General features: G+C 35.9%; 2 protein-coding genes across 2 annotated transcripts in view; one reads left to right on the top strand and one right to left on the bottom strand.

Annotated features, from left to right (window-relative positions):
* Nucleotides 1-19,158: 19,158 nt before the first annotated feature.
* LOC110456898 (relaxin receptor 2-like) lies at nucleotides 19,159-34,944 on the bottom strand. Its single transcript, XM_021507939.1, has 6 exons — nucleotides 34,619-34,944; nucleotides 23,689-23,799; nucleotides 21,867-22,640; nucleotides 20,884-21,804; nucleotides 20,329-20,462; nucleotides 19,159-19,538 (listed from the first exon to the last, which is right to left on the bottom strand). The coding sequence occupies exons 1-6, from the start codon at nucleotides 34,839-34,841 to the stop codon at nucleotides 19,488-19,490; spliced, it is 2,214 nt and encodes a 737-aa protein (XP_021363614.1). The 5' UTR covers nucleotides 34,842-34,944; the 3' UTR covers nucleotides 19,159-19,487.
* Nucleotides 34,945-49,722: 14,778 nt separating this feature from the next.
* LOC110456881 (midasin-like) overlaps nucleotides 49,723-67,873 on the top strand; it is a 91,461-nt gene continuing 73,310 nt past the window's right edge. The window contains exons 1-17 of the mRNA XM_021507911.1: nucleotides 49,723-49,834; nucleotides 52,988-53,225; nucleotides 53,652-53,742; nucleotides 54,418-54,548; nucleotides 55,025-55,141; nucleotides 56,031-56,223; nucleotides 56,861-57,070; nucleotides 57,637-57,872; nucleotides 58,549-58,663; nucleotides 59,185-59,345; nucleotides 60,084-60,261; nucleotides 63,346-63,458; nucleotides 63,849-64,000; nucleotides 64,480-64,540; nucleotides 65,608-65,722; nucleotides 66,684-66,768; nucleotides 67,390-67,505. Of these exons, the coding sequence (XP_021363586.1) occupies nucleotides 53,002-53,225; nucleotides 53,652-53,742; nucleotides 54,418-54,548; nucleotides 55,025-55,141; nucleotides 56,031-56,223; nucleotides 56,861-57,070; nucleotides 57,637-57,872; nucleotides 58,549-58,663; nucleotides 59,185-59,345; nucleotides 60,084-60,261; nucleotides 63,346-63,458; nucleotides 63,849-64,000; nucleotides 64,480-64,540; nucleotides 65,608-65,722; nucleotides 66,684-66,768; nucleotides 67,390-67,505 (2,298 nt within the window). The 5' untranslated portion in view covers nucleotides 49,723-49,834; nucleotides 52,988-53,001. The remainder of the gene's footprint in view (nucleotides 49,835-52,987; nucleotides 53,226-53,651; nucleotides 53,743-54,417; nucleotides 54,549-55,024; nucleotides 55,142-56,030; nucleotides 56,224-56,860; nucleotides 57,071-57,636; nucleotides 57,873-58,548; nucleotides 58,664-59,184; nucleotides 59,346-60,083; nucleotides 60,262-63,345; nucleotides 63,459-63,848; nucleotides 64,001-64,479; nucleotides 64,541-65,607; nucleotides 65,723-66,683; nucleotides 66,769-67,389; nucleotides 67,506-67,873) is intronic.

Raw genomic sequence — 67,873 nt, 5'->3', positions numbered from 1 at the left:
GGTTGAGAGGAACAAGATTGGTAACAGAAGAACAATTTGTCACATTAACCTGTCTATCATACAGTAACAGTTGTATTATATCAGCTCAATATACTTAGAATATTCCTATCTATTACTGTTACCACTTAATTGGTTTTCTACATATAAATCATGAAATTGAGGGGTTTATGGAATATCAAGAAGGTTTTGCCACTTTTCCCAGTCTTTTTGGAAGGTATGTTTATGTTTTTCATCTTTCCCATTCACAATATATTTCTGTATCTCATAAGTCTCTTAATAGAAGTTCGTAATAGAATTAATAGTCATTCACATTTGAGGCAAATAAGCATAAATTGTATATACATGGAACACTCAATTATCCAGAAATAATAAAAGGTTAAAATTCCATCAAAGTAGTAACTAAATTAAAAAAACAAACACAAGAGCAACGAAACTTTAGTTCAAATATTTACACACATATATATATATATATTCATAAGTTTTCAAAATACCGGTATAACTATGATGCTTAATTACTTTCTGCTCGCGATCTCCTATATTCCAATTCATTATTCTAGAACCAAACAGAAATAAAGTTAATGATCCTTAAAATAATATTAATTATTACGTAATGTCTTTATATATGTACGTTCTAACAATACAACATATAACAAGTACAAATGATACTATATGAGACTGAGTGAGTATAATTATGTTTTTTCCGTTATTGTCCTACTATCTACCACTAATGAAATATTCCAGCACTCTTTCCAGACATCGTTTACTTGTTAATAGGTCCAATATATTGTTGTTAATACTTTAAAAATATGGCTTGGTTAAGAAAAGCATTTCACTACAATGTACATGTGTATGCATTCGTTTACTGTTCCATTCGTGAATGAAACACAGCTTGAGTTCCTGTTCATGTGGTGCAAAATATAGAAAAGCAACAATACACTTTTTCTTCGAATGTCCTCTTTATAGGTATTTTAGGCATCACATCTTCTCTGTGTATAATCTATTATGGTTTGTAAATCTTCATGTTTTATTATATGGTGTCGTTAGTATGTCTAACGAAACTAATAGAAATATACTTAATCATATTAGTTCCTATTTAAAAAAAAACCTAAACGATCCTCAATTTATAAGTAATATCTTTATACATGCAGGTTCTAACGATATATAATATACCAATTACGAATGGTTGTATGAAAGTGAGTATGTGTTTGTCCATTATAGTTAATAAATCATAGTTTTTCGTTATTGTCCTATCTTCCACCCATAACTTCAATATATTAATGAAATGAAAATAATTGGATACCGGTATCTATAGGAAAAGGCTAACATGTATATAGGCTAAGCCTGTTGTCTGGTCCCTTTGTTAATACATGCATTGCTATATTTCTTCTATAATAATTGTGTTTATCTTTGTTTGTATTAACAATGAAGGATTTCCAAATAACGACGATCTTGCTAAAAAAAATGCATGGGTCCGCACAACAACGTTATTTGTATTGGGTACATTTAACTTTATATTAGATAGTATTGGGTAAATCGATACTTGTATTTGGTAGTGTTGGGTTTTATTGGGTAAATCGACACTTGTATTGGTAGTATTGGGTAGTGTTGGGTTGTATTGAGTAAATCGACATTTGTATTGGGTAGTGTTGGATTGTATTGGGCAAATCGACACTTGTATTGGTAGGATTGGGTAGTGTTGGGTTGTATTGGGTAAATCGGCACTTGTATTGGGTTGTATTGTGTAGTATTGGGTTGTAATAGGTTATATTGGGTAGTGTTGGGCTGTCTTGGGTTGTATTTGGTAGTGTTGGGTTGTATTGGGTAAATCGGCACTTGTATTGGGTTGTATTGTGTAGTATTGGGTTGTAATAGGTTATATTGGGTAGTGTTGGGCTGTATTGGGTTGTATTTGGTAGTGTTGGGTTTTATTGGGTAAATCGACACTTGTATTTGGTTGTATTGGGTAGTATTGGGTTGTATTGAGTAAATCGACATTTGTATTGGGTAGTGATGGATTGTATTGGGTAAATCGACACTTGTATTGGGTTGTATTGGGTAGTATTGGGTTGTATTGAGTAAATCGACACTTGTATTTGGTTGTATTGGGTAGTATTGGGTTGTATTGAGTAAATCGACACTTGTATTGGGTAGTACTGGGTTGTATTGAGTAAATCGACACTTGTATTGGGTAGTATTGGGTTGTATTGAGTTAATCGACACTTGTATTGGGTAGACTTGGGCTGTATTGGGTTGTATTGGGTAAATCGACGCGCCGACCTATTTGTCTGTTCGTTATCTCATTTTTGCCTAAGTCACTATCAATTTTGACCTGACTAGCCGTTCATAGAGGCCGCTACTCTTTTGGGTCCTCATGTGATTAGGAGTTTTGACCTGACTTGCGACCAGAACCTCGACCCTGACCCTGACCCTGATCATGACCTGACCCTGACCTGACTTTTCCGACAACCAAATATGTACCTGACTTGTCAGATAACCAAATTGTGTACCTGACTTTTCCGACAACCAAATTATGTACCTGACTTGTCAAACAACAAATTATATACCTGACTTGTCCGACAACCAAATTATGTACTTGACTTGTCAAACAACCAAATTATGTAACTGACTTGTCCAACAACCAAATTATGTAACTGACTTGTCCAACAACCAAACAGTGTACCGGACTTGTCCGACAACCAAATGGTCGAATAACCAAATTGTGTACCTCAATTGCCGACAACCAAATTGTGTACCTGAATTGTCCGACAACCAAATTATGTACCTGACTTGTCCGACAACCAAATTATGTACCTGACTTGTCAAACAACAAATTATGTACCTGATTTGTCCGACAACCAAATTATGTACCTGACTTGTCAAACAACCAAATTATGTAACTGACTTGTCCAACAACCAAATTATGTATCTGTCTTGTCCAACAACCAAATGCAAACTAATATTTACCTGACTTATCGAATAACAAAACAGTTTACCGGACTTGTCCGACAACCAAATTGTGTACCTGACTTGCCAAACAACCAAATTATGTACCTGACTTGTCAAATAACCAAATTGTGTACCTGACTTGTCAAACAATCAAATTGTGTACCTGACTTGTCCGTTTGTTTTGCACTTTTGAAAAATTCCTGTTAATCAAGCCATGTGTCGAGAAATCACCAAAAAACATATCGAGTTTCTCCAAAAGTTCCGTCGGATTGGCTTTATCTCCTAATCGAACATATCCTTGCAGTACACTTTATTTATATACAAATTACCTGGACTATTGCATATGATGAGGTCTCAGGATCAGGTGGTTCAAGTTTTCAATCTGTGCAAGTAGCATCCCACTATTTGCTCTCCTGATACAACTATGACTAAGTGTTTGCTCCAATGAGGGAAAGTTGAAAGCCCTAATTGTTACAAAACTTACTAGACTGTGAATCGAACCATGAACTGCAGGTTGTTCACAAGTATTATCTTTCTTATCAATTGAGCTAGCTGCTACAGTATTTTCTAAACAGAAGTTTAGGGGAGGTTTCTGTATATAGGACAAGCTATAGTGCAGTGAGATAGGTGTCCTTAATGAAAGCAATCTACATTTTGATCACGACATGACTGATCGTATTTGCATCAGGTAAATAAATTGAACAATAAAGATATATTGTTTTAGACACTCCTTTTAATACCAGCTGTAAATGCTGATGCAAATTCAGTTTTCAATTCCTGATTATATTGAAATGTGAAAATCAAATTTTCTGTTTATATGTTACATTTCACTATTAACTTGAGGCACTATTTGCTCTCCTGTTATTTACTCTCATGTTATGTTCACTATTTGCTCTCCTGTTATTTGCTCTCATGTTATGTTCACTATTTGCTCTCCTGTTATTTGCTCGCAGGTAATGTTCACTATTTGCTCTCCTGTTATTTGCTCTCATGTTATGTTCACTATTTGCTCTCCTGTTATTTACTCTCATGTTACGTTCACTATTTGCTCTCCTGTTATTTGCTCTCCTGTTATTTGCTCTCATGTTATGTTCACTATTTGCTCTCCTGTCATTTGCTCTCATGTTATGATCACTATTTGCTCTCCTGTTATTTGCTCTCATGTTATGTTCACTATTTGCTTTCCTGATACAACTATGACTAAGTGTTTGCTCCAATGACAGAAAGGTGAAAGCCCTAAGTGTTACAAAACTCACTAGACCGTGATTCGAACCATGGACTGCAGGTTAAACACATGTTTGAAATACATGTTTTTAACAACCATAACCCCATACTGGGATAGATTTTTATCTTTGTCATCAAACAAGTTTATTACGCTCCTGCGCAAGGCTTTTGATCAAACTAGTTTTCTTGTATCCTCGAGAAGGTGGTACGTACAAAACCGGTTTTGTCATGACATGTGTTAGGGGTGCATACAACGAAATTGAGCGCAACTCCTTGAATTTCAAATATGTGATGATAGTTAATTGGGCTCAACTTTATAAATAAAAGAACGCTGTCGGGACTGTGTTGCGTCACTTCTTTCACTATAACAGATGACATATAATGTAAAATATGTCTCGTACTGCGCGACATACTGTAAAACCATTATTTTCTGTGTGCTTTTGTATTTTGGCTATTTAAATAAATGTGAGGATGCAATAAATTCGTCTTGAAACCTGTCTGAAAACAATCAAATTCAATTTTAGATTTCATATTTTGCTCATAAATATATCGTTTTGTCTTTCTTTTATTACACCTTCTGTAAGCCATAATTGGTACTTATGAGGCGACTAATGTTTGGTCCACGCAGGTTATCTTCTGTGTCCTCTGCCTAGGGACTTAAAAGTAAATCACCAGCATCAATAGCAGCTGATGGGATACCGGTTTAATTCACTTTTTCTGCTCTTGCTCTGTATCCTTTCCACAACCGTTTCCTTCTTGTTGTTTTATTTGGACATTTGAAGGGGTTATATTTCGTGTACTTACTGCAACATTTTACCATTAAAGAATACGCTCAGGTCAAACCTCAGGAAACAAAACATAAACATTATGTATCAACCAAACTGTCAACACTCTTCATTCATCCCATCACTTCTGTAGATCAGGATAAGATCCTAAAGATATAATATGGCATGATCATAGGTACGGTGTTTACGTGTATTTAGACAGCAATTAGAGTATATCGTTGACACAGTTAAGCCAGTATAGAAAAATGTAAAAAAAATATCAGTTATGCCAAACTGAGGCCATTTATTTATTTCGTCACTTAGCTTACCCCGTCATATCTCGGAATGGTCTCCAAGCTATACTTAATTTCATGTCATACCATGAGGGCTTAAAGTAAGGTACTGTAAACCGGAAAACTGTCAAACTTGCCCTTGCCCATCAACTCAATTTTTGCCCGGTGATAATTTCGCCCTTCATATTTAAGTACTAAGTATATATATAATATTGTTTATATTTATTCGTTGTAGTGATAAATTCGCCCTCATTACGGAGGGCGAAAAAGGCGAAAATTAAACTGCAGCGAAAATATTCTCGGTAAAAGCATAATTGATCGGTGATAGCTACCAGAACGCCCAAATAATGTTTGTTTTTCTTCATATTGCGCCTCAGTTTCAGTTACAGAACACGTTTAACATTCCGAGGTGCTAAAGACTACGATTAGTTGATTTGGTCTTATTTAATTACAGGAACACACTGGTTATTCAACATGGCATGGATGATACAAACAAAGACCATCCAATATTCCGGAACACCAAACATGCTGGAATTTCAGGATATTGGAGATTTAGAGGAAATGAAATCTCCAAGGATGTTCCATACTCATGTGGAAGGACATCTGAAATTCATTTATGTTCTCAGGAATCCAAAGGACGTCGCCTGCTCCTATTTTATATTTCTGAATAGACTCAAATACGCTAGCTATTTTGGCAGATTTGATGGATTTTTGGATGCTTTCTCGTCTAAAGGATGTAAGAATTACGCTACAATTTGCATTTTCTGGCTTCTATTTTAAAAGAAGATTCCTTGGCAATTGCTAATTAGTTATTTCAAATTTACGCACAAGTAGAGAATGCCATAAATATATTATACTAGTATATGTTCTATCATCTCGTAGTCTTGAAATTGTGTCAGAAATTGGTAATACGTCATAGCTATAACTTTCTCTTCTCCATACAGTTGTAGGGTCCGGGGGATCATGGTTTACTCATACAGTTGTAGGGTCCAGGGGATCATGGTTTACTCACACAGTTGTAGGGTACGGGGGATCATGGTTTACTCATACAGTTGTAGGGTCCGGGGGGTCATGATTTACTCATACAGTTGTAGGGTCCGGGAGATCATGGTTTACTCATACGATGGAATGGAACCCCGACATGTTGATCAATCCAAATCTTAAGATATTGTTTCTCAGATATGAGGATCTCAAAAGGGTAACGTAAAAACGTTTGAGGTATCACCCGATATAGTGTTTTGTAAATATATTTTCCTTTACTTTAAATCTTCGACATAACGACTGACAGGAAGTGGAAAATAGTCAGCATGTTAACATTCCTTAGTTGTTTACTTTCATCTTATTTTCTCACCAATATTTGCATTCTTTTAATATTTATACTAAATTGCTTAACCAGCAAACATGTCACTTCTAAGTACAAATGATGTGCGTTATATTTCGAAGTAAAGTATCCAAGACTAAAAGAACCTCATGTGTACATTTGTCAATATACAATTTAACAGGTGTAGTTGTTAGTTGTCAAAGTGTTTCAAACATGTTGTAATACATTTTTTAAAGGATGTATTGAGCGTCCGTATTATTAGATAACAGAAGCCAAAGTTTTGTTTCAAAATAAAAGAATGCCTTAATCATTCTGCCCAGCGGACTATGAAGAAAATATTATATTATGTATTTTATTTAGAATCTGTTTAGGAGTATAGCTGAGTTTTTGGAAGTCGAATGTGAAAAGACATATCTAAGAAAGGTAGAAACTGCAGTGTCGTTTGAAAAACTTCAGAAACAACATTTCACTACCGAGGGAGAAAGTGAAGTATGGACGCAACATGGTGATAACGCAAGATTGCCAATATATAGGAAAGGTAAATTTCTTTTTTTACATGCAAAACAGAAAAAAAAATAGTATCAACTTTTTTTCAGGAGAAACTCATTAGGTCAAGTTGAAAGAAAACAAAATAGAATCGGAGAAGACAAAATAACATGGACGTCAAAAATTCCGAAACAAACCATAGAAGAACAAGTTGGAAGGAATACGCATTTCCTACACCACATGTAGTGACCGTACAATCTCCTGTTACGTACACCAAAAGTGTATTTCATTTAACTTTAATGATGAAGAAGCTGGCGTAGTTTGCTTGAATACCCTCCACATAATCAAGTTAACCAAATATTTGTGAGCACACTTTTTTGAAAAAGTTTTCCAAAGGACATGAGTTTGTGAGTTATTTTTTTTCTTTTTCTGTTTTTTGTTATTTCCTATAACAACCAGAGATATGCATTATGACGTCCATTGGTTGATATGGCCGTTGAATAATCCAGGTTTGGTGGTGTTTAACTTTGAACAAGCTGAAAAGTTCACAACTTAAATGGATTGTAAAGAAATGTATGTAAAGCATTACGTGACTTATTTTTCATAACAGCCATAGAAATAACCAATGACGAAACATATTTACTTACACAAGTCAAACGAATATCCTTTCAGGTGAAATAAAAAGTAACTCAATCTCAATTTATTTTCAAAGATAAACAACTGGGGTTTAATTAATGACGTCATCGACCAGTAAATGCACCCTGTTGACTACAAACTTATCTGTGCTGATAACGTTTCGAAATACAAATGTATAAGATCGATGATAAAAAAGAAAACTGTTAATCACCCAATGGCGTTATCAGAGAGTTGCACTTTTACCGTCTTAGAGAAACGTAATTTGTCGTTATCTTGATCCATGTTTTGTCATTACCGTTTACGTTGAATGCTATAGCATGCTTATTTTTAAAGACTTTTTATCATTTCAATTCAGGATTGATTGGCGATTGGAAGAACCTGTTCACAGTGGCGCAGAATGAAACGTTTGATAAAGTTTATCAAGAAAAGATGATTGACAGAGGATTTGATCTTCGATTTATCTTCGAGTGAAATTGACTTACCATTCTTGAAATTGGTATAAGGTAACACATATCAAGTTACTCTACTATGAACGACGTGTTAGCTCTAATAAGTAAAACTATTCTACTCTTCCAAACGTGTCGATCATTTCACATGTGCTACATATATGATAAGGTCTCCTAAGTATATTGCTTAGGCATTGGCTGCCAATACGTACATAAAATTTACTTTTTGTACCCACTATTTTAATATGTTTGCCATTATTCACTCGTAACTGGAACCTGTGAATTAACAATGTCAGAGTTCGTTTGATCACATGCAGTCACAATTCGATATACTTGAAAGACAAAGTACCAATATATACAACGATTTATTGTTTTGAATTTTAAAAACAACTTGTGAATAATATTCTTTCACATAAATTTCAATGATTCTTTACTCTTCCTCGACATACGTTGTTCACGTGTCTCGAATGATTCGTTATACATGAAGTTGCTTCGAATATGAGGAGTCCCATGAAAGATGTCGAATGCTGACGGACAAACTTGCAAATTCCAATGCGAGGTTTCGAGAGATGCATGCTGTAGATGAGTAATGACTAACTTAGTTTTATAGTCGCCATCATGGGCATGACAATATGACTCATAACCTTTTTCTCGTGAAAACAGCAACCTTCGTCTTTCGACTGATTATCAATATTACCAAATCAACTTTGACAAATGTGATACATATCATGATATCCTTTTCAATTTATTATCATTCTGATTATTCAATATGAAATCAGAGCTGCTTACCATTATAGTATTTGGTGAGCAGAACAATTTCAGTTTCTTGACAGATGGGTCTACTCTAGTTATGCAACACTATACATGTGAATCTGTCTGAACAGTCAAGCAAGCTACAATTCAAATATCAAACTCCAGGGGCAACCCGGCCATTCAGACGATTTAAAAAAAACAAAAAACTTTTCATTTCGAAATATTATTTTAGCAAGATCCCATCTTTGAAATCCAGGCGATACACTCTCGACATCAGGCATGGTGGGCCACAAGAAAGGTAAAATTGGAAAAGTTGATGTTGGGCTTAATTGTGTGATACAGACTCTAGTAGACAGAAAGTGGCTGGTAATGCCTGTAGTGCGATGGCCGACAGCGTACTGTCAAAACGTTAATTGACTAGCAAGTTTTGTACCTAAATATGTAACAATATATTGAGATAAAAAGCTGTTGGTAACGACATTATTTGTACATATTGCAACTAAAATGAATTGGTCCAAGAATGCCGTTGCTACCAACCTTTTTATTGTGGTGTTGTAAAACAAGCTGTGAGTGACGATATTTTTTATGCATAATTCACAAACAACAATTAGGTACACAAACAGTCTGCCCCTCTCCCGTCTCACCAATACATATGTTTCCATCGGTAACATCAAACGGCACATGGAAATAAAGACAACTTTTTCATGTTCGTTTCTACCCTGATTTGAATAATAGTTACTTGATAGACTTGTCCAAGTCTACAAAAGATTTTTTCTTAATTATTATCTTTTGAGAATGTTATCCAGAACTTGAAGGGGAGCAGGATTGGCCAAGGGCGAAAAAATAAAATAGTGTAGAAANCTTTCAAAGAGGCTATATAGTGACAATCCCATGCAAATGTAAATATTGTAGTTTGCTTGTGGCAGGGGGATTATATTGGCCATCATTCTATTTGCTTTTATCGTAATAATATATCAATCCGGCTGCACAGGGTTCAGATTCAATGACTTTTTGATATTTAAGGGAGCGATAGAAAATAGTGTTTGACATTAAAACATATGATTTTCATAAAAGCTAGCTGTAGATTAAAAGCAAAAGCACGATTGAAAATATTTCTTTTAAATATAACACTAATATTTATTGGTGTAATTTTACCAGTGCTCCTTTAAGTTTAGAAATTCGTGTAATGAAGGGGTTTTATGGAACTCTCCTGTTTTGTATTTTAACCTTTTTGGGCCCTAGCATCACTGATCGAAGTGTAATTCTTTTTTGGCCTACTGTATATATCACCGTATTTTATACTTGCAATCACATGTGTCTTTGTATTTTATGAGCATAATTAAAAATGACCTTCATATCACGCAAGTATATAACATGCTGTTTTATCAAAGATATCGTGAAAACAACTGTAAAACTAGTATTGTATAGAGTGGGAAATTAAAATATCCTGATAGAAGATAAAGTCCTCCGTTCATCCTTCCCCGAACCCTATATTTATGTTTATGAGCATTTCCCCTACATGATGTTTCTTTTTTCAGGGTATATTTACAACATACAAAATTAAAATCTATAAACGAGGATTTCTCGATGTGAAGGGAGTTAGTTAACTTGTTCTTTTTGGGATGTTGAAGGTGTACATCCCAATCCCACAGTCTGTTTATGTTTGTAATTTATTTTATATTATATCATATATTTTTAAGGGACATCACGGTGAAACATATTTGTTTATGACTTGTTTTCAAATACTACAAAAACATATCAAGTGAGTCTCCTTATGGAGAATATAACGTTCGGATTTTGCTGATATCAATTCATCAAAATGAACAATTTTAAGATAATCATCAGAATTTCTTCCTGTCTGACCAACGTTTTGTTCAAGGATTTCCCTGCTTAACGCATGCACATATCACGCCATTTCAGTAGTTAGCAAGTGAAAACCGTTACCGCGTCAGCTACGAAGCGAAAAGTTGCTAATTGGTCAAAAGATAGCTCATGGATTACGTTACGGAAGCGTAATTGCAAATTGGATATATTCAAAGGAGAAAATAACTGCCCTTGCAGTTACATTAGTACGGGGTATGTATTCCTCAAGATAGGCGGTATAAAGCTTATAAATGGAATAAACAGAAATGCTGTTTATATTATGAACAAATATCTAAAGATATTAACCTCGCTGTTATCTTTATCTTAGTTGGAACACATATGAACTTATTTTGTTAATGGGCATGTATCGGAGAGTTTACTTTGTGTTTTTATATACAGTAGTTTATGCGAAAGGAAGGGATAAGTGACTGGTTACTTTGATTTTGCTATGAGGGGCCCTCCAAGAGATGACTGTTGTGATGTTGTACCTCTTTCGGTACTCGGGGTCACAGGAGATACGTGGATTATTAGATTTAAATATCTTATAATATTCATTGGTTCAGTAAAATAGTATGATTTAATTATATTGTTGAAGTAAACGATTTTTTTATTCACATGCAAGATATAAATATATCAAAATGACGGTGTAAATTCATAATAACTGAGGAAGGAGAACCGACTTATAGCACGGTATTAGATTGCTATCGAAGTCCGTACTTATAGTAAATAGGATCACATAACAAAAATACTGTTTGAATCGTAATGTTTCAACAGTTCATGTTTTCACGTGATGTTGACAGATAGAATCGGAATACGCACTGAAAACGGGGAAAAGTCATTTGTTTATGTTTAAAAAAAATGGCGCACGCTACCCATAATTGCGGCTTCTGTTTCGGACAAATGGAACTGATTAACGAAAAGTTATCTCAACATAAAAAGGGTCCATTTGCAAGTATGCTTTTATCTCGGTAAAGTATTAAAAACATATAATTATCAAGTATCTCAACACGTTCCATATTTGACACATATTCTACATGTACACGTAGTGATTTTGCCAGAAATGTTTATTGTGTGTGATGGCTAATGTGACTTACTTTTTGTAACGTATGAAGACAGGGAAAGTGGGAAAGAGAGTATACATGAATATATAGATATGCATGGTCTAGAAAAAAGTGGCCAAAGACATTGAGTTATAATAAAAAATATCACAAACATTTCTCTATTTTTTATACTTGTCAAGCATATATATACTTTACGAAAACATTTGAAAAAGGAAATTCGTCTCGTGAACATTCCTTTTTACAGAAAGGTTTGTCCCATAATTGAGGGAAGGTGTTTAGCCTCGTACCAATTTTTACCGGTCACATTCCGGTAATAGGTATTTCCTGGGGTCTTTGAATAATGCCGAGATGCCAACAAATACTTCTTCATTTAAATTTTAAATATTGGCATATGTACAATTAACTTCTGATGATGAATAAATACTGCTAAGGGAATTCAATAAGTTTCAACACGGACTTAGGTTTCATAGTGCGGTAAGAGGTTGCAGTTGCTTGAAGGCCCCTCACTGGGGGCCTTTTGGAAACTTTGCATCTCGGTCAGACCACCTGTGTATAATGCCTCTTTTCGTAGCATACAACATACACATTCATTAAAAACATATATGGCTCTTAACGTGATGTTCCTTTTAGTTACATTACACAACAATTTCTAGGATTTGGATTGCGTTTTCTTTAGTTTTGTCTCGTCTGACTTTCTCTATGGCCTTGAATCTGCCCTTAACTCAGCCTTTGATTCCGGTAGACTTTCTTGATCTTGCGCACTATTCTTCTTTCATACCACTTCCCGCAAGCACTGTTCCACCGTGGAAATTTTTCACACGGGACTGTGTCTTGAGTGACGTCAAGTTTTGCTGTTATATTGCGTTTACCACTCTTTTAATGTCAGCCATTTTTTCCAGCTCTGTCGCGTTAACGCAAACCGTGGCATAGGTAACGATTGGATTTTTAACCACATTTTGTGAAGGGCATCCTTGGGCAAAGTGGATGCAACTTTGTATAAATGGAGGATTGCTTTTGAGAGGGCATATGGGCGGGGTTCAATAGGGGAAATTGAAGTTAATATTAAAATCAACCCCAATTGATTTGGGCAAAAGGAAGGGACCTAATGATGGACGGTTGTTTCTGAGAGACAAAACCAATATTTGGAAATAATTTTGCATGGTTGCTTTATTATTCAGGTGAGCGATAAGGCTCTCTGGGCCTCTTTCACAAAAAAATAATGAGTTTAAAATTTAGTTTAAAAATATCAATATATGTATATTTGTTGGTGTGTTATGCAGAATGAAACCACTATACATGTGTATCTGAGACATGCCCATTATTTTTAGGATCTGGCCATTTCTACTGTACACTGATACCCCAGAAAGGACATGAGTGAAACATCCACTCATAACATCAATATTAAATATCAAATCCGCGACCGACTTTTGTCCAATTACTGTTAAATTGATTAACGTCGTCAATGTTTGCAAACAATGCATACACAGCAATGTTTATATCGCATTGACGTAAAGTTACACTACATACGTTATTTAGATGCGTAACCTGTACTTTACTGTCTTTTAACGTTTAAAGATTTTCTATTACAATTTCACAAACAGTATATATATGTTGTTGTCCCATTTAGTATCGTTACACTTCCGTGTTCGGTTTGAGACCTATAACATTGCATGTATCTACAAGTTGATGCTGTCGGAAAGCTAGTGGTCTGTTTCCAGAAGATATGTGTCACCGTAGCCTCTTTACGAGTTCAAGTTGACGTTTTGTTATTATCTATTCTTTTGTTTAACGTCATGTTCATTTTACATTTTACCGACAATTTCTTGGCCCAAATTACCTATCCTGTGTTGATGGACCCTTCTACATGTAATAATAATTTTTATTATAAATAATCAAAATACATGTTGCTACCACGAAATAAATATGCATTGTTATTTAAGGTTTTATGTTTTATTATAAGCAGATTGAACCATGATTTCGCTTGTCTATCTTACAATGCTGATGTATTGGTTTTATTGTAAAGAAAACAAATCGATATAATATTTTTTACAGCTTTGACATTTGATTGTCTCATTTCACTCCATTCACAGAATTATCTCCTGTTTTACCAGTTCACGATTCATTTGCCATCCCCTAAGATGTTACAAGCATGACGTAAAAAGAAGACATCTTATGGCGTCAGGAGAACAATTATATGTGACGTCACAATCAGCTCTCGAGGGTACGAGAGGTCACTTGCAAATCAGATTGCATGCACAAATGTTGTCAAGTATTGATTTCAACATAGTATTGGAACATGATGGGAGAAAAATATGTTCGTTCGTACCTAAATTTTGGCACACAGGGAAACAGTTTCACCACAACTTTGATTATCTAAGGGCGTTCTAATGTGTACAGTAGCAGGAAGCAGTAGGCCTACCTCATTCTCAGCAGTGATTTTTTATGTAGATGTTTGTCCTTCAATTAGTATATATCAAAACGTTTTACCTAAAAAAGTTTATGCAGAATACATGTAAGCGTTGCAAAACTATGGATTATTTCTCCAGATTGTGAATCTGATGTACGCTGATGCAGTGGCAGATTGTAAATTGGGCAGTTCTGGCCCTAACGTTTTAGCTTTGTCTTCTCCAAAATTATCAAAGAACATCCAGTTCTTGTTTTACAACATGCTTGATAGACGAGACATTCAAATTGCTACAATCCTTGACTTCTGTAAGATACTTGGTTTTTATTAAGACGACGTTGTATTCCTGTCTCTTGTACGAAGGTGTTACATTTTTTTGAAAGTCAGACATGTCCGATTCTATCAACTAAACAGAAACTAAATTCCAACGACATTTGGTTTGAGAATAAATGATGTTCCAAATGCTTTATCAGATGTTTTTTTAAAGGTCAAACATCTCCACTGTATCAATTTGAACCGACAGCCTTTCATATGAAAACACAACACTCTCCCTGGACTACCCATTCAAGAGTCTCATTACCTTACGAGCATCAACGAGGATAGTGTTTGACATATGTTTACAATATTTTAAATGGACATCACGGAGAAATGTTTTTTAAATGATTTTTTTTCAAATACTGCATGCATATATCAAGTGAGTCTCAGAATAGAAAATGACAGTCCGATTTCGCTGATACGTTTTCATAAAATTGTATAATAACTTAAAGAAGATGGGATTCAGTCACCTGTCTAGCCAACAATTTGTACGGTATTTAGTTTGTGTTATTCTGATAACGTATGCCCATTTAACACCATTTCATTGTAAACAAAATGGCCTGCAGTGGGAGTGTAAGTGTGTTAAAACTGTTACCGGGTCAGCTACGAAGCGAAGAGTTGAAATATGGTCAAAACATATTGCAGGGATAACGTTATGGAATAATAATTGCTGGTGGGAAGTTTTATAAAATGCACTAGCAAGCGGAACGTTACACGTATTCCTCTGGATAGCCGGTAGGAAGTTAAATATAGCTGACGTGGAATCGAGCGCAGTGGTGTTAATGTTGTGAATAAGTATTCAAAAGAAAAATATATTTGATTTTTTTTAAGTATGTCCCATCCCTTCAGTTTTGTTACAAAAGTCAATGTACCGTTACAAGAGGATAGATAATCGCAATGAAAATGTTATATCGTCATAAAAAACATATGATACATAATCCACATTCACTATTTGACACAATGTACTTGTACACGTTTTTGAATTGTCCATGTATGTTTGTGTATGATGACACTGTTACAGTGTTAGAAGAGTGATGAAAAGTGTGTCCCGTGGTCGTGTATGTTTGAAAAAAGAAGGGTATCCTCGTGCCAATTTGACCAGTTCTTATCCCATTCGAACATGATTTGTTCATTTGAATATTGGAATGTGTACAACTAACTTATGATGATAAATATTTACTGTATGTGTGATTCAATCAGTTTCAACACAGAGTTACATAAAGCTTATTCCTTGGTTTCAAAATGGGACAAGAAAATGTCCAAATACATTCCCCTCTCGTGGGGCCCATTTGTCACTGATTGTGTTTATAAATGATTCTGCCTTGTTTCGAAATCGTCACATGACGTTATCGGTGCTGTATTTGATGGGGCTTTCCCGCACAAATTGAACACTTGGAATGGATTTGCAATATTAGATAACAAGGAAACAGAATATGCAGCGCACAAAACACGTACATTCAATAACTGAAATATTGCTTTTGACGGTATATCCCTTAAGAAAGGCATCCAAATTATTGTATAACAACCTAAACTTATATGTTGCAAAGAGGTGTTCATAGAAATATGTATGTTTTGTAAAAATTTGTTAATAATGAATGATCTTCAATACGGTCCTACTCTGACAAATAATAAATAGTTATCAGGAAAAATAAAAAATAAAATAAAAAATAAAATAAATAAATAAATAAAAAAGATTTTTGGAATGGTCTTCGCTGTTGGTTAAATGGGGCATGTTACCTATGTATCCCTCTCAACCGTCCTTATATGTTGATGATATATAATATATATTTCTTTGTAACACATGCCAATTTCTATAGTTTTGATTTGTAAATGTCGTGAGTCTTCTTAGTTCAGTCTCGGCTGTCCTTGTCGCTGCTCTTAACTCTGCCTTTTGATCCCGGCAGACTTTTCTTGATCTTGCGAAATATTCTTCTGTCACACAATTCCACGCGAACACTGTTCCTTCGTGAAAACTTTTCACCAGTGACTGTGACTTTAGTGACGACATGTTTTACTGTTTCATTGCGCTGACCACTTTCGATGTCAGTCATTTTGTCAAGCTTTGTCGTGTTAACGCAATCCGTGACACAAGTAACCATTGGAAGTTTACAACAGAAAAAAACAAGTTTCAATACCAAGACTCTCTCGAAGTTTGTGGTATGCGTTCTAATGGAATCGGCAAACAATAATGATATTATAACGACAGATAGCACCGATCGCTCAAAGGACTTTGCGTTATTGTGTTGGTACATGTGTTGGAATTGAACAAACTTTGTCTGATCCTTTAGTATAGTCACAAATTAATTAACCAAACCCACAGCAATAACGTTTGAAGTCAAAACTTCTCATCACAATTGGTTGGGGTCTCTCAGTAGATTGCTTAGATATTGATGATAATGAAGCGTATATTATGTTGTTTGATTAAACTAGAAAATAAACAAACTTCAACATTTATGTGTAAAACAAATATTCAACGGAAAATTACTCTGAAACTGTCGCATCCCCTTACAATTAAGTTGATATAAAATCCACTATCATTATTTATGATGATAGTTATAAGTTGTATCAGAAACTGTAAAAATCCAATGCAGTGTTATTATTTGTTATTATTGTTCAAACTTTTGTCATCATTTTGCATGATCAAGAAACTATTTTTTTTTTACATCAGCTGATGTTGATTTGAAAAGATAAGCTATACTTCTCAAATTACATGAAATGCATTAAAAATATAACACAAAATATACACATAAACGAACTTTTATACGTGCCACTCCCTGTATTTGAGTTTATTTTAATACCTTAACTCAAACTAGAAAAAAAAATAATGAAGCCATTTTCTTTCTAATAATTCTAACTTAAAATGTTCTTTTTTTGTTCTCTTTGGGGTCAAGAAAAAGATAAAAATATGATATGCTTGGCCAACGTTTAAATGTTATGTCTCTATCTTTTGTAAGAATGATTATGAGAAATTACAAGTTTAAGGATAAGACTCGTGTTTATTTCATTGAGAAATATATGATAATTAACATAGTTTCAAAGTATTCTCAATTATATATTGTTGACCTTTGTTGCCTTTTAAAAGATAAATTAGTTAATTTCAATAAATAGCAAAATATGTTGGTGACTTTTTGAGCAAGATATTGCACACCATACATGAAGTTTGTTAAATATCTCCCACAACACTAGGTACCCTCACTTACACCTCATTGGATACGTGATTTTGTTGATCAACCTTTTATTTTTGACGTCCCGTAACAGGGCTTTGCGAAGTCGTGACGTTATTATACCTAGCAATTGTTTCCCCCATCGGAAACAATAATTAGGTACTTTCCAATGGAAAAATGTGGGTTTCCAAATAAAATACGAAGGTAATAGGAGAAAAAGGCACCCAAACTCGCGATAGTAATAACTGAGTTTGTCTCACTCTCATTACTAAGTATTCAAATTTTAAAAGACACTCGGTAAACTTTGTATCCTCATACAGTTTGAAATTGTTTGATAAACATAATAACCAACCTTCACTTTTTGAGGAACTTCTATAAATCTTCAGTTTTGTTCCTTATTTTCTTCATTACAAGTGGTATGATTGTTCTTTTGTGAAGATTTTTGATAGATTTACCTTTAAAATTTGATATAATACAGACATTCGTCATCGTGAAAAAAATCTGACTTGTGCTGCTATTATGGTTATAACTGGTATTTTCTAAGTACTTTGACTGGATGAATATAATCTGTAACATGTAACTGAGCAGTATCAGGTACTCGAGAGGTACGATTCTGTAACACGATCCCAACGAGTCTCAAGTCGAGGTTAGCATGATACACATTTTTTTCCGGAGAGTAAGATAACCTGATCTTGCTCAGATAAAAAAAAATGTGATTATTTTTGTTCATGCACCTCACTACATTAATGTCATTCAAAAAAGAAACTTTATTTTCGTCATATTTTTCAAGTATCACTTCTGTGACCTCATTTTTATATGACCTCTGCATCACTTAAGCTACGTTTAATCAGAGACGTATTATACGTCTCTGGTTTAATGCTATCTCATACACAATGAACTTTGTTCGAAAAAGAGAATAAAACATGTTTCACGGTGAAGATAATATCAAACATATAATTAGTGAATTAAATATCACCAAAACAATACATTTAATTACAAAATAGAGTATCTAAAATGATGAATATACCACCATGTCAAATTAGGCCAAAATATAACTTCAAGAGAAAATAGATCTGGCAAGATTGAAACATATATCGTGAAGAATAATGTTGTGTGTTCCTGTATGGGTGCGAGAACTAATAAAGTTTTATGCATGTTTGACAAGCAGCAATGGGAACTCGATGACTTCTGTATTTTTGTATGCATCCGTTTTACAAAACATTAAGGAATGACCAAGATTATTTTGAGGCGTATACAATACTTACCAAGAGAACTGTGTACACCATTGTTCATAACACCCTTCACGAATCCATGTAACATGCATAGTTTTATACAAAGAAAATGAAAAATGTGCACTCTTTTCCATAAACCATTTCTGGGATTTATGCAAAAAGGATTTACTGTATATGCCTCCAAATAATCTTGGTTGTTCCTTATAATTGAAAATTCAAAAGACAGTCATCACTTTCTTCAAGTGCATATTTATTTACATATGTAGTTAAGATTAAAAGAACAAAATCAATTTTTCACAAATCATAGTGCTTCATTTTCATCAACGAGCAAATTAAAGCAATCAGATAGGTTAAATAATAGTCAATATGTATTATACAAATGTGACATGATGTCCTTTTGTCTGTATTCCGTTGCTGACTTACACTACCTGCATCTCAAACTGATTCACTCTTTTGTTTGCTCTGAGTTTGATTATCTACTGGCAGACACTGTTTGTGTTCTGAAGTTGATTATCTACCGACTGAAACTGTATAAACAGCGGTGGACATAGCAGGCTGTTTCTCACTGATGGACTTTGTTTACCGATGATGTTTATCTGCTGGCGGATCTTTCGGTATCATCATCGTTACCTTCACAAACAAATCCAAATCGAAATCATTAAGCAATAAATCTTTAAAAAACAACAACACACAAACAGTCGATCTTTAGCTTATTTAATATAGCATAATACTCCCATTAAACAATGATGTAGTACAGAGTTTGTAGAGCTCATTTCTTAGCTTTGAAAGTATTTTTGTACAGTAGTTCATGAAACGTCATACGACCGTACACATTGAATAGGTATCGAACATATTGAAGGATTTTTTTTTAATTCAAAAGTGGACCGAGTAACGTATATGGTACTTCGTGATTAAATCAATATTCATATAAAACAGTCATTGTGTAAGTGATTGATTATAAGTGCCTCCATACGTTCTTACTCGTTTTTCAAACTGTTCTCGTATAGAAAAGAACAAGGAATGCTTTCAGATTTTGCACACGCCTAAACTCGCCATGTACTTATAATGGCCACTTGTGACATTACTGGTCAACTAGGCTCATTACCGCACACAAAATAAGCATATTTACTGGCCCGACACAGTAGTGCGCATACGTTGTATGTCATACGTCCCGTAGTCTCGGGAAAGATAGGTGTTAGTACATCGGATTAGCGGCAAATACAAAATTAACAGTAATCGTGTCTGAAACCCTTTAAGTGTTCGTTTTTTTATTTTTTTGTTTAAATCTAAATATCCGAAAATATAGCATAGAATTACTTACTTATGTACGCTGTAACATAACTCTTGGTCATTCATTGTAAAGTCTTGTCAAATAAGCAATGGTATCGTTAGAAGTACTTTGAAATCAATCTGAACCCACCTTCCGTCTTTTCCTCCAAATAGCTGTAGCAGTGTACAGAAACGGATTGATAGCGGCGTTCACAGGCAGTACGAACACCATCACCCATGCATACACGTCATCGGGGATTCGTACTCCACATTTTGCTAATACACCTGGAACAGATCACGTGCTCTTAATGTAAATTATGAAATTGTTTCTGCAATATGCTAACACTCCCGATCTAAAAAAAATATGAGAAAAATCTAATAGTCTATTTGTTAGGGCTATTGACAATAAACGATAAAAATGGCATTTTAAACTGAATGACGTATGCTCGTTAACTACATTTTTATCTGTTATAAAATGGTATACCAATGATATTTTGGTTAAAATTGCTTCATGAAGTTGGCTATTTATACACAGGAATCTATAAATACTCACGTTAAAGAACAATTTGTTATACGTACAAAATATATTAATGGAAATCGAAAAATGAAGAAACCAATTCAGCATGAAATTAGAATCAAATACATGCATACCTTGTATTATGTTTAATATTATGATACATGAAGAAATAAGAATAGGAAAACTTACCCATGACACCAATCGGAAACCAGCAGAAAAAGTCTGTGGCCACAACAAAGAATAGAGTAATTGCTACAGTCATCTCTCGTTGACGGTTCTGCGAGGAGCTAATACGGCGACCACTTTCTCTCATGCTTTTGCAAATGCAGATTTGGCCTATGACTATTATTACAAAGACGATGCTGTTCAGACAAACAAATACTGCGAAGGAATATTCCGTTCCTGGCCACTCTTCTCTTGTCAAAGGAAGAGCGAGACACACACCTGACTGAGAATAAAATTCCCCTTGGAAGTAGGACTGTATTGTAACAATAGGGATTATTGCAAGTGTGATAGAAACAATCCACGAGAGAACTGAGAAAATTAAAGCATGTTTCCATGATATGTTCCAACTAGAAAGACGAGAAAGCGGGAACACTATGGCAATTACTCTGTCTATTGTTACCAGTAGAATAAGAAACGTCGACATCTCACTTGATACACTAGATAAAACACCAGCTAAAGTACATAAGATGCTTTTTCGCCAAATCTGATCATTCCATGCATAAACACCGTTGTAATATATATCAACAACTCCTATTATGATAAGGTAGACGTCCATTAGTAAATCGGATAGGGCCAAGTTAAATACAAAAAAAGAATAACTCCTTGTCATATTATCACTGTCGAGGAAAAGTCGATAAAATAGAACCAGCAGGTTTCCCATAAAAGCACTTATTCCAATTATCCAAAGAAACACTCGAAGTACTTCCGAACTCACCAAAGCAGAACAAGATGAAATCGCATCACCTTTGGTGTTTGAACACCCAGACCACCAGCAATCAATTAATGGTGTATCTGTTTCATAACAATGATTGTCAGCGACCGAGCTCGGCTTGACACAACATAGGAAGGGTACATCAGTATATAACCTGCTAAGATTATCTAAACCTTTAAAAATATCTTTTGATCTGTTATTTTATTGTTAGACAGATCAAGATGTTCAAGGATACGCAGTCCATCAAACACATTGTCGGGTAGAACAGCTATCTTATTGTTGGACAGGTAAAGTCCATAAAGTTTAGACAGTCCATTGAACACATTGTCGGGTAGAACAGCTATCTGATTGTTGGACAGAACAAGAACATCAAGTTCAGACAGTCCATTGAACACATTGTCGGGTAGAACAGCTATCTTATTGTTGGACAGAGCAAGTATACCAAGGTAAGACAGTCTATTGAACACATTGTCGGGTAGAACAGCTATCTGATTATTGAACAGAACAAGACTTGCAAGGTCAGACAGTCCATTGAACATATTGTCGGGTAGAACAGCTATCTTATTGTTGGACAGATCAAGTCTATACAGTTTAGACAGTCCTTTGAACACATTGTCGGGTAGAACAGCTATCTGATTATTGAACAGAACAAGACTTGCAAGGTCAGACAGTCCATTGAACATATTGTCGGGTAGAACAGCTATCTTATTGTTGTACAGATCAAGTCTAGACAGTTTAGACAGTCCTTTGAACACAATGCCGGGCAGAACAGCTATCTTATTGTTGGACAGATCAAGTCTACGAAGATCAGACAGTCTATTGAACACATTGTCGGGTAGAACTGTTATTATATTGTTGGACAGGTCAAGTTGTTTCAGTTCAGACAGACCACGGAACACATTTTCAGGTAGAACTGCTAGGTTAGCGTTGGACAGATACAGAGTTATATATCGGTCCGATTCCCATCCAGAATTTGAGCAATAGATGGTCTCCGTACAGTTGTTGACTTCTAAAACAAATACAATAATAAACTGTACATGATCATAAAATACAAACATCTAAATATTTTAATTATCGAGATTGTTTGAAAACATATAAAAAGATAAAAATGCTTAGGATGTATCTAAATGATATACATTTATATTAACATTTGCGCTGCAATCCACTATATAAACGTTACCAGTATAAAAGCAAAACCTCTCGTGACGAAACACTTGGTTTACTTATGACGTCATAGATTAACCTTGTTCAGTGAGAGTCTTGTCGCTTCGCTTCGAATTACATGGAGAATACCCCTGCGTCAAACGCTCAAATGACTACTGTTAATATTGGCGCCAAATTTTAAACGGTCATACCGGCATGAAAATAAAGAAAATAACGTTCGATCCCATTATGACGTTGAAAGTCATTAGAATGGTACTGTAATAGATTCGTATGAAAATGTAAGTTGTTCGTCATCAAAAACGGTAAAAGGTTTTGTTCCTGTATCACAAGAATCATAGTTTACCGATATATCTGAACTTGACATAGGTCCCAGTTCCTACCAGACCATTGGACGATATTTTCCTTTTTGTTCGGTAATTGAAATAACGATACTTGATAATGCCCTTGAAAAAATAGTTGTCAATTTAGATCAACGAATAAATGTTGTTTACAACTTAACATTATTATTGGGGGGTTTTCCGAATCTGTAATACATATATAAAATGTACGTTTATTCGGGTAAATTAAACATCGCATTCTTAATACATGAGCTCACCGGTTTGTTTGGCTTTAAATCAGTTTTACAAACACAAAACTATATTTGTTAAATCTTTTATGCATTTCAGCTCTCGCTCTGATATATTAACAACTGCAACGTCTGAAAATAACCGCTTAAGACCAACGAAATATGTAGGCGTCACAATATTAGATAGGTATCTCATTGCAAGAGATTTTACTCTCAACTTGACGAGTACAATGGCTTCAGATACGTCACAATGTGTCTCAATAAAAAGAAAAATGTGATCCACGAAGATTTGATTTATTAAAACACCAGCCCTAACCTATATACTTACCATAACCGATTCCTTTTTCCGATTTCTGACAGCGAACACAACATTTGTATTCCTTTATCTGAGGGAAAGTTTCTGGCGGGCACGTGTTCTCTTCTGTAACCTGAGGACTCCCTAAAATAAAATGAGCATCACTGCTATACCAGACATATCATTTATCTTACTTTTTACGGAAGACATTTTGGATTTCTGTTTATTACAATTCTGAACACCCAATACGAAACCACAAGATTGGAATCAGAAGACAATTTCGAAACTCCATTGATGACTTTATCTTTCGAATTGTTAAGGTGACGCCATGTTTGCACAGTTCAAGATTTTATGTGGTTTTATGGTATTTATTCCCTAAAGAAAACAACATAAAAGAACATTCAATTTCATTTTAAAAGTCCCAATTATTTGATTTTTTGAAGTTTTAAAACCGTCCTTTTCATAGTGAAACCCCATAATATGTTTGAATATTCTTTAAACAGGCTAATCATGCACGTCATGTTTCATTCAAAATTGGTACATGTAACCCTGTTTAGTATATTTTAACAAAATATTATCAAAACACACACAGGGGTTTATCAGGATGTGTGCGAAACGTTGAGGGGGACGACTGTATATGAGAAGGATGGAGGAGGACGTGGTTGTCCGTGTTGTATATGGAGTGAGATGTAGGGGAAGTAACTGACGGTCGTGTAAGAGAAGGATCAGGTTAAGTTGTTTGTTTGGGATTTAACGTCCTCGCAACAGCCAGGTCAGATGAGAACGGAATCAGGTACAGGTAAGTGTTGTATGGCTACTCTTGTAGAACAGGAATATGGGAATGCTATAGAGTGTATGAGGAGGTGTATATTGACAGAATCGACTGGTGTGTATAAGATGGATTAGGAAAGTGGAGAGAGGCAGTGTTTGTGGGAGAAATGAAGGAATGGTGGGTTATGGTATTGACGGATGATGTGTGACAGAATAAAGAAGGGGGGTGGGGGTGGGGTGGGATTACAATTCAATTCAAGTTTATTCCGGGGGCCTTACGACCCATAGGTATACATAAATATAATACATAATATTACATACATATTTGGTGAGTGATCTCTCATGACATGCATACAGAACACAGAAAGTAGCATATATATATTTCTGTATAACGCATACACAGACAGACAGACAGACACACAGACAGACACACACTCACACACACCCACACACACACAGAGAAGTATAAGTAATAAGTACTTTTCAGTGATCTACCACTTATGTACCACTTATTGCTTAAGTTTAATAATAAATATATGTTGTACAACATCAGCAATAATACTTATTTTATACAGGCAAACAGAAGTAATAATTTGTTTTCAGCGATGACATGCTTTTCTTTGAATGCGAAATATACCTGAAATACATGTGTGAGGTATATAACGATAATATTCACTTTTAGTCAAAGTTTGTTTTTCTTTTCTTAAAGGCAAAATGAATATATTTTCCAAGATTATTTAGTTCCTTAACATTATTTATACTTAACAGTTGCACAAGTTTGAAAATGCTAGGTGACTTATAATAATACCTTTTAATATACCTTTTTCTAATTTCTATATAAAATGGACATTGCAGTATAAAATGGAACTCATCTTCATAACTTTGGCAACATTCACATATTCTGCGTCTCCTATCAATGTTGTGATAGCGGCCAATTTCGATTTTTAACTGGTGCGATGACAATCCAATACTGGCAATAGATTTTTTTATATATATTATCAATAGGTTTCAGTAAATAATATTGCATGCAAAAATGATCAATTAGATGTGTGTATAGGTCACCTCTTGCAGCATTTATAATTCTTGCTCTCATTTCCTGGGTGTAACAATCTTTACATCGTTGTTCTACTACTTTGTACATATTACCATTTATAGTATCACTAGTCCAAAAGTAAGATAATCCAAGTTTATCTAGTTCTTGTTTAATATTGTTTATCCAATCATCATTCATTATTAATCGCTCTTCTAAACATGTGGCAAATATACAATTTTTGGATTCTTTTAATTTTAACCAGTATTTTATAACTTTTAACTTTCTATTTATGTAACGTGACTGTCTACCAAGCTCGTAATATACAAAATCAGTAGCTTTATGAAAGCCCCATATCTCGCTTCCATACTCGAGTATGCTGTTGACATATGTATCAAACACTGAACATTTTGTACTAATATTAAAATTATTTTTCTTCAATTTACAATTAATTGCAAATAAAGTTCTTCTTCCCTGGTTAGCAATATGTTTCTGGGTAACATTGAACTTTCCGTTAAAATTCATCAACATTCCCAAATAATTATATTAATTAACTATATCGACTTCCTGGTTGAGATCCATTTTTCAGCATCTCTTATGTTCCCCCCATTTCGAAAGATAACAATATTGGTTTTGGAGATATTGTGTTTTAACTTCCATTCTAGGTTATATACATATAATGAATCTAAAAGTTTCTGCAATGCTTCTGGTGTCTCCGCAATCAATACAGTGTCATCGGCATACATATGTAAAACAAGTTTAAGAGACCTATTTCAATAGATGAACAATTTTCAGTGATAAATTTCATTTCGCAATCATTTACATAAAGGCTATATAGAATCGGTGACAGAATTTCTCCCTGGAACAAACCGATTTTGTTTGGGTAGTACTCTGATAAAAAACCATTAAAACTTTATATATGATTTTACATTTTTATAAAGCGACTGAATAATTTTCAACATTTTTAATGTTTAATGAGTTTAGACCACAAAAACTTCTTTCAATCAAATCGAATGCTTTTGTGTAATTTATAAAGCAACAGTATAGTCTCTTTTTCGCTTTTAATGTTTTATTAATTAAGGTTTGTAATGCGAAAATGGCATCTACCGTCGAAAAACCAGGTTTGAATCCAAATTGAGCATCGGTAATTATATTATGTTCATTATCCTATTTAAGAAGTCTCTGATTTAACACTCCAGTAAATAATTTACCCAAACAGCTTAATAATGAGATGCCTCTGTAGTTGTTAGGGTCATCAATATCTCCCTTTTTATGTATTGGAACAACACATGCTTTTGACCAGGCTTCTGGAAAATACTCGGATTTGAAGACATTATTGAATATTTTAGTTATACATGGTAAAAGTTCATTTCTACAATCTAAAAATAGCTCATTTAGGGTTTTGTCTTCACCACAGCTTTTGTTTCTCTTTAATTTTCTGATTGCAACTATAATTTCATCTTCTGTTATAATTTTGTCTAACTCTTCATAATCAGCCTCACAGTTTTCTTCTACAATATTTTCGGTACTTTCAGATTGTCCGATATTAAGATTTTTTAAGTTAGATAAGAAATCATCCAAGCCAATATTTGATGAAGCAGCAGAAACAGGGGTTTTTCTTTATAGAATTGTCTAGGGTTGTTTCGTCTGACTAATTCTAACATATCGCCTTCGTATCTCTTATATTATCTCTTAAGCCTGTTTTCTAATATTTTGTAAGAGCGTTTCCTATCTATTAGAACTCGGTGGTTAGCTGGTGACTTATCATTGTTAAAGAGACATCACGTGAAGAGCCATATTTTTTTTAATGAATGTATGTATTGTATGCACTTCCACTTATGTTACCTCGCTATCCCCATATTCATAGTCCGTTCCAAATGTCCAGTTTGACCACTTGAATTGTTCGGGAAAGCCCTGCTAAAAATATCGCCGATAACGTCACCTGACTAGGCAGTAAACACAAGTGGTGTGAGCGAGATGAAACGGTTTCCAAAGGGGCCTCCAAGAGAGGGGCCGTTAGGCAACTGCAACTTCTTACCGCACTATGAAACCAAGTAATATGATTTCTAAGTCCGTATTAAAACTTATTGAACAATAATTATTCATCATCAGAAGTTAATTGCAAACTTGCCAATATTCAGAATTTAAATTCATTTAGCTTTAAACATATATTTGTTGCCAATGAAATTGAACAAGGCAGATGGGGCACAAGTTTTTACAATTCATCACAGCCTTCTCCCGACATACATTCACAATTAAATGTCAACAATGATAATAGGCATAAACATAAAGTAGATATATATAAATAAATATTGAATTTAGTACCGGAATGTGACTGGTACAGATGGTACGGGGCTAAACCTTTCTGTAAAAAAGGAGTATTGACGAGACGAATATCCCTTTTCAAATGTTTACCTAAAGTGCATATATGCAATGACAAACTACACGCGTATAAAAAAGAGAAAACGTTTATGAATTAATTTATTACATTGTACACAATGTCTTTAGCCAATTATTTTTTCTAGACCATGCATATAAATGTATGTATACCCCTTTTCCCTACTTTCACTGTCTCCATACGCTAAAACTTAGTCAGTCATATTAGCCATTGCACACAATAAACTGTATGACAAAACTACTACGTGTACATGTACAATATGTGTCAGATATGGAAAGTGTTGAGATACTTGATAATTATATTTTTTCAATACTTTACAGAGATTAAGCATACTTGTAAATGGCCCTTTTTATGTTGAGACAACTTTTCTTTAATCAGTTCCTTTTGTCCGAGACAGAAGCCGTAGTTATCGGCAGCACGCGTCATTTTACAACGTAATAAAATATTTTTCCCCTGTTTTCAATACTTATTCCGATTCTACCTGGAGTCGAAAACTAATTCTTTATAGAGCAAAGGTTGTTACAAGTCAACATCATATGAAAACAAGAACTGTTGAAAAATTACGATTTAAAAAAAAATTATTAAGCGATCACGTAGCTTTCTAACGAAGAGCGATTTTTTTTATATATTGAGTCGTCGCGCCAGAGGAGGCCGTGTATTCATATTAGTACTAATTTAAATCTTGCATGTCAAAACAAACAAAAATTGTTTAATTCAGCAATATAATTAAATTATACCATTTTACTGATCCCGGTAATATCATAAATTATGTAAATCTGATAGCGCACGTATCTCATTTGACCCCGAGTACCGACACAGGACAGGACAGAATACGCCGTGGCCATCACAACAGTTATCCCTTGGAGGGCCTCATGGCAAAATCAAACTAACCAGTCACGTATCCCTTCTATTCGCATAAACCACTGTATAATTATAGAAAAACAAAGTACACTCTCTCCGATACATGCCCATTAACATATTAAATTAAGTTCGTCTGTGTTCAAACTCACACAATGATACTACTACTATTGAGGTTAATAGTTTTAGATATGTATTCATAACATAAACAGCGCTGTCGCTAGCATTTCTGTCGATTTCATTTCACCTAACCGGCAATCCGGAAGAATACATGCATCGTACTAACTGCTAGGGCAGTTATTTTCTGCTTCGAATACTTCCACTGGCAATAATGATTCCGTAACGTACCCCTTGCGCTATATTTTGACCATTTGGCAACTTTTCGCTTCGTAGCTGACACGGTACAACACTTTTCTTTCGCTTACTTCACACGGCCAGTCATTTTGTTTACAAAGAAATGGTGTGCTATGCGCATGCGCTAGTAGAGGGAAATCCCTGAACAAAACGTTGGTCAGACAGGTAGAAATACCGATGATTATCTTAGATTTAATCATTTTTATGAATCTATTTCAGCCAAATCCGATCGATATTTTCCATAAGGAGTCTCACTTGATATGTTTATGTAGTATTTGAAAAGAAGACACAAAAAAATTACTTCAGCGTGATGCCCCTTTAAAGGTTGTCAGAGCAGTTTTGTATTCTCGATACTTATTTCTACACTTATTAGTGAACCATGGCTTGTCATTTTTGACGGGATTGTTTTTCTTGTTTCTAGATAACCCACATGTCTGTACATGTTTTACATCACAATAAGGCATAACAACAGCATTTACCAAACTACAAAAATTGTCGACCATGACGTCAACGTCACATTGCGTTTTAGCGTTTATTTCTCAAAATCATCCTAAAGCGATTGCATTTTCTACTAATTTCGTTTTAATCAATTCCCTGTTTTCATCCTTCCATTTGACAAAATCGCTTGCAACTCTTGACTTAGTGTTTTTATCCTTTTCACAGTATTCATAGTTTGTTCTATAATTTACGCTAAAACACAATGGAGCGCGATCAGAAATTTTTGTGAAATGACCCACAGAAAAGTCACGAATATTACTAAACTTACCGGTTTCTGCTAAAACATAGTCAATTGTACTGGTTCCGTTGTGACCACAAAAAGTAATACTTCCCTTTTTGTCGCGAGAATGGCGACCATTGACAATACGGAAACCAGAGGCAATACGCATAGACATTAATTTTCTACCGAAATTGTTGCCATACGTATCGGCGTTCTTACGTGAGATTATATCCTCATCATTATTATAGTTCAACATTTCAACCAAGTTTAACAGAGAATCATTTAGACCATCATTTACTATGAGATCGTATTGCAAGTAACATAAACATCAACCCTCTCTTTTTATTGAGAGAGCAGCTCCTCCAAGCTTAAGAAGAGGTCTATATTGTTTTCATTTTGATAGAATACACTATTCTCTGGAAGAAAGTAACAGAATATAAAATTTTTATTAACACATTGTTTTGAATATTTAAGCATTACAACGCTATTATGGATTTGATATTCAAGAGATAAATTGTTGCTTAACGATTGTTTGTAGAAGATAACCATACCTCTACCTTTGGTTTTTCTTGGAAATGAAAATTTATGGTAGCGTGGTATATCAAAAACATCTTACTCCGTAATCCAACATTATGTTAAACAAATTATATCCTTATTTTTGATTATATTACAAAATTAAGGTTCGTCAAGTTTGCTATACATGCCTTTGCCAATGTTCCATGATACAATTTGGAGGTGGTCACTCTGCTCGCATCCCTATCTGATTACGTTGGTATTGGAATGGCTAGTATCAGAGAGAGTATTTGGGACATTCGGACGGTACGACCTTGGCACTGGCTGATGGATGTCACTGCCTGGTTGTTGCTGATGTCGGTTGGTCGAGGTTAGCTGTGGGTCCCGGGCCTGTGGCGGTTTGGTAACGTCCGTTGAAATCGGAAGTAGCCTTCTCGAAGGTTGTCCATGGTTTGGATGCATTTGCTGATTAGGAACACGGGTTTTAACGGAAGGTAAGTTCGCAAAGGATGACGTCGGTTGGGATCGGTGAAGTAAACTGGTGCCACCAGCACGATCCTGGTGTGGGGTGTTGAAAGACCCGCCGTTGGAGGCAGAGACGTCGACTGGTGGGTTGATATGAGGCAAGTGTGATGAAGCTCCCTCACCGCGATGGTCAGTAGCATTCGGTGGCGAAAGTATGGCGTCGTCATTGTCCTGGTACAGTATGCCATTTACATACAACTGGTCTCTCACGAGGCGAACATGTTGATGTTCTTGCCTACATCTCCTCATAACCGGATAGAGTTGTTTCCTGCGCTCCTCTATCGCAGAGGGGTATTGCTCACTGACGACATAATGGGTCCCTTTAAGCCTGAAGGAGTTGTTCTTTACCAGCTACAGGTCTTGGTAATAGAGGAACCTTGCCACTATGGGTCGATTGTGGCCTCTGGTGAACCTACCAAAACGATGGACGTTTCCAAACTCGATATTCCTTTGGATTTCCATTTCATGGTACAGGAACTCCTTGCGGAGAACATCGGTGTTCTCGTCGCGATATTCACCTCCAAGCCCCAGAAACACAAGATTGATTTTCATTGACTTGCACTGGAGGTCTATAACTGACTCGCGGTGCTGGTCTCTATCTTTCCGTATTTCGTCCATTTCTCGTTTCATCGAGTTAAGTGTCTGTACAGATTCACGGTCGGGACCAGCATTTTTTGATACGATGTCATCTAACTTATCAGATACAAATTTGACAGTGTTTTCTAGCACTGATGACTTTTTCTCAACTTCCAACATTTTTTCCTCAAGACTTGTGACCCTGTTGGCAAGACCAGTTACTTGTTGTTCGATAATATCTAGCTTGTCAAGTTTCTTTAGTATCATATCGATTCTGTTGTTGAAATTGTCATTTGTAGAGATGGGTGTCGACGTAGCTAGAGTTTGGTTTCTCTGTGTCCTCGGTGGGCTTCCATAGATTACGCCATTGGCGGCATTAATGATCGAACTTAGAAGTCCCGCTGATTGGTTTGCCATATTTTCACTCTCTGTACTTAGTTCATCATCAACAACATGGAAACTTTCGTTCACACTATTTGTCTTTTTTGCTTTTCTGTCCTCTCTTAGATTTCCCCATTTTGGAATAAAGTTTTTAATTCAACACTATTTCGGCCACTCCGTATTGTACACGACGCGATCCTCAGAAGTTACACTGGGTATGATGAACAGGTAAGTGGGATTAGCAGGTGTACTTCAATGGAGCGTGACGAGTCGTCGACCATAGGGACAACACAGGTGTATCACAGGTACGTGAAAAAACAGCTCACAATGTCTATAAAGAGCACAGGTAATACTACCAAATAGGAGAGAAGACAAATGTCTCTAAAATGCTTTTCCAGAATCTCAGCATTAAATGGAAGGCACCTCTGGGAAGCGAAACATGGCAAAAAACGTATACAATAAAATTTACGATACTCAACCGAGCTGAACTTCAAAGGAAGGTTCGTTTCTGTCGTAGACGACTACATGACATCTTGCCTGGGCGGCGCCATCTTGATACCTCAGATATACAGAAGCGTTCATACCAATGTGAAATATCAGTCCATAGATAAACAAATATGTTAATGCAAGGTTTTGTTTTATTGACTTATCATAATAAATAGATATTCCTTAACTGCAAAAGTTCGAACAAAGCATCACACGGCGTCTTATATAACTAAGGGGAAATGAATCGAGTAGTATGTGTAAGAAACAGAACAGTAAATGCTTAAAGTCATTGTAATTGGTTAAAAGTCATTGTAATTGATTAAAAGTCATTGTAATTGGTTAAAAGTCATTGTAATTGGTTAAAAGTTATTTTTTTACTGAGTAACAATTTTTTGTTACTGCACATAAATTGTCAATCGGAAAGCGTCATTCATCAAATACAGGAATATATAAGTAAATAAACAGGCTTACTAACGGTATTAACGCACGTTCTTGAAGTAATTATCTGAGAGATCATATTATAATTTGGCGGATCATAGAAACTTGAGGTGTGAAAGAGTAGGTGACGAAGAATTGTAAGAATTATGTTAAGAACGTATTCATTATACAAATCATCCCTGTTTACGGGAAACTATCATTTTAAGTGTGTTCATTCTTAAAAACTCTCAGATTCTTGATCTCAATCACATGTGGTAACTTACCATTGGGTGGTATTATAGTCCGAAAGTCTATTAGATTTAAGATTATGTCCACATTACAAGTTAACTGTTTTAGAAAATAAAGCCATTTTCTTAATTGACTGCTGTTTTGATTAAAATATAAGGTATCGCTGCTTTCTTCAAATGCATTTTTTATTTTGAGATTTGAGAAATATGAATAACGGTGTAAACTAATAAAGGTTTCAGAATTTTGCAAGATGATGTTTTTATCTTCAAGTCTAAAATTATGAACATAAAATAAGTTATGAACTTGAATTAATATTACTATGATAATAATTCTTAAGCGATTAAGACGTTTTAGTATGGTGTCTCATAAGCGGGTAGGATTGAGGATTTTAGTATGAGCGAACAATGCTATAATATGTAAAAAAGAATTATTTCAAACGATATAGGCATGAGGTGGTCAGCTGTGTATAGTAGCAGGAAAAGGGGGTTGTATGTTGGTCAATAAGTGGTCATGGTCAACTGTGTAAGGAGTCAGAGGAAGGTCGTGGTCAGCTATGTTTGAGAGGAGGGAGGAAATGCCGGTCGGAGTTATATTAGAGGCTGAGGAAGTGATAATCTCCAGTTTATGAGAGGGATGGAAAGATGGAGAACCGCAGTATGATGAAGATTGATATATCCTTATCTTTGTTTCACCTTTTTACACGTATCCTGTACAATTCGAGTCGCCCCGTAGAATAACTTTTTGTTTTATCAATATAAGTGTATATTGTTTATTCGGAAAAAACATTTTGGGAACGAGATTCTAAGTGTGTTCATTCTAAGAAATTCTCGCAGATTCCTTAGCTCAATAACATTTTACATTAATTATATCACATTATATGTTTTCCACAATACTGAACATTGATTGTTTAAATAATATTACATTGAAGTTGCACTTGAAAATGTCTTGAGATTTTACTCGTAACATAAATATGTATATATTAATGTTTAGATAATTGGTAGAAAGTTTTGATGTCAGATAACCATGCCTTTCTAAGACGGAACTAATGTACAGTGTACTAATACTTTAAAAGAATAATTACAAAGGAGTACTAATCTATAGATGTTGACATATATGTTGGATATGAGATTGTCATATGGAAAATATACTTCCGTGGAATACTTCCCTTATATTAAATTATCACCATTTTGCGAAGAGATGTACAATCAATGACAGATAATCGTAGAATAAAAGAGATACTGATAGAAGAAGCTACCTCACAAAATAGAATTATTGACAGGTAGATGTGTAAGATACACATCAGTCAGTCCACATTATAAACCTACGAAACTGGAATTTGGTTTCGGTATTTACTCTTTACCGGGAACTATCGTCCAGTCAAATATTTGCCCTTCACTGGTAAAGTCTATCTTCGCCTAGTATGAATTTCGCCCTTCACATTTAACTACTATATATGGTAAATTGTTTGCTAATATTCATGATGATAGATTCGCCCTCATAGCAGAGGGCGAAAAAGGCGAAAATTTCCCGGTAAACAGTTAGTTAAACACCCATAAATAAAATAATTATTTTTACCGGAATATGGAGTATCTTATTCATAATGCGGTTTATGTTATTGTTTGTCATGCCATCCATGTTTTTGTAATTGCAATAGCAGTGTTAAAATATAGGATTAATAACACCTTACCTGCGGGCCATTGATCGTCTGGGGACGAAGCCAAGTTTCCCGTTAACGGTTGATGTACCTGATCCGTAAGCACTTCCCCCTCGGCCTCGTCTGGTGAGGAAACCAACTTTCCCGTTAACGGTTGATGTACCTGATCCGTAACCACTTCCCTCTCGGTCTCAGCTACGCTCGAATATGAACTTATGGTGACAATAGTACTTAAGATGACAAACCGATACATCATGTTTAACATATGTGAGGTATGTCACTTATGTTGGACAAAACAATGTCAATATAAGAAATAATATATTCAGCGGGTGGCACAGCAAACAATGCGAGCTATTCCTGACCAGAGTAGCAAAGCAACTGTCTGGGAGATGGGAAAAATGTCACATTTATTGGAATATAAAACGGATGAATCATCAATACATTCGCACAGGGGCCAGGCATTTTGTTCCTGCCGACAGGTTTTGCTTTTTATTACGCTGAATCTAATGAGCAGCTTATCTGATATTGTCACAAAAATCTAGTTTTCTATTTCACATCCGGATATACTGCCGATATGCTGTCTTTACATCACAAGATATTTGTTGACCTATTGATCTGCAATATCTTTTTGAACTTGAAATCGAGGACACTACATATTAGCTTATTCCTTCGATCATTTTAGCTGGACGATTTTGATTTTTTTATCTTGAATTTTCACTTTCGTGGCAGTTTGTTTCTTATTCAAGAACAAACTTACAACACAAGCCCTCAGTAGATTAAGGAATATAAATGTAATGGACAAGTGTTGGGGTCAGCGTCTCTCAGGAAAATAAATATGATTTCCCTTTTTATGCCATGAAGGTCTAGATCTATTGTAAAAATATGATATTTTACTTGATTGTTTGTCATAAAGCAAGATCTTTAATGAATTGTTCAATAATAGTCACTGACTCTATTTTACTGGATTGTTTGTCGTAAAGCAAGATATTTAATGAATTGTTCAATAATAGTCACTGACTCTAGCGTGACAGTAGTTTGAAAATGTTTGTAAATATCTTGAGTTGTCAAGCACATGTTTTTAAACACAATGACCATTCAAACGGTATTTACTTTTGTTTTCCAATGTGCAACACGGTTTTCATTCAAATGTAAATACCTTTATTATCTTGATTAACCGTTAGCCTGTAAAAACCGTCTGGAGAGAGCGAGAAAGGTAATGTTTTGGCAGAGAGCGTGGACGCTGCGAGTGTGTCTGAACGTCGCCCTTTTTGTGAACTCTCGTGACCTCTTGAACTGTGTCAATCGGGGTCACTTGAGTATTTATTCCGTTGTGTATTGGCAGTATTGGACAAAAGGGATTCGTTGGAAATATGGTATGCGTTGGAAGTATGGGATTGTGAGTCAGAGAGTGAATAACGGTACGAAAGAGTTGTAGATGTTAAAAATATAAAATATGTATATATTAATGTTGATTTGAGAAGTATTTTCATACAAGTGTCAATGTAGATCGTCGTGTTTATTTGGGTTCAACGGGTACTACGTTGCGAGCAACGGGTGTGGCGCCGTTTACCTCTTCGGAGTCCGCTGGGGAAGTTGAGCTCGTGGGTTGCCCCGTTGATGTTAGCGTCTAACCAGGGACGTAGGGATTCGTTGAGGCGTTAGAAAATCAGTTGCCGTCGGACTTTCATAGAGGAAGGTTAGATGTAAGCTGCTGGCGGCTACTACACTTTTGGATTGTGATATGGGGATGGACGGGAGATTTTAGTACTACTAATATTCATTGGCGCTAGGTTCATTTCTGTTATTAATTATCAAAACTACAGTAGGGAAATAGACTTGTTTTGTCCCCTATATTTATCAGATAGTTCTGGGATTCAGGGCTCAGAAATAGGTCTCCATTTATTGTAACGTTGTGCGATCCCACAACTGTACATCATATTTGTGAGAGAATTAGGAGAGAGTCTGTAGAATTGTTGTATCCGTCTCTGTATAATTGGTATTGAATTCCTTAATAAACGGTAACCGCAAAGATGTGCGTAAACTGATCCTATGCTTTCTAGGTCTTCCTTGTTTACTTAGATCTAGTCAGTCATTAGGTATTTGGTTTGAAAATACCATATAATTTCCTGGGGGCTTGTCATAAGCAGTAAGTGTCAGTTTAAAATAGTCGTGCTCTCTATGTAAAGGGTTGAGACAGGGGCGAAGACGTTACACTTTGTTTTGGTTAATTCTCTTTAGCGTATCGCTATGTAATATGTGGCATTACTTTGATTTGACCTAGGTTTACGTGGTGGGTGTCGTCGATGTAGCAAAAGACGTTAACGCTTCCGGAACACTTGGTCTCATTCTACATATACTTTTTAAAGATACCTTTACATGTAGAGTGCTCTTGTGGACATTTTATATTAATCTTTTTGTGGATGCATAAAAGTTCAATGGCCCTTTGTAGATGAGCAGAAAGTTTAAGTTCGTGCACCAACTTAATATACGTCTCAACTTATGAAAGAAGGACGACCCAGCTGTATAATGCAGTGTAGTTCAATTTTAGAACACTGTATCTATTACCAAGTTTTAAAGGTGCTGTTGTCTGTGTGCGTGTCTGCGTGTGCAGGGGGGTCTTACGTTCATTGTTCAAGAAATTCGATGTTGGTATATATTCTATATGTGATGATTGCAAAGCATATTAAAACTACAACTAATGGGAAACATATACAAAATTCGAGCTAAGGTGTCAATTGCACAATCATGGGTCACACATGTCAGTAAGATATTATCCAGTTAAACCTCTGTAGACTATGTTGGTTCAAGAAGGTTCCCTGGCTGAATAAAGCTCCTTAAATCAAGTCGTTTCCCATATGAAAGCATTGTTGAAGTGAAGGAAAATTCTCAAGTTCAGAACATAATTTTTTTAATTTATTTAACTTTAGTAATGTTTTCCAATGGAAAATACCCAGTGAAGGATTTCAAATAAGTAATGGTCGTGTGTTTAACTGGGGTTTAGTCAAATACATTGATATTATATGGAATATATTCCAACTTATCAAACAGGAAAAAGGTGTGAACACAATGACCACAATTAGCATACAGTATGGGACATTTGAACTCGGTAAAACAGTGTTGATAGGCAAACAGCGTCTGGTCCCAGTGTTTTTATTTGTCACGATGGCTTTAGCTAGTAAAAGTCGAATACGTTAACATAGATAATAAGTATAGGATAACGCAATATGGCGACTCGTGTTCCACCGTTTGGTGATAAGAGAATGGGAGTGTGTCGATGTGATATGATCTTGTTCGTGCTCAGTTACATTGAAATGGAAAATACCAAAAAAAATAAACAAACTGGTAATCCAGCCTTATATTTCCAGTGTTTCAAATAGAGCAAACATATGACTTTTCAAATTCAACCACGCCCATTGTATCTAATTGAAGAGACGATAAATTCATTAAAATGTCAAACATCTCTGCCGTTAGAAATGAACAAGCCTAAATATAACATTCTCCAAGTACCTCGATGTCAAGAGTCTTAAAAGCCTTAAGGGGGCTCCACACATCGTCATCAGTGTTCATTTTCGTGACGTACTTCCGGAGAAAGTAAAACTCGGACTCAATCATCTCGATCGAAATGTGCATGAACACCGTGTCGGCATTTCCGTAATGCGTATAGGGCATTTTCAATACCGTAGTGCAAATTATAGTAACAACTAGTAAACAATAGTACACGTGCGTAACGATAATATGACAATCCCCAATATCGAGATTTTACTGGGAAATGTGAAATCGCACATACGTAAGGAATAAAGCTTCCAGTACAACTGACATACGGGAAGACACTGACATGAAACCAGACGACTTCTAGAAGGTCATATAAATAACACGGATTCCATTTCGGGTAATGATGACGGAGTAATTGAAGGTTACATGGACGCAGTTTCAATAATCTCCTTATTGTTTCCTTCTCTCATTATTCACCTATAAACGGAAGTAGCAAATGGATCATAGATTTATACTGAAGGAGTTGATGAAGTAACTTTTAATGAATTTCAAATATTTTTTATTATTTAAACCTTCACACACTTTCATTTGAACTGCCATCGATTAAATCTGTAGTGCATTCGGCTTCTCAATTTGAATCTGCATCTCGCAGAGTCTATTCGAGTTTTAAAGGATAAATTAAACATTAAAAAAATCACAACACAAGAACGACGTATATATTGTGACGTGTGAAAAATTTAATGAAATACTTGTTTAAATCACAATATACACATATTAGCTAAATACTAAATAAGGCTACAATGAGCTGAGCTACATAAGATATAGACATGAATGAAAACAAAAACTTCTATTAATTTAAAGTTTTTCAGTATATCAGTTTTCAAATAACCTTTAAATTCAGTGAATAGGATTGATATTATTGCAGTTGGCCAAACAACATCGTAACAGAGTGTGTATAATAGGTCACTAGATTGCATTACATCGCCACAAAATTAAAACATATTACTATAATAGGTTACTACAATATGCTTCCTTACTTACCTTTCCTGTTTATCTCTTTTGTGCTTCCACAGTTCACGTTAACCGATATGTTGCATGCTGTTTCCTCATGTTTTTAAACGCTACAGCGACTTCCAATTTCTTCAAAAGACTTTCCTCGTGATTGACTTTCAGAAAGTCTGCTATTCCCACGATATTCTCTTACAAGGTTTGACAAGGTATGTTATTCTCAAAATGATCTTATTATACATGTTCTAATAATAGTAACATACTATTTTTGGAGGGTTTATACCAATAAAACAAATAGTATATTTTGTAATGATTAAACCTGCTCATGTATGCATGCAGCATGTATGGTGGGGTGGGGTTGGTTGGGGTGAGGGTAGGGATGGGGCTGGGGATGGGGTAGATGAGAAAGTAAGCTAGGTAAGGCCTTTAATTATCATCCACTACTCAATAGTTATGCTTAGAATATGCTTTCTGATTACTGGTTACGACATGTTTTACGCCATTGCTACTTTAAGATAATGGGTATAGATCTGTAACTCCTCTCCCGATTTCAATCATTAAAATTCTAATACCTACGATACGGTACCTTAGATCGTTAATGATATTTAACCATTCGATATGACGCATCAGGATGATTGACCCACGTACTTGTGTTTCTGGTAACGCTTACCAATCCAAAACACCTGTTTTTGCCTTAGGTTTAAAGTGTGAAATCCTGATATCTTTCCACGAATATGAGTATCATTCCCTGTTGTTTCACTTCACATTGCATAAATCACCATATTAAAGCCAACAACTAAACGACTCAGTACAGGTTAAATTACACAATGATTTTAATGGTGTACCTTTTTCAGATCACCAGTATCTTTAGATCTGGGTTCGTCACCATCGCAGTGTTCCATTCCCTCGTGTGTGTAAACTACGATCCACAGGTCCTATAACTCCAGTACAGAGTGACACGAGAAACTGGTAGAGTAGTTTACTACTAAAATGTATCATCATGTAGGTGACACAAAAGTAATTCATTCATGTTTTGACAAGGGTGAATTGAAATATCCATTTTCATATACAATGTATATTAACCGAATACAATTTTTTAACATGTACCCAATTCAATGATGATACTACACTTAGCCGACATAAACCCGTCAAATAGAATAGCTACATATACATGAAACACTGTTTTACGCTTATACAAGCGTCAGAGTGAGAAACAGAATCTAACCATATCAGTTCAGAGGACATGTTAAAAGTACCAACATTGATAAAGTAATATTTACTACGTCGTTTTATACAAAAAAAATCCCTCACTGGTATCGTAAATGAAATAATATTTACATTCTTGTCTCCAAAAGTGCTGCAAAATTCCATCGAAGCTGCCCTTATAATCATCGGGCATGTGTGTGGTATGAACAAGCAATGTCTTTTGGCTTCCGCATTACGTATATGATTTTCATGTTCCAGATGCTGCCGCCTTATGGATAAATGGTAGGTCATATGAAGCATGCTTGGTGATTTCATTCTATTGAATACTTCAATATCCCGATAGTCGAACATCCCTGGTGTTCCGTTGTATTGAGGGTCATTATTTGTATCATTCTGGCCATATTGAACACCCAATTTGTACCTTTAAAAATATACGCAGGTTTAAGGATAAACATGTCCAAATGAAATAACTATATTTATGTGGCAGGCTAAAATGTATATGTATGATATGAAAAAAATGACTTATAGTGCGATAGTGGTAACAATATTCGCAGTGATTTTGATAATGGTGTCATTTTATATTTTTCGGGTTATCGACTTTTTCGTCTTTATTCTGTTTGAATTAACCGAGGGTCTATCGTTTGAATCAAACCCTAAAACTAAGAATTCCAAGAAATGTGTCGTCAATATAGTTCCATTGACGTTACAAACACAAACAACAGGCACAGAGGGCCTGTATCGCTCACCTTGATAATTAAGCAACCATTGGAAAATATTGTCATTAAATATAAAACTGTAACTATTTCAAAATTTTAGCTCTGTCTCTCAGCAACATCAACCACTCATTAGTCCCTTCTTTTTGTCCTCATGAAATTTGGTGGATTGTAAATATTTACCCAAATTTCCCCATTAGGCCCCGCCCCTCTGTCTCCCATGATCAACCCTCAATTTCTACCAAAATGAGTCCCCTTTGCCACAGGATGCTTTAAACAAAATGTATTTAAAATCCCTCCAATCGAAATAAAGGATTAAAAATAAATATGGCTATGTTCCAAAATTAAGTACCCTTTGCCCTTTGATGCTCTACACAAAATTTGTTTGATCCCTCCAATCTAAAAAGAAGGATTTAAAACATTTATTAGTATGTTCTCCTTATCAGGCCCCGACCCGCTGCTACAAGATGAACAACGACCAAGGTCTATGCAAAATTGAGTCCCCTTTGCCGAAGGATGCTATACACAAAAGTTTGTTTAACCCCTCGAATCGAACTAAGGAAAAGGATCTTTAACATGTTTTACTATGTTCTCCTTATAGGGCCCCGGCCCTCCAACCAAAAGGTTGTCACACCCTCTATTTAAACCAAATTAAGTCCCCTCTGCCCAATGATGCTCTTAAGAAGGATTTTTAACATTCATTGTTATGTTCTCCTTATTGGGGTCCGCCCCTCTGCTCCTAGGGAGGCCACGACCCCCGTTAAATGTTGCTCTGGACCAAATTTGGTTAAAATCCCTCCAGTGGTATAGAATAAGAATGATTTTAGAGATTTACCGGATTTGCCCCTATTGGACCCCGCCCCATCTGTCAAAAAAAGGGTGAAGGGGCACACTCATCTATTTAAAACAATAGGGATTACATCAGTGATTAGGTTTCTGAGATACTACCTGATGATAATACCACAAAAAATAAGATAAGCAAACATTAAAATCGTGGGCAAGAAAACATTATACATATGCTCTTACTACAACCCAAAAACATCCAATGAAATCAGCTTTGCAAGGCTCCATACATCCTTGAAAAGAGCAACTGCCCTGAATGGTGCGGCACTCCTTATTGGAGGAGATTTCAATCTACCAGACTGGGACCATGTCCAAAATAATTACAACTTTTCCAACTTGCTAGATGATACTGGTCTCGTACAGATCATAGATGAACCAATATGGCATGAGAATACCCTTGATCTTATTATCACCAATTCCCCTAGTCACATTTTTCGAACTGAAGTCATCCCTGGTATTTCTGATCACGACAAACATTTGTTGAACTTGAAATTGCACCCCAAAGAGCCCCTATTAGACCAGGAAATGTCCCCATCTATAAAAAAAAAAAGGCCAACTGAGACAGCATGCGATCAGACTTGTCAGTCATATTAAATTAAATCCAAACAAACCCTGACCAGGATGTAAATACTATAAGGGAAATATTTAGATTGGGTCTGACTTATTCCATTCAAACCCAAACCTTGTCAACCATTGGTAACCCCTAAAATCAGAAAATTGATGAGATAGACTTTACAAAACAATTAAGAAATCTGGAGATGCAAATATGAAATCAAAATATAGGAAGCTGAACCATCTTATACAAAAGTTATTGCGTCAGGCATATTGGCAGTACATTGAAGGTATTATCTCCCCTCCGGAGATTGATTCAGAGTATGGGACCATGAAGAAATTCTGGTCTTACATTAAACACACACAAAACAGACTTTAACGGCATCTCTTCACTAAAATAAAATAGAAACTCGTGCCTCGGGTCTCCTGCTCAATATTGTATCTCTTGGGTTTGAATAACCTTTTCTCTTACCCTAGACAGGTGTATCCGCACTTTTACCGGTGTGAGATTAATAGAATCTTTCACCCCCTTGGGGGTGAGATAGGAGAATCTCAACCCGATGGGGAGGATTCTTAAGTTGCCAAACACGAGGCTTTGCCGAGTGTTTGGCAACTAAAGAATCTTCCCCCGAGGGTTGAAATTCCACTATCTCACCCACAAGGGAGTGAATGATTATTTTTCTCTTACCCTGTTCTTTCATTGTGTATCATGTGCACAATGTAATGATAACGTTACATGCTAAATTCAGGGTTGACGTGACGTTGATGAATTGTTGACGTGATGTCATTGTATTGTTAAAGTGACGTCATGCCATTGTTAGGAATAGGGGAATCTTCCCGTCTCAACCCTAGAGTGAGACAAGGAAATTTCACTCCGGTAAAAATGCGGATACACCTGTCCAGGGTGGGAGAATTCCTTGTCTCACCCTAGGGTTGAGACGGGGGGATTCCCCTATTCATAACAATGGTGTGACGTCCCTTCAACAATACAATGACGTCACGTCAACAATCCATCAACGACACGTCAACCCTGAATTTAGCATGTAACGTTGTCATTGCATTGTGTATATGATACACATTGGAAGAACAGGGTAAGAGAAAAAGAATCATTCACCCCCTTGTGGGTAAGATAGAGGAATCTAAACCCTCGGGTAAAGAATCTTCAGTTGCCAAATACTCGGCAAAGCCTCGTGTTTGGCAACTTAGGAATCCTCCCCCTCGGGTTGAGATTCTCCTATCTCACCCCCAAGGGGGTGAAATATTCTATTAATCCATACCTCACATCAGGGATGGATTCTATTAGTCTAACCCTAGGATTGAGACGGGGGTATTCCCCTTTTCATAACAATGGTATGGCGTCACTTCAACAATACAATGACGTCACGTGAACAATCCATCAACATCACGTCAACCCTGAATTTAGCATGTAGCATTATCATAACATTGTGTATATGATACACAATGGGTTAACAGGGTAAAAGAAAAAGAATCATTCACCCCCTTGTGGGTGAGAAAGGGGAATCTCAACCCTCGGGAAAAGATTCTTAAGTTGTCAAACACTTGGCAAAGCCTCGTGTTTGGCAACTTAAGAATCCCCCTCGGGTTGAGATTCCCCTATCTCACCCCCAAGGGGCTGAGAGATTCTATTAGACTATCCTTTGAAGTGTTATATCTTTATATTGTGTAGAAATGATTATGAGAAATCACAAATTTAAGAATAATTTCATTGAGAAAAATCAGCGATTTTCAATATGGCGTGCAAGTGTTCTCGGTGTTAAAGTGTTGACCTTCGTTGCTTTTTATAAAATTGAAAATATGATAACCTAAATAGCAATATTTGAGTTCGATATATCAGATTTCATACATGAAGATTGTTAACTTTCTCCCACAACTCCTTGGTTTCCTCACTTACACCTCATTGAATAAACCTGCTAAGAATTGGAACACATTTTGGTATACCCAAAATATGCTTACGCCCTGGGCGTGTCTTCGTCGGTCATTCTTTTAATTTTAACGTCCCGTAACATTGCTTTGCGACGTCATCTTCAAATAGTGACGTCATGATTCATAGCAATTGTTTCCCCCATCAGAAACAGTCATTGGGATTTTCAAATGGAAACATTTGGTTTTTCCAGATAAAATTCGAACGGAATAGGGAAAAAAATCCTCAATCCTTGTGATGGCTGGCTATCATGTTTGTCATTAGTAAATCTTAAAATTGCAAAATAAAATTGGTAAATATTGTGTCGCCATACAATTTGAACTATTTCGAGTTAGATAAACATGCCTACCAATCATCACGCGTAGGGGAAGCTCTATATATCATTTTTCCTATTTGTTGTCTTTAATTATCTTCATTCCAATTGGTATGAATTTAATCTTCTATGTAGGTGTATGTATGAATATAATCTGTAACATGTAACTGGGCAATATCAGTTTATATTTACATTTGCCCCCGCGCTGTCCCATTACAACAGTGTTAGAGGGCAAGTGTAATTATATAGGCTATAATTACAACTGCTCGGCTATAATTACAACTGCCTGTTTCAGGTGTAGGAATATGTAAACAAACAAAATGGCCGCCTGAAATGCATTTTGAGGCAGGGCAAATGGTTTTTGTAGGGTAATGTCTTAAAAAAGAAAAATATGTAAATATAAAAAATACCTGGTTGGCTGGATATAATTATGTTTGATATAATTACAAGTGGTCTCTGGCAAATCTACCATAAAACCCTAGCAGTTATTGTTTAAATATACTCGAGAGGTACGATTCTGTAACGTAAATCGTACACGTCGCAAGTCGAAGTTAGGATGTTACAGAATCTCGCTTAGTTACAGGAAATTCTTTTTTTCTCGAACCTTATAAAATGAAAGCTGTTAAATAATATTAATTATCGTCCAAGTTTACAAGTGTCCAATCTATGACCCATTTTTTAAACGTTTTAAATGGCCTCTGGATTACGATAACGACATTTGAATGCTTTCAGATACACAATGTACTTTGTGCCTAAAAGAGAGAAAACATGTTTCATCTTGAATACATTATTATTCATGAATTAAGTATCGCAGGTCTCATACATTTAATTATGTAATAGAGTATTTAAAATATTGCTTGTTAATTTGTTTAAGAGCGCAGACGAATACAACCCCTTGTCAAATTAATCGCCAAATTTCATGTTAAGATGAAAAATAGATCGGGCAAGATCGATACAACTAGCACGAGGAATACTGTTGGATATCGCTGAATGAAGTTTGAGAAACATTAAGGTTGTATATCAGAAAAAGCAATGGTTACTCTTTGACCTTTGCATATCTGTATGCATATTTTTTACAAAGCATTATGGAAAAGCCAAGATTATTTTGGGGTACATCTATACTGAACATACCAGAAGAACTGGGTGCACAATTGTTCATAAACCCCTTCGGTAATTTATACAAAGTGCAAAGTTTTAAACCAAATTACACATGCTAATTAGAGAAAGTGTTTTCTCCTGCCCACACAACTCCAACAATCCAGATGGAGTATAAATTAGTCGGGGGTGGATGTTGCGGTATCTCTGTTCAAGCGAGGTGGCACTACTATAAATGATGCCGTTGGAAGCACGGCCCCACTACAAACAGAACACATTACATCTCCAGCACACACGCACGCACACTCACACTAAAAACAGCATTTTAGTTTCGGTCAGGCACGTATGGACCCCTCGGTTCAAATATGTGTCTGTCGTTTTCTTTGCAGGTTGAGCTGGTTGAAAAGGTTGAACTGGATACGTGAAATGGTCATAGAGATTAGACGGAAAATATTCCAACCTATAAAACCGGAGGATGTTGTCGACTACGACATGAAAACAACTTACATACAGTATATAAGACATTTGAACGCGGTGAAATAAAGTTTATAGGTAAACAGGTAAACAGCGTCTGGTCCATGTGTACTAAGTAGTCACGGCGGTTTTAGCCAGTAAAAGTCGAATAAATTTACATAGATCATAACTATATGATACTCCAATGTGACGATTCGCGTTCCAACGTTTGGTGATAAGATAATGCGAGTGTGTCGATGTGATATGATCTGTTAGTGCTCAATTACGTTGAAATGGAAAATACCAAACATATTAAACAAATTGGTAACCCAGCCTTACATTTCCAGTGTTTCAAAACGAGCAAATAACAAAGTATCAAAATGCCTTTCATATGAAACACAAACCTTACCAGAACCATATGACTTTTTAAATTCAACCACGCCCATTGTATCAAATGGAAGATAAGATAAATTCCAACGACCTCTATTTTAGAAACAACGCATTAAAATGTCAAACGTCTCCGCCGTTAGAAATGAACAAGCCTAAATATCCAACGACTTTTCGTATGAAAACGTAACATTCTCCAAGGACCTCGATGCCAAGAGTCTAAAAATCATTTGCAATGTCTTGGGCTGATTTAAACAACGTTATGCAAATGAAAAACAAATCTCAGACAAAAAAAGTACCACCATTATCTTTAAAATATGTATTTCGAAGCTGTGCATTCATGTTTATGTTCTCTTGCTGATAATTCTCTCAATAACGATATTTATCCCCAAAAAGTGATTATCATGGTTGCAAAAACAACAGTTTAAATATATACAATTAATCTTCATATTCAACCTCACATCAAATGTAAAAACTGCAACGAGAACTAATGACTGTTCAAATGAACATTATAAAAAAACTGTTGAACTTGCATATAGAACGGACTGATGGATCAGTGGATTAATATGTCGACGGACTCAGATGACTTGTCTCAAACGAAACGTTGATAAAGTGTATTATTAACTTATTAAGAGAAATTGTTTACATTCATAATAATTATGGTGGACCTCAGAAATAGACGATGAACATAAATTAAAAATAGGAACTAAACCCAGACCGATGCCGGTATGATAAATCGTCTCTCTTTCGGTAAAAAAATGATGAATTATATTCTGACCTTCAATCATTACCTAGCCCTGTTACCAGAGTGTCGCAATGGGTGTGACTTGTCAGATTGACTAGCTTATAGGTACATGTGACTTACCTAACCTAGTCAGAATTAAAATACAATTAGCATTCATCTCCCCAACATCACAGTTAATGTGTGTACAAAAATTCAGGGCATACAACCGAGATGGTCAAGGTACACCTGTTCGTTGTACCTGACCCTACGTAAAGTTTTGCTCTAATTTAACTGTGTCCACCTGTGACACTAGGTGTGGGTTATGCAACTGCTAGGTTTAGTTTAAAACGGCCCTCGAATGGTAATGCTTTCACTGGCTGACCCAACACCAAGTCGTAATGTATCCATTACAGAGCGTACTATGTTACGTCTGCTGTAAACGAAACTGAATAATCCTTTTTATTCTTGAATCTTGATCTCTTCACACAATTATTCTTGTACTACAAACATGTACACTGTATATTTCTTTAAAGCAGAGATACATGTAGGAAGAATAGGAAGAAGATCTTTTACTGGATTAATTTTTAATTATATGTCAAGTTGTTCCAACTTGGTAAAGACTTGAATAGTGCTGTTGCCTTATCGTTTGTTTAATCGTTTGCACTATTACATAATTAATAGTATCGAAGATCATTCTAGCGCCATGCATTTGGTTGGTCACAATCAATTTAATCTAACTGCATCCTTTTAAAGAATTTGATTACATGTTTTACAACAGTGGGATCTAAGTTGGTAAAACGTGATATGATTTGTCAATAAACAAGAAGGTAGACAGGAATTTAAAAGATGCATTAATTAATTAAACGGACATGACAGTGATGTGATGTTCATGCTGTTTCACTTAATCAAATAATTTCATACTATTATGGGGCTTAATTGTGTAGTGATCACAACATGCCTGTAGACATATAGCGGTGAATGTCTAAAAGATGTTAAAGGCGCCCTAAGTTTTTTGCACAATTTAATAGAAATCAAACATCGAAGGAGAAAACTAAATCCGGACTTGTTGTATTTTTGATTTAAACATATTTTATTTGCAAAATTACAAAAGGGGTTAGACACAAGTTATCAAACTTAAAATTATATTCATTCATAGTGGCATACTTTATTAGATTTAAAAGGGCGACATTAGTGCTGAACATAATGGAGTTTACCAGTAAAGTCCGAAAGTTTTACTCGGGCCTCTTTCTCGTATCCTGTTCAAGCTTTTAAAAAACGGTTTAATCCGAAAGAAAGCGACAGGCGCAGATCTGAACCGAGGCTGACCTCAGGAATGTTCCGACGAAAATGATTTTAAGGATTTTGTAAGCATGAAAACTGTTATCCGAGACGGTTATTTAAAGATATATTTACGAAGTACATTACCCAACTTAAATGTATGTTTTGTTTCATCCAGGCAACATTCTGCTTTCTCATTTTTCCACTTATTGATAGTCTATCATCTTTTCCTAATGTTTATTTGTTATTTTTAACTATGGCACACAAGTTGGTTTTTTTATTTGTAAGCCCGGGTATTTTTTTATGGCCCCTGAAAGTTACCACATATAACATATATAATGTACATGTATATTGGAAATTTGGATTACGCCATATCTCGATAGCTGTTTCTTTGATCAAATTGCTGTAGACGGAGTTTTTGTCAGGGTATATTTATCACAGGTGACATAAATCTATGCCAAATTTGGACAGCTGGGTCCAAATCAGGTTTTTAAAAATAAAAACTAAATAAATAATTTCACATAACTCCTTTGAATGATAAAGAATACTTTATTTGGCCCAATCTCTGAAATATAGCCAATATTAGGTCGTTTCCCTCTGTTTCGGTAATTTATATCCTAAACCCCTTTCACTGGAGATACCAACTCAGGGATGTGTCCACTACACATCCCTGACCAATTGAACGCATTTACAATGTACGCAACCAACTTATCCCCAAAAAAATCAATAAACACCATTACTGATTGTTACGTTGTATCCGTTATCAAAATAATACAAGACTCCGTATGGGGTATTTACAACTACATGCTTAATTATTGCCACTTAGCTATGCCTTATAATACAGCTAAAGAGTACAGGGTCAGTTTAACACCTGTGTAATGTCAATGATCGGGGCCTTGGCTGAAACGTCTCTGGGTGTTGAGCCTTGACACTAGTGCAGTTAATTAAAATACAGGCCTTTCTCACACAGATATTATCACTGTCGTTATGGATAATGACTGGACATTACACTGATGGAAGGTGTATCCCCTAAGTAAAAAAATTGTTACGATAATATCCGGAATTCTGCGACGGACTCCATTCCTAGAAATGAGACTTTATCATACTACTTCCGGTTTCCGTTAAGTTGTTTCCGATGAAAACACGTGCACGTGTTTAGTTTTAAACTTCATGTAGTGGATGACAGACGGTATGTGAAAAATTACACACCCAAAGGACCTGTAACCGCTAACTTTGCATAAAGGTATTGATGTGTAATATATTAAAAATCAAAGCTGTTTGGTTTATTATCAGCCGACTTCATATGGGACGGTTCAGTTATTTGCTAGCTCATGTGCGGTATATTTGCTTGGAGCGAAGTTCTTGGTTTGTAAAGAAAGTAATATGTTTTACGGCACGGCCGTTAGTGAGGGCGGAGCCAGGTTGTACTGTAAATGTATCGGAATATCGGCACTGTACTCTTTCAAGCATTGAGTGATGTGTTAAATTACTAAATCAGACCTACATGTATAGCTATACAGTGTATATTACAGTTAAGTTTCCTTTCTTGATTTCTTTTTGGCTGACAAGATGTTTGATATCTTGAAGTTTTCCGCCTAGGCGTATGATGACATGACATTAATGTGAGAATGCGAAAGGTTCATTAGACTCTATATAAGTATTTCAATTTGCACCTCTTGAATCCATTGCAAGAATCAAGTGCAGCATATTCTACAAAGACATTGTTATAAACATATTAGGATGGATATTGTTAATCATGTATAATAGCATAGTTATCTGATATCCACGAAAAAATATACATATATATATGTATATATCTTTACGAATAAGCCCTTTGGATTACTTCAAACTTAACTTCAATGATTTATAAATATTGTATCCAGAGAGAACTTATGCATAGTATTTTACAATTCTTATGCTTTTTATGTCTAAAAACTAATTTGTTCAATGCTATAAAAACTGGATTTATATGAAGTTTATTGAAAATAAGAAGAATATGCGAAATCACATTTTTTGTCATTTTTCAATACCCATCATTGCAGCCAAGAGAGTCAATAGATCTATATATCATATATATATATTGTGGATGAATACATTTGTTTCAGCAACTTACTGACTATATGCTTTATATGTCTCTGCTTTATCATCAATATGTATAGTTTTAGCAATAGAGAAAATATATCAGTTCAGCACATTAAACTGTATAGATTTTTTTTTAAATCGTGCAGATTTGTAAAACAGCAGATTTTCTTTTATGAATAAAAAAAGCTGTGAGATAGTAATCAAAAATGAAAATGTTACAGTACAGTATGGATTCAATTTTTTTCTTCTATTTTCTTAGTGCAAAATATCAATTAAAAAATTCTGATGAAAATATTTGCATGTTTTTTTAACCTATCATTTTGCGTCACTGTGATAAACTCCCTTTTTGTTGACAACAACGTTGTTTTGTTGATATTCCTTTTCTAAATATACCACTGCAATCTCTACCCAGAGTTGTCGTAGGGAGTGCAAGGACCCTAACTCTACGTGATAGTCTCGTTCAACCAGACTCTTGTTGTCTGCGCAAGCGTCTGATTGAACGAGACTACACTGCCGATACAATAATTTTTCGACCATTCAGAACTAGAGCAATGTAGCCGGTAAAGTTATGTCAAGAGAGTTTACATCTTTAACCGGAAAGTATCAAATATTTAAGTATCCTATAGTTAGATATTTTTTTTTTAAATCTTACAAAAATGTAACGTTTGTTCGAGATTCGGCAAACGAGAACTTGTTTCGAGATCAAGATGGCGGAGACTACAGCGCGTGCGACCGGCGGCCATGGTAAGACAAGTTTTTCAGTTCCATAGGTATTGTGAATATTCTTTATTTTTCTTACATACGTGTTACCTATAGGGAGAGCTTCGTTCTCACGGGCCCTTCGGGCCCGTGAGAGAGCTCCGCCCTCTACTAGTAAATAAAGTCAGTGTTTTATATACCCTTTCCACATAGTGGAATAAAGTGGATCTTTTCGTATCAACTTCTGAAAGGCAATGATTTGAACAGTTGTCTGTTGAATGAGTCGTTCGATTTAAAAAAAAAAAAATGATCTAAAAATGAAGGAGTCAAATTGGAAAAATAGAGAAAAGGGAATATTTGACTTTTCCCTCCCAGGTAAATAAATCACTGAAGTATTTTATTTCTAGTACTGAATGCCACTTTGTTGAGAATATTAAGAGTACTGTAACAGATATGGGTTGCCTTATCAGCTGACTGCTGTAAGTATTTTTTTTAGCTCAGCGGTATATTCCAATTCTATAACATAAGAGGCTGTTAGTCATCCTTTTTTCTATCGGATAAGATTTTGCTGACTGCGACCATTTTAACAAGGATAACCACAACCAGCTCACCCGCAAACTGCTAGTAAAAGGGGTAGTTTATAACTGGATTGAGTCGTAAAAACAGGACCCAGACAGCATAGGTGTATGTAGACAAACAGTATTGTTGTATGTAGTAGACAAACAGTATAGTTTTATGTAGACAAACAGTATTGTTGTATGTAGATGTCACTCTGTCTCTGGTAAAATACTAGCTGTTTCCTACCAACTTGACTTAGGAGAATTTCTCTTTAGCTCATTTGGTAGAGTGTAAGACTAGTAAGCCACAGGTCCGGGGTTCGACTCCTAGCAGAGGCATGCCATAATTATGCTAATTAATGCTTGAACGGAAAGTGCAATGTCTTAAAATTCACCACCAAGCAAATACTTATCCAGACAGTAATCAAGAATAACAGGAGGCAAGTAAAGATGCCAAGTAATTGAAATAGATAGCAAAATACCAAACAACCCCAAGTGGTGTATCATATAAACAGCACGGAGAAAGCAACAGATTCCTGTGATTCTTGTGAAGAAACATGTAAATAATACTACCATCATCAAGAATCTAGAATATGCTTTGCCGTTGTATAACCCCATAACCCCTGGTGTAGTATACGTGTGTGCAAACACTCTCAACACCCTACACAAGTCAGTTAAAAGCCAGGTAAAGCTGTTTAAATACATGTAGGGCCTTCCCCTGCAGGTTGTACAGCTATGCTTTCAATCCTGGCAAATATTTGGCTCTTTGAACAAGTTCATAATTGTGACATCAAAATGAAAATAATTGTATGACACCTGACCACATTTAGGTATAGCTGATTGAACAGCTAACCAGACCATTATCACATATGTATTAACTTATGCTAAATCAACTCTTCTACCATGCCAAAATAGTGATCGTTTCATACTGTTGTCAGTATTAAAGGTGACGACGTATAAAGACAGAATATTATGGGTAAATCATATTAATGTAAATAACGTTGATTGAACTAGTTTCCACTATATAACCACAAGCTTAATTGATTTTCCCCTTTCAGATACAATATCTGTTATGAAGCAAAAGCAAGATTTGCTCTACAGCCTTGCAGACCTTTTCCTGGATCCGCTGTATACAAGGAAAATATGTCAAGTATGCCGCACTGTCATCCTGGACATTGTGGCAAGGGCCAAAGAAAGATCAGAGGACGAGGCTCCACATCATTATGTGGATCACATAAACAGTAAATTCTGTCATGCCCTGAGCATTGCTGTCACACTATGTCCAGACTTGGAAAGGTGAGATATTTTTTTATTATTTCAGCGTAATATTTATTAGTTAATGCTTGAAAAAAGGTATTTGAGACCAGCATCTATAGAATCTGAAGCCATTATTGGTAATTATGATTAGAAATGTTTTCTGTTACATGTATTTTGAAGAAGGGGTTTACCTTTCCATGAACTCTCTAAAAATAAGTCTTTAAATAACTAAAATATAAAGGTTTTTACAAAAGAAATAAAACAAAATAACACTTTGCTATTTACGCATGAAACTGTCCAATCAGAGAGTATTGTTTAGTGTGAATTCATTTGTAATAGCCTCAACATTTTCCTATTGTGATGTCATTCCTAATTTCAATATTTTTTGGTGGGAGATGGACCACCACAAAGCCAATAATTTCATAAAATAGTGTGTTTTTGTAACTGTACATTTTGTGACTGCAGTTACACTATCAGCTACCTCAGACAAGGCGGTTTGTACCTGCCTGCACCACCTCAAACAAAATGCAAGATGATGGCGGAGTCAGAGAAACAAGTAAGAACGTCCACTGTGTCATTTTGGTTTGAAAAAATAAAAATGAACATATTTTGTCAGCTTTTACACAGATATTAGTGTCCCTGTATTGTAAGTCATATCTTAACAGTATAATTCTTCTCTTTAATGCAAGTTTGGTCAGCTTGGTCTGAGAAATGATCAGTCATAGAGTAAAGAAGCATTGAAATAACACTTTTATTGTGGAGAAAAACTTCCATCATATATATTGCATGTACAGAATTACATTCAGTACATGTACTTTTCTAGATCATGAATGTGTGACATGAATATTCATAAAGCACAGAAAAGGTGGTAGAAGTTGGCTTGTATATCCAGACAAGATTGATGGCTAAATAACATTGTGATACATGGCTGTGTTTGAAAGAAAAACGAGTCTGGAGGGAAAGGGTGTTCTGACCAACCCAACCCAGCCCTCCGCCTCCCCACAACTTCTTTATAAGATCTGCCAAATGTGATTATTTTGCACAGAGTTCTCTTTAATATACTGTACCTAGCAGTTTTGTAATGTACCTTTGTTTCGCTTTATCTAGAAGGTTTGTATTGTTTTTTTATTTTTTATTGCTTTATCTAGAAGGTTTTCATTGTATTTAAATATATTTTTTGCTTTATCTAGAAGGTTTGTATTGAATTTTTGTTTTTAATTGCTTTATCTAGCAGGTTTGTGGGCTGTTGGAGATGATCTGGAGGTTTGTCCACGTGTTTGGGAAACAGATGACAGATGTAGTACCTATGGATACCCTGATGTCCTATCTCAGTCACTACCAAGACAAGGCTAGGGTAGTATGGTGAGTTCACAGGGAATTGGTTCAATCTTAATTTTCGATGTTTAAATCAGGCAAGATTTTTTCCAGTTAAATGATTTGACACAAATTTTCGTATTGGAGTACAAATCAATTAAAGAGAATTTCGCAATGAAAGACAATGAAGAAAAAATAATTCTAATATGATAAACCAATCCTTCTCTCCGTTTTCTACAATTAACTAAAGTCATATTCTAGCTACTTTTAATCTAGTCAATGCCCAAAATTGTCCCTGTATAGAAATTGACAATTGTATGAATTTGTGTATTGAATGGAATTGTGTTCCAAAGTGAAGAAATAGTGAGTTATTAGTTTTCAGAAAATTTTCTTATGAATTAACAGGAAGCTCCTGTATATATTTTGTAAAACAAATATCATGTACATTATACAGTATACCAAACCAATTGTAGTTGGAAATTCAAGGGAGATAACACACTGACAACTGTGTGCTATGTTAACAGGTTGTGTGCAGACAGTGTGTCCACCATGTTGGGTATGACATCACACCAGAGAGATGCCTTAGTGTGTTCTACACTACAGACCGACAATGAAGGAACCCTATCTACACTCAAACTACAGTAAGATTTCACCACCCTAAAGGTCCCTGGTACAATCATCTCGGGCAAGGTTCTGTTGTTGAGACTCCGTATTGATATAGAATATAAATTGAAATTAATAACACGTCTTCGCAGATAAGAATATTGTTTTCCAATTTTGTTGAAGTTTGAAAACTAGTATGTTTATTCTGTATAAAGGTGTTTTTTGATGTCCACATTTCATCTGAACAAATATAATTAGTTAAGTTTTCGTATTTGAGGAGTCTAAAAATGTGTTTGTCAACACAGGACTTTTATAACATTCAATGTTTTAAAAGCAATAATCCTTGTAAATATCAGCAACTAAAAAAACCACTGATTTGGATGGTAAAATATCTCAAGCATACACAACCTTTTGACAGCTTTTTCTAGAAATTTGTGAAATTTGGTTACGAGCATGCAAGAACAATTTTAGTTTCTCATACATACGTGTACCTGGTCAGCTTTTCGACAATAGTGTAACAGTGTTGTTGTTTAATTTTATATTACCAGCACATATAGACAATAAATTATCCTAGTTTTGCCATGGTGCCTTCCACAACAACCTTGCCCTGTGTTGAATTTACCCTTTCATTCCATCATTGATGACCTCACATCCTCCTTGTGTTTTCAATATTTTTCATTCCATTTTGAGATTGCATGCTATCAAATATAAGAGTTAATTGATAAAATGCTATGCAAAAGTAGAAATAAATCCATTAAAAAGGCAAATATTTTCTATTTGGTACAAATTGCACTTTTATTGAGCTTGAGATTAAAATTAAATTTTTAAATCATTCTTTGTGTATATACTACTGAATCTGCTCAATTCTCGTTTGTAATTTACATAAATATAATTATCAACAATTAACCAATGGTCCTGTTTGTGTAGACATCTGAACTGGTGCCAAGACTGCGGACTGACTGACCAGCTGGAAGATGATCTATCGGTTGATTTACCATTAGAGACATCTCAGCAGAGTCTGACTGAGGTCATCATGGGACTTGACCAGGCTGACCTCCACCACAGTGTTGTTATGGTAGCTGCCATCCTCCTACCAAGGATCAGCATTTCAGAGGAATCGGTGAGGAGTAACAGAGAAACTAGAGCAGTTAATTAGAAAGAGAAAGATAATTCTGCTCTCAAACCAGGAATTATAAATATATTGTACTGTATTAGATTAAATTTGAAGAAACTTGGGAGTTTGGTTGTAAGATAATTTTACCTGTAAATTGCAACATTAAATTCATATTCATATGACCAAGTGGAAAAATATCCTTACATTGAAAAAAACAAATCACATTTAACAGAAACTGCAAAGTGTCCAATTGGAGTTACATATGTGTCTTCATCTTTCTCTTAAGTCGAGATTCTCAGCATGGCTGTGTTTGATTTAGATGAGAGGAAAAATTACAACATCATGACTGTTGTTTTACAAATACATATATTCATAGTGATCCATTGATACGAATAGAAAATAGCACAATATTTAACAGTATGCCATAGACTTTGGAGATTAGAAGTAAGGCTACATGTTACGTACATATTATGCTGTAGTGTTGTGTTAGAGTTATCTCCCTTAATATATTTTAAGTACTTTGAATTAGAAATTGTAAATTCCTGGTTCTCTTCTTCAAAGTGGGAAAGAGCAAAACTTAACAGGAATGAAAATATAACAGTATTACATTTGTGATTAGTGACTGACTTGGGTGCTTTTGTAGCCCTGCGCGACATCCTTGGTACCAGCAGAATCCCTTGACAATAACTTGCGGAGCCTTGCCCTGGCTGTGTCTGCTGGTAGTCCTGTCCTGTTACAGGGACCAGTCGGGAGTGGGAAGACGTCTCTGGTAGAACACCTTGCCAAATTGACGGGACGGGTCAAATCTCCGCATCTGATGAAGATCCAGCTCGGTGATCAGACCGATAGTAAGGTAATACATGTTTCTTATCAATAGAGTTGTTATTTTATTACAGTGACATTTCACTTTCAGTGAAAAGCAGGCAGTTTCTCCTGTTTATAGGGTTTCATATTTTCCCAAAATTAATAAAAAAAATCAGGAATTTTTCCGAAACTTTTGTAAAGTTACTATATTTTCCTAACTCATGTTGGCTGTTGTAAAACTAAGGTAGAAAAAAACCACTGTATTAAACATTTAAAACAATTGCATTTTCAAGGTTTAGTTTTGAGAGCTTTTGTTTGCTATTTAGACCCAAAACCTTATCCCTGTTCTCTGCAGGACTTCATTACTGCATTGCTGTGTGATGGGGGAGCAAGGAATTCCAAATAATTAAGTGATAATCTTAAAAGGAAATATGATAAAGGCTTTGATCAAAAGAAATATATTCATATATAGTAAAGGAGTGTGTACTTGAAAACCGATAGGTTACAGTCTACTTAATAAAATTAGGTGAAAGTTGTTTCCAAGGCCCTGTGTGGTGTTCACCATAAACGTGTCACTTCAATGTAGTTCATTTATAATGTCTACCTATATTACAGGCCTTGCTGGGGACATACCGCTGTACAGATATCCCTGGCGAGTTTGTGTGGCAGGCCGGTGTACTGACCCGCGCCGTGACAGAGGGACACTGGGTCCTTCTAGAGGACATTGACTCTGCCCCTATGGATGTTATATCTGTCCTTCTGCCACTCCTAGAGAGACACACCCTGTCCGTCCCAGGGCATGGTGATAACATCCCAGCTGCACCAGGCTTCCAGCTGTTTGCAACTCAGAGGTTGGTGCAGTCTAGACCTGGGAGAGAAAAATATCCCAAATAATATAGGATTAGACATTTTTTGGAGTTAAGTGTTGCCAAATTACACACTCATTGACCTGAAATGAATACTGTCCCATAGAACATTATAGAGCATTATGAAAACATTTAACTCATTCACCCCTGAAGGCACATTTGAACTCTTCCAATTCAAAGGTTGGAATAGTTCATTCTGAAATTTCAGGGGTGAATGAGTAAAATGGGGATTTTTGTTGCCTGTGAAGCCAAGGTGACATGGAATGATCACTTTGTTGTTGTCTGCACATTAATTCTTGAAGAAATGCTTCAATTTTCATCAAACTTTCCATACATGCCTCTAGTATTAATTTACTGCTCAAGCTTAGTTTCGAGCCAAATCTAAAACTCAACATGGCCGACAGTGGGGGCAGGTGACACATTCTCATACATGGAATTCCTGTTTACAATACATAAGGGTTTGATCATAAAGCATTTCTAGAAGTTGCAATGAGTGAAGGTCAAGTGGTTGTCAAATTATTCTGATTATTGTTTGCAAGGGTTAGCTAATGGGTGGTTGCTTACATGATGCTATTGTTAGGTACAGGTTGTTGTGTTTGGTTACAGGTTGCTATGGTTAGTTACAGTTCTTGTGGTTAGCTACATGTTGCTATGGTTTCAGGTTGCTGGGCAGTGGCAGTGGTTGGCATAGACAACACAGCAGTAGTTCAATCCTATTAGAGAAGATGTGGACCAAGGTCAATGTAGAACCACTGTCAAGGTCAGAGCTGGAGAAGGTAAGACTTATATTTGTATACACTATATAGAAAAGACAATATTCTCAAAAATTCTTGAAGCAATATTATCACAATATTGAATCAGTGTGCAAAACAACATAATGTTACATGTAAAAGTTACGTGGTTTATAAAGGCTATAAAAAGTGCGGAATTTGGGGCAAGTGCTTGAAAATTAATCTGAGAGTTTCCCGGAAAAGTGCTGTATTTTAATCAGTATTCCTAGAAAAGTGCTGGAATGTATCTATTGGAAACAATTACCTGATACATGTAATATGTATTATTTTTTATGAAATTTCATAATGAACTATATTCCATCCTTTGAATTGGGAGAGTTCAAATGTGTCTTCAGGGGTGAATGAGTAAAGATGATTTATTAATGAATGATTGTTTCAAAGATTTTGTGTTTCTTTATATAAAGTTATCATTAAAAGTTAATCTATTGTTATTTTTAATATTTTTATTCTGTTCAAAAAGTGATTGTTCAGCTTATATATGATATTATTTTACTGAACTTGATCAGGTGATAAACACCCTGCACCCACACCTAAGCCCGGTCACAGAAAAGCTCCTAAATATATACTTCATGCTGTCTGCGGGAAAACATGAGCTAGGAGCTGGGGACAGCCTCTCGGATGAAGTGGGCAAGTTCTTGTCGCATGATGGCCGACTCATTTCCACCAGGTAATTATTTAAATTTCTAAATGATACTCTACTTGGTGACTTTCTCTGCTCCATGGTTTCTGGATAATTCTTAAAATGCACAGAGTTTTGAACAGCATTGAATCAAAATCTTAGCTGGGATCTAAGATGAATTTATTTCTTATTTTGTACATGTATATGTTCTGATTAAATGCATATTTAGCGGTAATATGTACATAGCTCATTTCATAGGATGTCCACCTTCTTGCAGAGAACTCATAGGTTTGAACCTCACTATCAGCAGTTATTATGTCCTTGAACTTGACACTTTACCCTCAATATTCCAGTCTACCAAGTTGTGCAGATTGGTACACGCATCATGGGAAGTAATCATTTCTCATTTTAAAGTAGTCCATAGTAAAAAATACTGGTTAGCTCTATACCATTTTTAAAAGTTACAGGAAGTGTCCTTGTTAAACACCCCTGTAGGGACATGATGGGATTAGGGATTAGAATTGACCTTGAATGATTAGATCCAATCTTGAGAAATTACAATAAACCTTAAACGATAAGAATTGGTCTTTAAAGATTTAAATCAAACTTGTGGGATTAGAATCAACCTTAAATGATGGTAATCAACCTTGAGGGATAAGAATTGACCTTGAGGGATTAGAATCAACCTTGAGAGATGAGAATTGACCTTGAGGGATTAGAATCAACCTTGAGAGATGAGAATTGACCTTGAAGGGTGATGATTGATTTTGTGGCTCATTCTTTCAGAGACCTTATGAACTGGTGTAGACGTATCGCTCCAGACTTTAATGTGTCGTCCACGACAACAGCCAAACACGTTCTACAGGAAGCTCTGGATTGTTTCGCTGCATGTCTCCCAAAACTGAACAAACGAGTGCTTGTAGCAGAGGCCATCGGAGCTAAACTCAATGTCACGAAGGTCATGGTAAGTACATTGTAGCAGAGGCCATCGGAGAGAAACTCAATGGCACCAAGGTCATGGTAAGTACATTGTAGCAAAGGCCATCGGAGCAAAACTCAATGTCACGAAGATCATGGTAAGTACATTGTAGCAGTGGCCATCGGAGAGAAACTCAATGTCACGAAGGTCATGGTAGGTACATTGTAGCAGAGGCCATCAGAAGGAACCTCACTGTCACGAAGATCATGATAAGTGCTTGTAGCTGAGGCATTGGAGCGAACCTCAATGTCACGAAGGTCATGGTAAGGACATTGTAGCAGAGGCCATCGGAGAGAAACTCAATGGCACCAAGGTCATGGTAAGTACATTGTAGCAAAGGCCATCGGAGAGAAACTCAATGTCACGAAGATCATGATAAGTACATTGTAGCAGAGGCCATCGGAGCGAAATTCAATGTCATGAAGCTCATGGGAAATACTTGTAGAAGCGGATATCAGAATGAAACTCAATTTCACGAAGGTCATGGTATGTTCCTATAACAGTGTTTATCAGAGCAAAACATATCATCACAACGGTGATAAGTGCATTGTAGCAGAGGCCATCGGAGCGAAACTCAATGTCATGAAGCTCATGGTACATACTTGTAGAAGCGGATATCAGAATGAAACTCAATTTCACAAAGGCCATGGCATGTGCCTATAACAGTGTTTATCAGAGCAAAACATATCATCACAACGGTGATAAGTGCATTGTAGCAGAGGCCATCGGAGCAAAAGTCAATGTCACGAAGATCATGGTAAGTACATTGTAGCAGTGGCCATCGGAGAGAAACTCAATGTCACGAAGGTCATAGTAAGAACATTGTAGCAGAGGCCATCAGAAGGAACGTCAATGTCACGAAGATCATGATAAGTGCATTGTAGCAGAGGCCATCGGTGCGAAACTCAATGTCACGAAGATCATGGTAAGTACATTGTAGCAGAGGCCATCGGAGCGAAACTCAATCTCACGAAGGTCATGGTAAGTACATTGTAGCAGAGGCCATCGGAGAGAAACTCAATCTCACGAAGCTCATGGTAAATACATTGTAGCAGAGGCCATCAGAAGGAACCTCACTGTCACGAAGATCATGATAAGTGCTTGTAGCTGAGGCATTGGAGCGAACCTCAATGTCACGAAGGTCATGGTAAGGACATTGTAGCAGAGGCCATCGGAGAGAAACTCAATGGCACCAAGGTCATGGTAAGTACATTGTAGCAAAGGCCATCGGAGCGAAACTCAATGTCACGAAGATCATGGTAAGTACATTGTAGCAGAGGCCATCAGAGCGAAACTCAATGTCACGAAGATCATGATAAGTACATTGTAGCAGAGGCCATCGGAGCGAAATTCAATGTCATGAAGCTCATGGGAAATACTTGTAGAAGCGGATATCAGAATGAAACTCAATTTCACAAAGGCCATGGCATGTGCCTATAACAGTGTTTATCAGAGCAAAACATATCATCACAACGGTGATAAGTGCATTGTAGCAGAGGCCATCGGAGCAAAAAGCAATGTCAAGAAGGTCATTGTAAGTTCATTGTAGCAGAGGCCATCAGAGCTAAACTCAATGTCACAAAGGTCATGGTAAGTACATTGTAGCAGAGGCCATCGGAGAGAAACTCAATGTCACGAAGGTCATGGTAGGTACATTGTAGCAGAGGCCATCAGAAGGAACCTCACTGTCACGAAGATCATGATAAGTGCTTGTAGCTGAGGCATTGGAGCGAACCTCAATGTCACGAAGATCATGGTAAGTACATTGTAGCAGAGGCCATCGGAGAGAAACTCAATCTCACGAAGCTCATGGTAAATACATTGTAGCAGAGGCCATCAGAAGGAACCTCACTGTCACGAAGATCATGATAAGTGCTTGTAGCAGAGGCCATCAGAAGGAACCTCAATTTCACGAAGATCATGATAAGGGCATTGTAGCAGAGGCCATCGGAGCGAAACTCAATGTCATGAAGCTCATGGTAAATACTTGTAGAAGCGGATATCAGAATGAAACTCAATTTCACAAAGGTCATGGTATGTTCCTATAACAGTGTTTATCAGAGCAAAACATATCATCACAACGGGTGTAATTTATACTCAATATAGGAACAAAACCTAATGTCACTAAGGTCATGACCTGTCCTTTAAGTGTCTGAAATGATGGAAAAAACTTTGATAAGTATAGAGATCAAACACAACACCTGTTTATAATGTACACTACTTGTCTGGTGGACTCCCTATTTGATGATTTTCAAAACACATTCATGCCTTGTTTAATAATATACAAATGTACAACATTTTAAGCCACTCTAAAGCACTTTACAGTATACAATTTACACAATCATTCAAATTTACATAATTTTATACATTAATCAATACAATTTTGAGGAATATACAGGAGCTGCCTTATCAGACGCTAACTATTAGTCCTATGCCTCCTGGCTAATATCTCTATGTGTGTATGCCTGCGTGTGTGCTGGAGATGTATTGTGTTCTGTTCATAGTGGGACTGGCCTCCAACAGTATCATGTATAGAGCCACCTCACTTGAATGCTACAGCAAAGATGCCACAACATCCACCCCAGACCATTTTATACTCCACCTTGGTTGTTGGAGTTGTGGTGGCAGGAGAAAAACACTTTCTCTGAATATTCTATGTGTACAATGACTTCGGGGATCGAACCCTGGCCACCTGCGTGGAAGGCTGGAGTGTTAACCACTCGACCAATCCGCCCATATATTCATTATTTTTCCCCAATATGTCTCCTTGATAGTTTTCTTGAGTGTAAATTAACACAAGAACAAAAACCTGTCTACCTCAACAAATTGAAAATATAAATATACATTCATTTATTGTAATTTATATTGTAGTAGTTGTTGTGCAAATTTATTTTCCAGTCACAAAATCCAGTCAGTTTACCTGGGTACGAACATAGTCAGATTACTGATGGCACTTCTCAAAAACTTATTACAAAAGTTTGATTTAACAACTCATTTGTTAATCAGAATTTAAGCAGCTTGACCAAGATTTTAATGTATTCCTTAAAACTTGATGGTACATTGTTTCAGGCTGAGTATTTTTGTTGCAAACACAAACCGGAAGTGAAACTTACCTCAACCTCTTTTACGTGTGGGCGCGTACAACTGGAGAAGAAAGCAGCAGAGATTGGTTCTATTATGAGGTAAGTAGAAAAGACTGGGGTGTTGTGTGAGAGCTTGGGTTCAGAGCAATTCAATTCGTTCAAATAAATGACTTTGACCTGCTTCAAGATCACTGGGGTCAAAAGTGTCGACATTTTTAATGAATTGTACAGAAGAATCTTTGTTTGGATTCATTATTGATAAGTTGCTGTGTAGCTTTGACCGCTGAAGTAAAGAAATTGTGTACAAGATAGCTCACAAACCCACCAACAGATTTGGTTAATATATACCATAGTGAGGTTACATCAAGTTATATACTTGACTAGATTTTGATGGACAAGGTTAAAGGGTCAAAGGTCACACTTGACCAGTTTTTAGGGTTAGGAGGTATGTCTAGTGAGCCTTCACTCACCTTGTTCTTCTTTTTATAGAACGCAACAGAGTACCTTTTCCTTTACGCGGCAGTCTTCAGCTTTACTGGAACAAGTGTCAGTGTGTGTGGGCAAGAACGAGCCTGTCCTTCTGGTAGGGGAAACAGGAACGGGTAAAACATCTTCGGTACAATTCCTGGCTGAACAACTCGGTAAGTCAGGTATCTTGGAAATCATTTTGGAGGAAATATAAAACTAAGTTTATTAAATATGAAAGTCAATTTTTCAATCAACTTTTAATGTAGATTGTTCTTTTTCCCTGCATGTGATGGTACTTTCTTTCATCAAAGTAGCCAAATAATCACAAAACTGTATAACTGTGTAATTGGCTATTAGGTAGATCCCACTTGGTCATTGCTCAATGATCAATGGTTGGTTTCAACACTGATGTAGCAATTCTGCTATCTGCTTGTAAAAAATAACAGTTTGCAGTGATGATTTACCTTGGATCCTGATAGTTATGTGAGATTTTTAAAAGTTTATTGAGTTGGATGTACTTTTATATAAAATAGCAAAGGATCATCTTGCATCCAAATTTAAATATAACCCACAAAAATATGATTTTCAAGCCTTGAACAGAAAAATTTCACTTTTAATTTATTGACATTTGATACTGTATGTATGTTTACAGGTCATACACTCAAGGTGATCAACATGAACCAGCAGAGTGACAGTTCTGATCTCCTGGGAGGGTACGTATCTCATATATATCTGATCTCCTGGGAGGGTACGTATATCATATATATCTGACTCCAGGGAGGGTATGTATATCATGTATATATCTGATCTCCTGGGAGAGTACGTATATCATGTATATATGATCTCCTGGGAGGGTATGTATGTCATGTATATCTGATCTCCTGGGAGGGTATGTATATCATGTATATCTGATCTCCTTGGAGGGTATGTACATCATGTATATATTTCCTGGGAGGGTATGTATATCATATATATCTGATCTCCTGGGAGGGTACGTATATCATATATATCTGATCTCCTTGGAGAGTACGTATATCATGTATATCTGATATCCTGGGAGGGTATGTATATCATATATATCTGATCTCCTGGGAGGGTATGTACATCATGTATATCTGATCTCCTGGAGAGTACGTATATCATGTATATCTGATCTCCTGGGAGGGTAAGTATATCATATATATCTGATCCCCTGGGAGGGGATGCACATCATGTATATCTGATCTCCTGGGAGGGGATGCACATCATGTATATCTGATCTCCTTGGAGGGTGCATGTATCATGTATATCTGATCTCCTGGGAGAGTACGTATATCGTATATATCTGATCTCCTTGGAGGGTATGCACATCATGTATATCTGCTCTCCTGGAAGGATATGTACATCATGTATATCTGATCTCCTTGTAGGGTATGTACATCATGTATATAGTTCCTGGGAGGGTATGTATATCATGTATATCTGATCTCCCGGGAGGGTACGTATATCATATATATCTGATCTCCTGGGAGGGTATGCACATCATGTATATCTGATCTCCTGGAAGGATATGTACATCATGTATATCAGATTTTCTGGGAGGGTATGTACTTCATGTATGCCTGATATCCTCAAAGAATATGTACATCACATATAACTGATTTCCTTGGGGAGTTACATATATGTCTGATAATTTACATCATACATCAGATTTAACCTGTATTTATCTTGAATGTTTGTGTAAACACAGGTTACATGTCTGTCTCGCTGTTATTCTAATGAGTAATTATCTCTGTTACAGATTTAAGCCGGTGGATATGAAGCACGTCATCAGACCTTTTAAGGAAGACTTCGAAATTCTTTTCTGCTCAACATTTTCCAGGAAAGAGAACAGCAAATTTTTGAGTCACATTCAGGTTTGTGGATAATAACAATTACAAGCTGTGAACTTATGTGGGCATGGTATCAGCTTCTTATTATAGCCTATGGGAATCTTCATTATGAACTTCATTGTAAGTGTGATGTCAGCTCAGCATTATGGCCTATGGGAATCCTAATTGAATCCTGGTCCTCTATATACCTAAAAACCATTTGCATGCTAACACCCAGATGATGTGCTCCAATTTAATTCCTAATACCAGGGAGAAAGAAACTTGTTAAGTGTTATACTATTCAATGATTTCTTAGTCAATAGACTAAATTTGAAGCTGAGTGTCATTCTTGTGCTAAATTTTCTTCTCTTTGGTCCCATCACAAGAAATTTGACAGTAAAAAAGGGAGATGGTTAGGGCTCCGATAAGGACTTTGAGTGTGAGAATGGGTTTATGGAAACACATCCTGGTTAATATGTATCTTTATAATTAAATCCTACCCGGTATATACATAGAGACAAGAAATCAACAAGACAAAATTTATAGAGTTGATCATCGCTAACAGCCATCTTCAGGCGATTACTTTTAAGGTTCTTCATACCACTGCCAAAACCTGTGACTAAGTATTGGAATCTGGTTTTCGACTTTTATAAGAAATGATAAAGATGAAGTAACCAGACCTAGTAAGCTAGACCTGGATTCATACCCTCAGCTTGAGACTGCTAAACTATCGCTCTACCGACTGAGCAACCACATTGACGAAAGTGTCCTGGCTCAATTGTTCCCCAGTTATAGCTTAACGGGAGTTAAGGTGAGGTTACTGCATAGAGGAAACACCAAAATGTGATGGGACAGGAACCCTTAATGTCCTGGTAACATATTGAAGTAACATGATATATATATAGATATATATATGGACAGTGAACTGCTGAGACAGTTAATTTATTTAAACTACTGCTTTTCCATATTGTTAATAACTCTGGGTTCCGGGGTTGATTTGTTTCAGGAGTGCTTTGCAAAACAGAAGTGGGAAACAATGCTGACACTGATGGAACACACAATGAAACCTGCCATACAGCGAAGTCGATCAGGTAAGTTGTCACATCTGTCACCTTCACGTCAATATCACACCCATTGGTCAAAGTTCAGATTTAGTATATATACTTGTCCAGGCAAATACATGTTGAACCATTGAAGATGTATCATCGCGGTTTAGGATGAGCTGTTTACCACTTGTAACCCATAAACATATATAGGTCAAGGTGAAATATAAGGGTAAAGATAGTTTGCCTAACTAGACTATAATCTTAATAAAAAATAAAAAAAATAAAGTTCTTAAAACTTCATGTTCATGCTTAAATGTCAAGGTCTCACCTCAAGGACAATGTCAGTGTATTTAGACACCAGTGTCAATACGTTAATGTCAAGGTCAGTACTGTATTAAAAATCAAATGTCAAATCCTCTCTTCAAGGTCAAGGTCACTAGTTATGCCATCAAAGCTAATTTTGTTAATTAACTTTGACCAATTGGTGTGAAATTGACTAATGGAGAGAACCTGTGTATAACATTAGAGATCCGTGTCAATCTGTTGTCATACGAGCAGACAAAGGATGTGAAGAGGAGACCAGTGACCTAAATCTGCGAGTATTGCATCATGTGCCACCTGTAGTATTTGTTGGCTCTTTCATTAAATGAATATGTGCAATTACAGGAAAGGAGAAGAACAAAGACAGCCTTGACCAGTGGCTAGAAGTGAGGCGACACCTACAACAGCTCAAAGTACAGATCAAACAGAAGGAAAATGTTCTCGCCTTTTCCTTCATTGAGGTAAATATTAGAAACAGTGATAAGTAACTCTCAGTACCTTATCTTTACCATTTTATCCCTAGTACTGACTTTTTCAACTCTCAGCCTACTTTACATCATGTTCAGGGCAATCTCCACAGACTCCTTGTCAATCCCTGCCCTATTGATGTCATTTTCAGGGAATTTTTAGAAGTTTAGAATTAACTTCTTTGAATGTAAAAATAATGAAAATCCTTAAATTGCAGTAGCTCACATTTATCATTCCACTAACTCTCATAATTTACTTGAGCTGTTATTTTTACTCGTATTGATCAGGTTTTTCATGAACTTATTCAGAACAGAAAACTGAAGAGTGTTCCTGAATAATGTCTCACATAAAAGACTATAGT

The sequence above is a fragment of the Mizuhopecten yessoensis genome, unplaced genomic scaffold (assembly GCF_002113885.1).
Source record: "Mizuhopecten yessoensis strain PY_sf001 unplaced genomic scaffold, ASM211388v2 scaffold8937, whole genome shotgun sequence".
NCBI lineage: Eukaryota > Metazoa > Mollusca > Bivalvia > Pectinida > Pectinidae > Mizuhopecten > Mizuhopecten yessoensis.
This window is presented reverse-complemented; position numbering and strand designations above follow the sequence as displayed.

What these genes read in the sequence shown, in the direction of transcription:
- LOC110456898 (XM_021507939.1), bottom strand. Translation starts at nt 34,841, where the DNA reads ATGATGTATCGGTTTGTCATCTTAAGTACTATTGTCACCATAAGTTCA. An exon ending in AGACGATCAATGGCCCGCAG is followed by an intron (nt 23,800 to 34,618) that starts GTAAGGTGTTAT and finishes ATTTTATTTTAG; the next exon opens with GGAGTCCTCAGGTTACAGAA. An exon ending in GTTTCCGATTGGTGTCATGG is followed by an intron (nt 20,463 to 20,883) that starts GTAAGTTTTCCT and finishes GATCTGTTCCAG; the next exon opens with GTGTATTAGCAAAATGTGGA.